The 72089-nt window shown below is 38.6% G+C and overlaps 1 protein-coding gene across 1 annotated transcript; it reads right to left on the bottom strand.

Annotated features, from left to right (window-relative positions):
- Positions 1-43677: 43677 nt before the first annotated feature.
- Positions 43678-62402, bottom strand: LOC103053493 (acyl-CoA (8-3)-desaturase-like). The gene is made up of 12 exons (XM_007442391.2): positions 62181-62402; positions 57068-57178; positions 54476-54673; positions 53881-53982; positions 52809-52937; positions 51157-51214; positions 50567-50643; positions 49092-49189; positions 46704-46800; positions 45206-45285; positions 43885-44010; positions 43678-43729 (listed from the first exon to the last, which is right to left on the bottom strand). Exons 1-12 carry the CDS (start codon positions 62400-62402, stop codon positions 43678-43680), a joined length of 1350 nt encoding a protein of 449 aa, XP_007442453.1.
- Positions 62403-72089: the final 9687 nt, after the last annotated feature.

Below are 72089 nucleotides of genomic sequence, written 5' to 3'. Positions count from 1 at the left end.
AGAGGAATGATGTTCCTTTTTTTTAATAGTAATTTTATTAAAGTTTATAATTATAACAGTAAAAATTAATACAAACTGAAAAAAGTTAAAATAAAAAGAAAGAATAGGTGCAGAAAAGAAAGGAAAAAAGGAAAAATAGAAATAGAAATAGAAATAGAAAAGAAAGAAAAAGAATATACTAAAGAAAAAGAAAATACATATATATATATAAAGAAGTGACTTCCCACCTTCATCACAAGTATAAACAATTTTAGTAACTTATTGCTGTCTCTTAAAATAAAACAAATGATTTCTTCTTCCCATATCCCATCTCTTATCTATAAACAAATCCATAAAGCATTGTCATTTCAGTCCTGATGTCAGCAAAAGTCCATTAAGGATTACCAGAGATAACAACATATCTATTTTAACCTTGATCAAATAAATATTGAAAGGACTGTCTACTTGCCAGTTCTTCATTCTGCCATGGTCGTTGGCTCCGCTTTTCAGAGCTGTCTTCAGTCCACCATTTCTTCCTTTGGAAGCCCTGGGGAGAATGAAGTTCCATAGGGTGGGTGCAGCAGCAGAAAAGGCCCTCCTCCTGGGTCCTTCCAGATGATATCCTCTAGTGGATGGAATCTGCAACAAGTCTCTTCTGCTGGATCTGGTGGGACAGGTAGATGCCACTGGAGAGAGGTTGTCCCTCAAATAACCCAGCCCCATGCCATGTTGGGCTTTATAGGTTATCACCAGCACAATGAATTGGACCTGAAAGCAAATTGGTAACCAATGCAGCTTGTGGAGCAGAGGTGCAACATGTGCAGATTAGATGTGCCTATAACTGCCCATGACACTGCATTTTGCACCAACTGAAGCTTCCAAATACTCTTCAAGGGCAGCCCCATAGTAGAGTGAATTACAGTAATCCATATGGGAGATAACTAGGGCATGAGTGACTGAGCATAGAGCCTCCTGAACCAGGAAAGGGCACAATTGGTATACAACTTGAAGCTGTGCAAAGGCCCTCCTAGCCATGATTGCTACCTGCTCTTCTAACAGAAGTTGTGAGTCCTGAAAGACCCCCAGATTATACCCCAAGTTTGTCTGGAGAAGTGCAACCCCATCCAGAACCAAAAATGGTAAATTCCCAGATCCAGGTGGCCCCCAGATCCAAAGCTACTCAGTTTTGCCAGGATTGAGCTGAAGCCTGTTTTCCCCATCCAAACCCCAACAGCCTCCAGACACCGAGATAAGACGTTGGCTGTATTGCTTACTTCACCAGGGGCAGGGATACAGATATACCCAGTATATATACCCAGCATACTGATATACCCAGCTATATATCTCTTACCCCATGTCTATGGATGACCTCACCCAGCGGCTTCATGTAGAGAGTACTAAACCTGCAGCACCCCACAATCTAGGGGTGGAGAGCAGGATCTGTGGCCCCCAATCAACACCGACTGAAAGTGGCCACTGAGGAGGGAAGAGAACCAGCTTTATACAGTGCTGCCCACTCCCAACCCCCGCAGATGGTCCAGAAGGATACCATGATATTGAAGGCTGCTGAGAGGTCAAGAACAAGTCAAGAAGAGCAAGGATGGATGCATTACCCCCATCCCACTCTTGCCAGAGGTCATCAAAAAGTACAACCAATGCTGTCTCAGTCCCATACCTAGGCCTGAAACCTGACTAAAAGGGATCTGGATAATCCACTTCATCCAGGACCCTCTGAAGCTGTTGTGTGACCATCTTCTCAACTATCGTCCCTAAAAAGGGAAAATTGGATACTAGATGAAAATTCTCCAGAATATACTAGATGAAAATTTTCAAGTATATAAACAGAGAGCAAACCCCATTCCATTCTAGCACTGAAGATGTCACCTAGCTGGATAACAAAACGTTTGCAAGAAAACAACCAAGCTCAGAGAACCCCAAGGACTCCACAGATCAACCTGAGCTACACATATTTTCTTCTATTGATTCTCCAGAATAGCTGGGTCCAGCCATGGCTTCTTGAGGAGATGGTAGACCAATGCCTCTTTAAGGGACACCAGCACCATCCCCCTCTCTCAAAGAAGAATTTTCCATCACTGAAACCCAACCTCATGTCACCTTCCTGGAAGCTTTCACCAACCAGGAAGGGTATGGATCTAATAAACAGGTGGCTGAGCTCACAGTCATAAGGACCCTGTCTGCTTCCTCGAATCCAACAGGTTCAAACTCCTCTGAGATAACATTGGTGAGACTGTGCCCCAGGCACCTCCACAGGACCTGTACCAAGGCTGGTGTCCAGCTGGAAACAAATCTGAGTGATTTTATCCAACAGATTTTCTACAAACTCCTCTGTGTGGCCATGGGTACCCTCTACCCAAGAGGGCTCTGGTCACCCTAAAGAAGGCCACCAGTTGGCTCTCCGTGGATGCAATAAGGGTGGAGTAGTACTGACACTTTGCTGCCCTTAATGCCACAAAGTAGCCTTAATAGCATCTCTCACCCACATTCGATTCAGTTCGTTCTTTGTTCTCTGCCAGCAGCGCTCTAGGCATCTGTTAATCCACTTCATCTGCCTCATCTCTTCTGTGAACCATGAAGAGTGGGTTTGAAAGAACCCAGTTTTCACACCCAGCACTTGTTTCTGCTTTAAGATAGGAACGACAAAAGTTTAAAGCAAAAGTCTATTTTGGAAACTGATCTGGAGTACTTACTGCCAGGCAACTGTTCAAATTCATCAGTCATGCAGGACTAAAAGGCCTTGATGCAATCAGTTCAGAAGCAAATGTTCCAGACAGATTTAGATAGTTTTTTTGCAGGCAAAAGTTACCATGGAAGTTCTGAGTCTTATTTTATCAGGACCTTGTAATACTGCATGACTGAGGAATTTGGTCAATTTAACAGGAAGGGAAAAGGGCAGTCCGGGAAGTTTAGCCTTGTTTCAAATGGTCTTGGGTGTTAACACAAATAACATATTATTAAATATCATTCTTGTTTGTCTAACACAGACTACCATTTCTGACATCAATATCATTTTTAAAAAGGTTTGAACTTCTTTAGCAATAGTACTATTACCTTCTTTATCATTTCATTTTAGAAGTGCCGTGTATGGTCTTAAGCGCTTCTGATAAAGTAATATGAGTTTTTTAAACCTCAAAGCTTGTTCTTTATTAATTCTTCATGAAGCATTCTTTAGGTTTATTAAGACTGTTCATCTCTGGGAATGTAGAAATAATCTCTCTTCCTTGAAATACAATTAGCTTGAAAAGGAGCTCCCATTTATATCTTACTTTTCTTTTTAGTAATTCTTCTGTTAGAATTTTGAAGGCTTTTCTTCTTTGTAGCATGGCAGGACTTGGAAAAAAATATTTAAAAGATTTGCATAGTCACCCATCTTAAAGCAGAAATCTGGGCAGCTCTCAACAACAATAAAACCACAAAAACAATAAAAAACCATAAAAATGATGACCCAAACCCAGCAGCTCAGTCATCCTCCTGGGATGCCCCAACAAACCACCCACAGGCTCCCATCTCATTTTACCCCAGTGCCTGGGGGAAGAGCCAGCTGTTAATGGCTTTGGAACAGAAGGTTAAGAGGTGGAAGCCCACTGGATCAGCAGGGAAAGGGTGTTCCATATGGTAGGGGCCACTAAGGAAAAGGCACATTTCCTAGGTTCCACTAGATGGCAATATTTAAGGGAAGGGACCTGGAGTGTGGCCACTCTGTCCAACCTGGTAGGGCAGGCCAGGGATAACTCAGGGATCCATCCCAATTTATCTACACAAGCTGTTTGCAGAGTTTTATCTTTCACCTGACTGTTCACAAATCTTATTAATGTATCTCTTGGTTTTTGTATTTGGACTTAGGAGAGAAGACTCTATGAGCATGTTCCACATTGCTGTCTGAAACCTTTAAATCTGATAGATTGTTGTTCAGTTTTGAGATAAGAAATCCAATTAAATTAGTCTTTTCTGCTTTTTTCCTAATTCCTCTAATACTCAAATGATTTCTTCTGTTCCAATCCTGCATACCAGCCAAATCCAAACTAATGTTAGTAATATATTTTTGAACCTCTCCAATATCAAATTCATTTGGGGCAAACTCTGAAACTTAAGAAAACAAATCTTTTAGTTATTTATTAACTTGTTCAAAAGTACCTGCTAAATCCTTTTGAATCAAAGTGGCCTTTTAATTCTTGTTTAAGTTGTTTAATCAGTTTTTTCTATTGAATCAACCTAGAGGCTTTTTGAGGGGCAGCAGTTGGCTTTTGTGCCCTCTGATGGGGTATTTTCCTCCTCTACCACCTCTTCTTTACTGCTGGTGTGGAGTGCTGCCTTGGCTGTCCTTGACTCATCCATATAAGCCTTAATTCCTCTTCCTTAATTGCCCTCTTAGACACTTTTTTATTGTTAATCTTGCCAATTAGTTGAATATGAATTAAAAATCAGCAGCAAAAATCAGCAAAAGAGCTGGGTCAGGGGGAGAGCAGTCAGCTCAGCATGCCGCCTTCTCCAGTAGCTAGCTACCTTGTACTAAAGAATTAATTAATGCTTAAACCTAATACTAGGCTAGGTATGATTGACGCTGCATTTTATTCTTTTCTTATCACTTAACAAATCCTGTTGTTGTTTTAAAGGTTACTTTAGCAGGGGCATTCTGCAGGGGAGGTAAAAAAAAGTCAAGATGGCAGCTTCAACCATGTGATAGAAATCTTGCCCCCCCTTTTTTAAAATAATATTTTATTGAAATTTTAATGTTACAAAGTTAAAAGTTAGAAATGAAAAAGAAAATTGAAAATACAAATTATAAAGAAAAGGAAAAGAAAAAGTGAGATAAAGTAAAAGAAAAAGAAAAAAGATATGAAAAATAGATAACTTCCAATCTATCTTTGGTCTTAGGAATAGTAAGACTATCATAAGTGTTAGTTTTTAATACATTAAGTAGGAGTAATTCTTTGTCAAAACATATCCCATTACATTTATAATCTAATCTTCAAATCCCCATGTAAGCTTCACCCCACCTGGATTTTGCAAATAGTCCATCAATGATTTCCATTCTTTAAGGTAATAGTTACTTGAGTTTTCTTTTAATAAGCAAGTCAGTTTGTCATTTTCTGCCATGTCCATCAGTTTTAACAACCATTCTTGTATTGTTGGTAGTGTCTGGGTTTTCCAAAATTGTGCATAAAGAAGTCTTGCTGCGGTAATCATGTATTGAGTAATTCTAATAAGATGTTTTCCTATTTGAAAGTCCATTATCCCCAACAGAAATAATTCTGGTTTAAATGGAATCTGTATTTGTAGTATGCTCTGCATCAAGGTTTGTATTTGAATCCAGAATTTCTTTGCAATTTTACATGTCCACCACATATGGTAAAACAACCCTTCTTGTTGGTTACATTTCCAACAAATGTTGGAAATTGTCCCATACATCTTTGATAGTCTTTGGGGTGTCATGTACCATCGATACAACATTTTATAAAAATTTTCTTTCAAATTATAACATAAAGTAAATTTTAATCCTTTAGACCACATATTTTCCCATTGCTTTTTTTATCAATTTTAAATTTTTCTTTATATTGCATACAAGAAAGCCATTGAAAAGTATATCCTTCTAAAACCAATTGCTCGTTTGATTTGATTTTATATTCTCCTTGTTCTTTTTCTAATAAGTCTTTGTATCTCATCCATTTATTTTTATCACTTGTTTCAGTTCTATAAAAGGCTTCTTGTATAAAGGTCCACATCGGCATCTTAGGGCATAAAAGTGATCTGCATTTAGTCCAAACTTTTAATAGAGATCTTCTGATATAGTGGTTTTTAAAGTCCACATTAACTTTAACTTTATCATACCACAAATATCCATGCCATCCAAATCTCAAATTGTGACCTTCCAAGTTTAATAAATTTTCATTTCTCAAGGTGATCCATTCTTTAAGCCATACTAAACAGCAAGCTGCAATTTCAATCAGGAAGACCCAAACCACCTCTTTCTTTCACATCTTGTAAAACTTTATATTTTATTCTTGGTTTTTTCCCTTGCCATATAAACTTAGAAATGTTGCATTGCCATTGTTTAAAGGGTGCTTCTGAAGTCAATATTGGAATTGTCTGCAAAAGATATAGAATTTGTGGCAAAATATTCATTTTAATCACCGATATTCTTCCTAGTAATGACAGTTGTAACTGTTCCCATTGGTCTAAATCTTTTTTAATATCTGTCCAGAGTGGAACATAATTATTCTGAAATAAACCAGCATTCTTTGATGTCAAATATACTCCCAGGTATTTTATTTTTTTCTCTGTTGTAAATCCAGTTAGTTCATTCAGTTTCTTCTGTTGATAAAAATCCATATTTTTAGTTAAAACCATTTTTTTTGTGTATTTACTTTGAACCCTGCTAGCGACCCAAAATCTCTCAATTTTTGCATTAACGATTCAACCCCCTCCAATGGGTTTTCTAAAGTAATGACTAGGTCATCAGCAAAGGCTCTTAACTTATATTCTTTTTTAACTCTTATTCACAAAATGTTGTCATCTTGTCTAATATCTCTAAGTAATACTTCTAGAACCAATATGAATAATAATGGAGACAAGGGGCAAATCAATATATATACACAAACCGCAAAAATAATTGTTAATGGAGACTTTACATGTGAAATTCAAAAAGGTACGAGACAAGGGGCATGCCCCTTGTCTCGTACCTTTTTGAATTTCACATGTAAAGTCTCCATTAACAATTATTTTTGCGGTTTGTGTATATATATTGATTTAATCCATTTAACAAAGTTTTCCCCAAATTTCATAAAATCCAAGACTTTAAACATAAAAGGCCAATTCAAATTGTCAAAGGCTTTTTCAGCATCCAAAAATATCAAAGCTGCTTGTTTTTCATAATGTTGTTCCAGGAATTCTAATATATCCAAAACATTTCGGATGTTATCTCTGATTTGTCTTTTTGGTAAAAATCCTGCTTGATCCTGATGGATAAATTTTACAAGAATATTCTTCATTCTTTCCACTAGAATTGTTGTGAATATCTTATAGTCATTGTTCAATAGAGATATTGGTCTATAATTCTTTGTCAAGGTCAAATCCTGTTGATCTTTTGGAATCAAGGTAATATGGGCTTCTTTCCAAGTTTCTGGTGTTACACCTGTGTCCAAAACTGAATTCATGGTCATTTGTAAAGGAAGACAAAGCTCCTCCTCAAAATGTTTATAGTAGGCTGCTGATAAACCATCTGGGCCAGGTGCTTTTCCACAATTAATTTTCTTAAAGGCAACTGACATTTCCTCTAATGTTATGGGATCATTAAGTAATTTTCTCTGTTGATCAGTAAGAAAGGTAATTTTTATTTAGACAGATATTTATCAATATCATCTGAATGAACATCTTGTTTTTTATATAATGATGAGTAGTAGCAGAAGAAGGCCTCTTGAATGCCTGTGTTATCCATTAAAGTCTTCCCATCGTGTTGTATTTTAGAAATTAATCTTTTCTGTCTTTGTTTACGCAATTTATAAGTTAGCCACCTACCTGGTTTATTCGCAAATTCAAAATATTTCTGTTTCGTAAATTTCAATTGAGTTTCTAATTCCTGTATCATTAACATTGACATTCGTTTTTGTAAAAATTTAATTTGTGTACTCAAAGTCTCATCCAGTGGATTGTTTCTCATCTCAATCTCTTTATTTTTAATTTAATCTAAAATCAGTTGCATCTTCTCTTGTTTTTTTCTCTTCAACTGGGCATTATATTGAATGAAATAACCTCTCATATAAGCCTTGTTAGCATCCCAAACAGTCTGTGTATTAATGCCTTTGTTCATATTCAATTGAAAAAACTCTCTTATTTTTTTTTTACAAGTATCAACTATTTCATTTTTCCATAGAATTGTCTCATTTAATCTCCATCAAAATGTACTCTTTTCCCCTTTAATAGTCAACTTAACAGGATTATGGTCTGAAAAGGTCTTAGGTAATATTTCAACTTTAGTAACATCCATCATCAGAGTTTTAGAAATCAAAAACATATCTATTCGAGATAAGATTTCTCAGAGAAATATGTATATTCCTTAGAATTTCCATTTAAAAGTCTCCAAATATCTTGTAAATCCAACATGTCTTTCAAATCAAAGAATGTTTGGGGTAGTTTTCCTTGTTTAAGTCTCAGCCCCTTTGGGGACTGTTTGTCTTCCATTGGAGAAATCACCCCATTTCAATCACCCATAAGGCACCAATTCTCGTATTTTAAGTCCATCAATTTGTCCATCAAATTTTTATAGAATATCCCTTTATCAACATTTGGGGCATACAGTCCAACAACTAGTGTTTTGACCCCTTGTATACTAATTTCAACTGCCACATATCTTCCTCCATCATCAGTCAAAATCAATTGTGGATTCAGTTTTGATTGTATGTACAAAACAACTCCTTTGGTCTTTTTTGGTCCAGCCGATATAAATTCTTCTCCAATTTGTTTCTGAACCAAGTACTTAATGTCTTTTTTACAAATATGTGTCTCTTGCAGACAGATTATATCCAGACTCAGTTTCTTTAAAAAGTGAAAAATTTTCTTTCTTTTTTGAGGAGCATTTGCTCCATTTATATTCCAGGTTAAGTATTTGTAATCCATAAGTATATTCGTATTAGAATCTTTTATAATCCACTCCAGAAGCTCCAATTTTTGTTAAATCCACACTGGTTCGATGTCTTCTGTAGTCTTTTCTTTTTCTTTGTCTTCTATTTCTTTATGGGTATTGCAAAAATATAAAAGCCTTATATTTTTCCAAAAAGGCTTCTGCCTTTAAAATAGAATTTATTCTAAATCTTTGCTCTTTATACATAAAAGATACTCCTTCTAATCTCTCCCATCTAAAAGAAATACCATGTTGCTTTAATTTATCTGTGAAGAAGGAGTAATCCTTTCTTTTTCTCAAGATTCTTAAAGGTATTTCTTTTAAAATAATCACCTTTTTGCCTGCGATACTCAGTCCATCATTATAATGTTTTTTCAAAATTTGTTCTCTTGTGACCTTCTGTACAAAATGAATTAGTATATCTCTTGGGACCTTTTTTTCTCTAGCATAACGTGAATTGACTCTATAAACTTTATCTATTTCAGAGTCTAAATCTTGTTCCTCCATCTCTAAAAATTGTGCTAATGTGGTAATAATGGATTTTCTTACAACTTCCCCAGGACTTTCTGTTACTGATCTCAATCTCAATCTAAATTCTTTCTCCCTCATTTCTGCTAATGCAATAGCATCCAAATTTTGATCAATATCTTTAGTGACTGCTTCTGACTTAATTTCTAACAACTGTACTTGTCCTTGAGTATTCTTGAGATCAGTTAATAAATTATCCACCACATCCTTCACTTTCTGGACCTCATTTCTAAATTCTTGAGTCAATTCCTTCTTTAAATTGTCTATTTTTTCATTCATTTTTGTGTCTCTTTGGTCCACCTGGTGGCTTAAGGCAGTGATTGCATCTAGTACATTTTTCACCCCCCTCAGCCGGTTCTATAAAAGTTCTTGTTGATTCTCTTTCCTTTTCCTTATCCTTCTTCCCTCTTGAAGCCATTGTAAGCAGTACAAAGTTCAATATCTTCAAAGAACAACAATTATAATCCAATAGCAACAGCTTTCTTCCAATTTCTCTAACGACACAGCAGTTATAATCCCAGCTATAGAAAGCTGTCTCTTATTGTTCCCAAATATAGATAATAAAATATATAAACAATTCTCAGTTCTCAAACTTTTGAGTTCAACATGAAGAAAAGGGAAAACTCAGCTATAAAAATCCAACATCAGATTCATAGTCCAATATACGTTTATAAGCCAAAACAAAAAACAAAAAAAGGAAAAAAAGAAAAATTTATAATCCCATAAAAAAGGCAAACCATTAACAATTTGTAAAATCCTCTATTTAAAACCTATAAAACATTTCCATATCGTAGCAAAGTCCATTTGTCAGTTTCCACCCATTACATTCCATGACAGAGAATAAAAAAGTAACTCACCAGCATCTGAAAGTGTAGTCCAGAGATAGATCTTAGATATTAATAAAAAAGAAAAAGAAAAAAAAAGTAATCCAAAGAGGAGGAGAGTAGGGGAAAAAAAAACCCCTTCCTCTTCTAAAGTGATCTAAGACACTGGACTGTAGCGCTAATGTCTCTCATTCATGAGGCTCTCTGCATTTGTAAAGCATGATGTTTCCCAGCCACCCTCGCTGCTCTACTCACTGGCTTTCCTGTGGTGGAGACCAGGAAAGGCAGGAGGAACAGCGTCTGGGGCTCTTGTGGCTAATCTTCTGAACTCCCCCTATCCAGGGGAGTATTTTGGTGGTCTTCTCTCCTCTAGACCCACCACTGATCAAATGCAGCTCGGGTGCCCCCAGAGCTCTGAGAAACGCATCAGTGCGCTGTCCTGTCTGGGTGGAAGTCAAATCTTGCCCCTTTTTACAAGTGTCATGACACACCTAAAAAAAGAGATTGGACTTCTATTGCACAGTCACACCTCCATCTTGATTTTTTTGACCTCCTTTGCAGACACTGAAGGCTGCTAGTCTAGTAGTGCTATTTCAAGAAAGATTGGGTAGGTATGTTATATCAGGTATTCTCTTTTTTAAACTCAGTTTTATTCTTTTATCTTGTTTTTATAGGCTGTATCTTGCCATGAGATCTTCTGTATAACAGGCAGGTTATGAATATTTTAAATATGTAAATAAACAACAAAGAAAAAGACCTGAGTATTCTTGACAATGTAAGAACTCATAGTTATGTAGGATATTTGTTCCAGTAGTCATTCATACTGTATTTCTCACTCTGTCTTCTCAACCTTTAGAGAGGTTTGCAAGCACAATGCTAATACACCTTCCAAACCTGGTTGTAAGGGGCACTTTTCCTTCATTCATATTGAACCTGGGATTTCTAGATGTTAAAAATAAGAGTTAGCAGCTCTGCATGCTTATGTTCAGGAAAGCCACATTGAAGGAAGGCATTAGGTTTTTTTTCTTCCTCAATTGATGCTCAGTCAGGTAGCAGCACTGAGGGCTGATCTCAAAAAACTAAGCAGGATTAGTTTGCTTGGAAATCCCAGGGCTGTATGCTAGAAAATCCTGGAAGAAAGTAACTATAATTGTAGTTTGTATTGCTGCATGTCTATGTCTACTTCTACATCTATGTCTACATCTATATATTTATATCTATATCTATCACCTATCTATCTCACAATAGTTATGTCTATATAGTCACCAGGAGTTAAGCTTGACTGAAGATTTCTTGAAGAATGGATCTTTGACTTTAATAATTTTGCTAACTGCAATGAACACCCCAGGTTCTGATGCCGGTCTATATTCTACTGAGAGAGATGCCTGTCTGGATGGTAAAGAAGGAGAATTAGGATACATATGGGATTTTTACTATTCATGATTATATATATTAGGATAAACAATATATAAACTGAAATTAACACTCTTGGTAAGAAAAATTGGCTGTGCTAACTATTGGAAAGTTATGTTAATCACTGTATTGGTAGGCAATGGCATTAGACTGAAGTGGAATGAGCCATAAATCTGTCCTTCTGTTTATCCAATTACTTTGAGAAAGTTTCATACTACCCCAGTAGGAGGAGCTCCAGGAATACAGTTGCCAGTTGTCCTTTGTACCTCCTCCCAGCTATATCTGAGCAGCTTATCTATGAGAAAATCATGATGCCCTGTCGAACTAATTGGGGATGAAAATGAATTAATGGCACCTAGACTTGCGCAAACCTAGTACATGAAATAAGTGGTGTCAGAAAACAAGGTGAAGAGGAGGCTGAAGAACATGTAATTTGCTTTAAAAATTACATAAGGCAGAAGTGAAATCTGTCCTTTGAATCAAACCACTCCTTTAATCCCTTCATTTTACAGAAGGCAAGCCACCTGATTTCCCTTCAGAATCATTCTACCTTTGTTAAACTTAGATAGAGAGTAGTATGAGGGGGCAGTGATGCCTTATGATTGTTCTGATCTGTGTATTGTTGTTTTTACAGTTTTTACAACTGTAACCTACGTACGTGGTATACAATTGTTTCAATAAATACATAAATATTTTCCAATAATTTGTCACATGTGCCATTTCAAATAGATTCCTTAATTCCTTTATTCCCACTGTCTTTTCCTTCCATTAATGCTCCTATAACTTTTTAGAATAATTTATTTTCTTCTACATAGTAATTCCAATCACGCCAAATCAATTTCCCCAGATTCATTACCTAGCCAGATTTTATCTCAAATCTGGTCACTTAAAATTCCACAGTCTACATTAATACCTAAAGAAGGACAAGATTTTAGTTTGACAAGAAATTATAGACCAATTAAATCTGATGCACCAGTTAAACAATGGCAGAAAAATAGTATATCTAAATTTGTGAGGCAAGGAAAAAAACCAAGAGTTAAATGTGTTTGACTTGAGATTTGGGTGGCACGGATATGTATGGTATGACAAAGCTAAGGTTAATGTAGATTTTAAAAATCATTTTGTTAGACGTTCCATACTGAGAATATGGAATATAAACGTAGGTTGTGCCTCAAAATACCTCTGTGGTTCTCAGTGCAGGAAGCATTCTATAGAAGAGAAATTATAACTAAACATAAACGGTCAATTTACTCTGATATACTAGAATTTTGTCAAGGAGAAAGTAAAATAAAATCAAGAGAAGAGCTGGCGGTAGAAGGATATACATGTCAAAGGTTTTCTTATGTACAATGTACTAGAAAGATTTAAAGTAGATAAAAGAGCCTTTGGTTTTGAATATTGTAAGACTAAATTTGAAGCAGAATTGTATACAGATTATGAACATATTATTGCTAAAATGTACAAACTATGTATGATAAAATGGGCTAAAAACTTTGGTTATAATATTCTCCCACTGTTCCATTTGTATATGTGGTTGAAAGGGCTGAAATTTACATTATGTTATAGCCCTAAAGAGAATTTCTATAAAATGATGTATTGTTGGTACATGTCACCAGAAAAACTGTCTAGAATGTATAAAGATATTTCAAATATATGCTGGAAATGTAATCAACAAGAAGAGACATTATATCATGTTTGGTGGACATGTAAAAAAGGTAGAAAATTTTGGACTCAACTACATATAATAATATAGAAGATTTTAAAGACTAAGATACAACTGAAACCAGAGACTTTTCTTTTGGCTCTGTTGGATAAACAGTTGGAAAAAAATCATGGAACTTTGTTTTTGTATATGACAATTGCAGCAAGATTATTATATGCACAAAGGTGGAAAGATTTGACTTTACCCACAAATGGACGGTGAAGATGATGGAATTTGCTGAGATGGCCAGATTGACAGCTTTAATTAGAGATAAGACATTGTCTAAGCTTAATGCTGAATGGAATCTTCTTATTGACTTTTTGTGTGAAATTGAAAAAAATGAAATTAGGATGTATGGATTTGATGATTAGAAAAAAATAGATTATAGAAAAATGTAAGCAATGATGTAATCATAGAGGAAAAGGTTAATTTACATTTAACTGCTGTAAAAGAAAATCGGAAGTCATTTCTTTATATTTTTCTTTTTTTCTCTTTTTATTTTCTGCGCTTTTAGCTCTGTTCTTTTATTTCCCTCTTTTTGTTTCTTTCTTCATTCTAAATATTCGTTCTTGTTAGTTTTTATCTTTTTCTTTAAAAATTTTAATAAAGTGATATTAAAAATTAAAAATAAAATTCCGCAGTCTACTCAAGTACTTGCTTCTCCCTGCACAATGAAGGACAGCTTTGAAAAGATTGGGATCAAGCTATGACTTGGAAAAAATTATCTTTAATTTTGGAAAATAGAGGTTACCTAATTTCTCTTGGGTACAAGACTGAGTTTCTCTTTGGAAATATGAAGGTTTTGGAAAAAAATAAACTAAAACTTAAAAAAAACTTTTTACAGCAGGGAACAAAAATTGCAAGTCTAGCAGATCCTTCAGTGGGGATTTATTTTGTCCATTGTCAAAGAAATAGGTGCAGGGTATTGAAATTGGGCTGTTAAACTTCTTCTGTTGGTATAGAATTGGATGACATTTGTAGCGGACAAAGGATAATGTAAGAGTCCTTCCCATCAGGCACTGTAATTAGTTAGCCCTTGATGTCAAGTACACATAATTCCCTGTGATCAGATTGTGGGACTTGCCAATCAATGTTATCACTAATTTTTGGTAGGCTGTGTGTATAATACATTTCGTTTTTGAACCAGAGTTCAACTGTGTGTTCAGTGAAGCAAGTACACCCAACCAAGTGCACTTAATAGATGCAAATAATAGATTATTGAAATATTTTAAAAAATATTTTGAAAATTGAAAATACTTTTACAATATATTAAGAAGTGAGCTTGAATCTACCATAAGGTACACTCTTAGTCTATAGTATAGTCATAATTAGCAGGTCTGACCTTTGAATCAAAGACTGCAGGGAGAAAAGTATAATATATCTTATTGTTTTTCCTTAAGATCTTTGTCATTTGCCCTTGCAGAATAAGCTCTGTCCATAGCTGTTAATTCCCCATCAGGCTGATAACTCTTAACATGTGTCAGCTTGACCAAGTGGTCTAGTTGTAAATAAGTCTGTAATCTGGTTTTTAGAGTGTTCGTTAAGCTGAAGCCTTGCTTTCAGCCTGCACTGGATCCTAGAAAGATACCTCCAGTTGCCACTGACTTTGTCAGATCCTGAAACTGTCTATTCTGTGGAGTCTACAGTAGCTTGACCTGCCAGTTTTGGTTGTTGTTCAGTCGTTAAGTCATGTCCGACTCTTTGTGACCCCATGAACCATATCACGCCAGGCCTTCCTGTCCTTCACTGCTTCCCTGAGTTTGCTCAGTTTCTTGCTCATTGCTTCAGTGATGCTATTTAACCATCTCATCCTCTGCCGTCCTCTTCTCCTTTTGCCTTCAATCTTTCCCAGCATCAGGGTCTTTTCCAAAGAGTCTTCTCTTCATATTAGGTGACCAAAGTATGAAACTTGAGCTTTATTATCAATCCTTCCAATGAGCAGTCAGGGTTGATTTCCTTTAAGATTGACTGGTTTGACCTCCTAGCAGTCCAAGGGACTCTTAAGAGTCTTCTCCAGCACCACAGTTCAAAGGCATCAATTCTTCGGCTCTCAGCCTTCTTTATGGTCCAGCTCTCACAGCCATACATTACTGCTGGAAAAACCATAGCTTTGACTATGCGGATCTTTGTCAGCAAGGTGACGTCTCTGCTTTTTAATATGCTATCTAGGTTTGCCATAGCTTTCCTCCCAACGAACATTTCATGGCTGCAATCTCTATCTGCGGTGACCTTGGAGCCCAAATAAACGAAATCTGTTACTGCTTCCATTTCTACCCCTTCTATTTGCCAGGAACTGATGGATCCAGATGCCATGATCTTAGTTTTTTTAATGTTGAGTTTCAAGCCAGCTTTTGCACTCTCCTCTTTCACCCTCATCAAGAGGCTCTTTAGTTCTTCTTCACTTTGTGCCATTAGGGTGGTATTGTCTGCATATCTGAGATTGCTGATGTTTCTCCCTGCAATCTTAATTCCAGTTTGTGATTCTTCCAGCCTGGCATTTCTCATGATGTACTCTGCATATAAGTTAAATAAACAGGGTGACAGTATACAGCCTTGTAGTACTCCTTTCCCTATTTTGAACCAATCGGTTGTTCTATGACTGGTTCTAACTGTTGCTTCTTGGCCCGCATACAGATTTCTCAGGAGACGGGTAAGGTGGTCTGGTACCCTCTAAGAATTTGCCACAGTTTGTTGTGATCCACACAATTGAAGGCTTTTGCATAGTCAATGAAGCAGAAGTAGATATTTTTCTGGAACTCTCGTGCTTTCTCCATGATCCAGCTAATATTGGCAATTTGATCTCTAGTTCCTCTGCCTCTTCGAAACCCAGCTTGTACATCTGATAGTTCTTGGTTCATATACTGCTGAAGCCTAGCTTGTAGGATTTTGAGCATAACCTTGCTAGCATGTGAAATGAGCGCAATTGTGCAGTAGTTTGAGCATTCTTTGGTATTGCCCTTCTTTGGAACTGGAACGTAAACTGACCTTTTCCAATCCCGTGGCCACTGTTGCGTTTTCCAAACTTGTTGGCATATTGAATACAGCACTTTAACAGCATCATCTTTTAGTATTTTAAATATCGCAATGGGAATACTGTCATCTCCGCTAGCTTTGTTGTTAGTAATGCTTCCTAAGGCCCACTTGACTTTGCTCTCTAGGATGTCCAGCTCAAGGTCAGTGACCACACCAGCATGGACATCAGGGACATTAAGATCTTTCTTGTATAGCTCTTCTGTGTATTCTTGCCATCTCTTCTTAATCTCTTCTGCTTCTGTAAGGTCCCAGCCTTTTTTGTCCTTTATCATAACCATCTTTGCATTAAACATTCCGTTGATATCTCCAATTTTCTTAAAGAGATCTCTAGTCTTCCCCTTTTTATTGTTTTTCTCAATTTCTTTGCATTGGTCCTTTAAGAAGGCCTTATCTCTCCTTGCTATTCTCTGGAAATCTGCATTCAGTTGTTTATATCTTTCCCTTTCACCCTTGCTTTTCACATTCCTTCTTTCCAAAGCTATTTGTAAAGCCTCATCAGACAGCCATTTTGCTTTCTTGCATTTCTTTTTCTTTGGGATGGTTTTAGTTGCTTCCTCCTGTACAATGTTATGGACCTCCGTCCATAGTTCTTCAGGCACTCTGTCTACCAGATCTAATCCCCTAAATCTATTCATCACCTTCACTGTGTACTCACAAGGAATATGATTTAAGTCATACCTGAGTGGTCTAGTGGTTTTCCCTATATTCTTCAATTTAAGCCTAGATTTTGCAATAAGAAGCTCATGATCTGAGCCACAGTCAGCTCCTGGTCTTGTTCTTGCTGTCTGTATAGAGCTTCTCCATCTTTGGTTGCAAAGTATATAATCAATCTGGTTTCGGTATTGACCATCTGGTGATGTCCATGTGTAGAATTGTCTCTTGTGTTGTTGGAAAAGAGTGTTTGCTGTGACCAGCTTGTTCTCTTGACAGAACTCTATTAGCCTTTGCCCTGCTTCATTTTGTACTCCAAAGCCAAACTTGCCTGTTATTCCGATTATTTCTTGACTTCCTACTTTAGCATTCTAATCCCCTATGATGAAAAGGACATCTTTTTTTGGTGCTAGTTCTAGAAGGTGTAGTAGGTCTTCATAGAACTGGTAAACTTCAGCTTCTTCGGCATCAGTGGTTGGGGCATAGACTTGGATTACTGTGATGTTGAATGGTTTGCCTTGGATACGCACTGAGATCATTCTGTCGTTTTTGAGACTGTACCCCATTACTGCCTTTCCCACTCTCTTATTGACTATGAGGGCTACTCCATTTCTTCTAAGGGTTTCTTGCCCACAGTAGTAGATATAATGGTCACTTGAATTAAATTCACCCATTCCTGTCCACTTTAATTTGCTGATTCCCAAGATGTCGATGTTCAACCTTGTCATCTCATGTTTGACCACATCCAGCTTGCCTTGGTTCATAGATCTTACATTCCAAGTACCTATACAATATTGTTCTTTACAGCATCGGACCTTCTTTTCGCTTCCAGATACATCCACAGCTGAACATCCTTTCGGCTTTGGTCCAGCTGCTTCACTCTTTCTGGAGCTACTTGGAATTGCCCTTCGCTCTTCCCCAGTAGCATATTGGACAACTTCCGACCTGAGGACCTCATCTTCTGGCGTCATATCTTTTAGTCTTTTGACATTGTCCAGATGGGAGATTCCACAGAAGGTCATGGAGAATAACAGGGCTAAGATCCTGTGGGACTTCCAGATCCAGCCAGACAGGCAGGTACTGGCCAATCAACCAGACATTGTGGTAGTAGACAAGGACCAGAAGACAGTGGTGGTGATAGATGTAGCTATGCTAAGTGACAGCAACATCACGAAGCAGGAGAATGAGAAGCTGGAGAAGTACCAGAGCCTGAAGGAAAACTAGAGAGGATGTGGAAAGTAAAGGCCAAAGTGGTCCAAGTGGTGGTAGAAATACTCGGGGCTGTGACTCCTAAGCTGGGAGAGTGGCTCCAACAGATCCCAGGAACAACATCACAGCTCTCTGTCCAGAAGAGTGCAGTGCTAGGAACAGCTAAGATACTGCAAAAAAACCCTCAAACTCCCAGGCCTCTGGTAGAGGACCCAAGACTGAGGAAGACACATACCACCCATAGAGGTGAGAGGGGAATTTTTAAAAAACTTTTTGTTATATATGAAGAAATGACTTCCCCCTTTACCACAAGTATAAATAATTTTAGTAACTTATCACCTTCTCTTAAAATACAACAAATGTTCTCATCTTCCCATATCCCATCTCTTATCTATAAACATGTCCTTAAAGCCTCATCATTTCGATCCTTATGTCACCAAAAGTCCATTACACGTTACCTATGATGGAATGGACTTATGAAGGCCAGGCTCAGGGAGATAAGCATGTTCTTAGCCCCCAACAGGAGTGTGAGAAGTTCAAGAAGATAAACACCTCCCTGAGGAATTCATGGTGTTGTGGCTGTCTGTCTGTCTTGGAAACTAGGGTTCAGTCTGGGGAGATTTCTGCCTGGAGGTTGAAGCTAATAAATGCAACAGAACTGTATTTGCATTGTCTGTTGGAGTTCTTTGGGCTGAACCTGACATTACCAGAGATAACAACATATCTATTTTAACCTTGATCAAATAAACCAACTTTACATTCCTTCCTTTTACTTTTAACAATCTTGATTTTTAGTTCCTTCAAATAATGTCCTAAAATTTGATTTCTTTTCATTCTTTGTCCCTTTTCACAAAATTCTTCAAAACCTTAACAAGACACTTTTGTAAATCCAATATAGGAAAATTACCCAGGTTACTCTTTTGAATTCTTATTTGTATATCCCTTTTAATTATTAAGATATCAGTTGGTTTCTTTTGTATGTCCAGTGTAGCATCTTTTTCCATATCATTCTTGTAGCCTGTCATTTTTAAATCCACCTTCAAATCAGTCTCAGTCCTGTCAAGTAAAATTGATTCCTCTTCATAACATCTTTTAAACACCATCTATCTATAGAGGCAAACACTTTTAAAATTCACTTCTGAGCCCATTGCTCAAAATATCCTTCAATATGTCCAATGTTAAAATATTTTGCTTCATTCTCTTTTGTAAGTCGAATTTAAGTGTTCTTCTCCTTTGATTGCAATCTTTAGTTCCTTCTAGTTCCCTCTTGTGTTCAATTTTTAAAGTCTTATTTTTTTTTAAAGAAGAATTCATAACAAAAGCATTTTCTCATGGGAAGGATTCTTATAATTAATTCCAAAATCTTATTTCAAATTTATCTGGATCCTTAGTTCATTTGTAACTTTTTAAAATCAAAGCCTTAATCACCCTTTTGCTGTTTATTAAAAAAAATTAAGTCCTTAAACTTGCATTTAAAACTTCTTTCACTAAGGATTGATGGAAACCCACCCAATGCTGTAAAATTTGTCAATCCAAAGGTTCCTAATAGCTGAAAAGCAGTTAATAAGCAATTTTTGAAAGTGATTAGAAAAGGAAGTATGCAAACCCAGCATTCTTTTAAAGGCGTCAATCATGATTTGAGCAAGATGGCTATTCCCTCATATCCCAGAGCTCTAAACCCACTGAAGACCACTGTCTTGTGGTCTCCTCATGAGGAGCAACTGTCTGGAGCACTTGTGGGTGATCTCAAGTCCTCTTCTTCTTCAGAGAAGAATTACAAGGAGCCAGTCTATCTGCTGGCTCTCCATTCCACTGCAGTTGTTGGTTCCACTTTTCGTGGAGCTGTCTTCAGTTTGCCATTTCTTCCCTGGAAGTCACAACTGTATCAGCGTTTTTGATGGAAGAGAGGTAACTCCAGCCTTGAAGAAGGTGGTAGTATACCCCCTTCTCAAGAGGACATCACTGGACCCTTCCATTCTAGACAGTTACTATCTAGTCTCCAACCTTCCCTTTGTAGGGAAGGTGGTTGAAAAGGTAGTCAGACAGCAGTTGCAGAAGGTTATCTGGACCCATTTCAGGAGTTCCAGACAGGGATACAGCTTTGGTCATGCTTGTAGATGACCTTTGGTGGAACTGAGATGGGGGCAGTTCACCCATCCTTGTGCTCCTTGATTTCTCAGCAACTTACAATATCACTGACCACAGTATCCTTCTGGAGTGAATGCAGGGGCTGGGAGTGGGGGCATTGTACTGCAGTGGTTCATTTCCTTCTACAGTGGTTAGTTCCAGTTGGTGTTGACAGGGGAGGAGAGGTTGTGATTGCAGCCCCTCACCTGTAAGGTGCCTCAAGGCTACACACTCTTACCTGTCTTGTTTAACATCTACATGAAACTGTTGGGTGAGGTGAATTTGGGTTGAGTCTCATCAATGTACTGATGATACACAATTGTTCATCTCAACCCTGGACTGTGCAAGTGATGCTGTCATGTACTGACCCAATGCCTGAAAGCTGTTCAGGTCTGAATGAGGAAGAATAGACTGCTCCCTTCTGACAAGACTAAGTGGCTATGACTGTTTGGGCTTCCCAGGGATGTTTTCACCTGATATGGGATGAGGTTGCACTCCCCCATTCAAGATTAATGCACAATCTGGGGATCTTCCTGGACTCACAGCTACTGATCAAAAAGCAGGTGGAAGCTGTGGCCAAAAGGGCCTTTGTACAGGCTCACCTTGTAAGCCAGCTGCACACTTTTCTTGACCAGAAGGCCCTTCAGGTGATCATTCAAGCTCTAATCACTTCATGGCTGGACTATTGCAATGCACTCTAATTGGGCTACCCTTGAAGACCATCCAGAAGCTAAAGCTGGTTCAAAATGCAAACACAGAAGCAATAATGGGTGTTTCAAATTATGCCCATGTGCCATCATTGCTTTGTGAGCTTCCTTGGTTCCACTTGGCTTCCAGGTGCAATTCAAGATGCTTGTTCTTACCTAAAGGCTTCTTAGCCTTTCATAGCATAGGGCTGGGTTATTTGAGGGGGCACCAGTCTCCAATAGTTTCTGCTCATCTGGTATAACTGGGGAGAGTGAGCGTGCTCTGCGTCCCTTCCTGTAAATATTAACATCTCTCAGAACTGAGGAAGTGTGCCTTCTCTGTTGTGGTGCCTGCCTTCTGAAACAGCATCCCCCAGAGATACAGTACATATGGCTCCTACCCTTTGAATGTTCCATGAACCTTTGAAGACCTGACTGTTCCCCAGTCTGGGGTTAGGGTGTTTGTGGAACCATTAGTGATTTTTCAGCTGTTATTAATGTGGTTCTGTCTGGATGTTCATTTTTTTACTTTTTATATTATGTATTCTTTTAACTTTGTAAGCCACCCAGAGTCTTTTTGAATCTGATGACCTTGAAACCTAAGAAATAAAGAAATCTTAAATCTGATCACAATGAAATAATCTATCTCTCCTCATCTGCTGAAAGAAAACCTACCTTCTTCCCCTCTGTGCCCGCTAATTTATTATCCAAAAACTCCTGAGATGGTCAGGAGGAAGGAAGTGACATTTTTTTTTTACCATGTAGAGAAAAAAGAGCCAGAGAGAAAAGTAAGAAAGAAAAGTTGGTCAGAAAGGGAAGAGAAGGGATGGAGGGAAGGGCAAAGAGAAAGAAACAACAGCCAGAAAGCATCAAAGGAGGCACTAAAGTGAAAGTGGGGTGCAATGCAACCAGAGATAACAAACACTGCACACTCAGAGAAACTTAGGGTTCTCCCACAGGGGAGCATTTAAGTGCTACTCTCCAGAATAGCAGCCTACAGGAAGCTGTGCCAGTTGAAAGAAGGCTGACCTCACTCCCAACCCTACTCTGCCTTGACAACAAAGTAGAGTCAAAGTTCTGTTCACACCTAAAGCTGGGGGAGGAGAGAGATAGGGTGGAGAATGTCTCATTTTGATGCCAGTTACCGCTAGCAGAAAAGCCAAGAGTTTGGGGCTGTGAGTTCCTTGATCTTGTGAGATTAGAGGGTTGGAAACAAAGAAGCTGACACATACAGTGGGACAAAAAAGTATTTAGTCAGCCACCAATTGTGCAAGTTCTCCCACTTAAAAAGATGAGAGAGGCCTGTAATTTTCATCATAGGTATACCTCAACTATGAGAGACAAAATGGGGGAAAAAATCCAGAAAATCACATTGTCTGATTTTTAAAGAATTTATTTGCAAATCATGGTGGAAAATAAGTACTTGGTCACCTACAAACAAGCAAGATGTCTGGCTCTCACAGACCTGTAACTACTTCTTTAAGAGGCTCCTCTGTCCTCCACTCGTTACCTGTAGTAATGGCACCTGTTTGACCTTGTTATCAGTATAAAAGACACCTGTCCACAACCTCAAACAGTCACACTCCAAACTCCACTATGGCCAAGGCCAAAGAGCTGTTGAAGGACACCAGAAACAAAATTGTAGACCTGCACCAGGCTGGGAAGACTGAATCTGCAATAGGCAAGCAGCTTGGTGTGAAGAAATCAACTGTGGGAGCAATAATTAGAAAATGGAAGACATACAAGACCACTGATAATCTCCCTCGATCTGGGGCTCCATGCAAGATCTCACCTGTGGGGTCAAAATGATCACAAGAACGGTGAGCAAAAATCCCAGAACCACATGGGGGGACCTAGTGAATGACCTGCAGAGAGCTGGGACCAAAGTAACAAAGGCTACCATCAGTAACACACTACGCTGCCAGGGACTCAAATCCTGCAGTGCCAGACGTGTCTCCCTACTTAAGCCAGTACATGTCCGGGCCCATCTGAAGTTTGCTAGAGAGCATTTGGATGATCCAGAAGAGGATTGGGAGAATGTCATATGGTCAGATGAAACCAAAGTAGAACATTTTAGTCTAAACTCATCATGTTTGGAGGAGAGAGAATGCTGAGTTGCATCCAAAGAATACCATACCTACTGTGAAGCATGGGGGTGGAAACATCATGCTTGGGGCTGTTTTTCTGCAAAGGGACCAGGACAACTGATCCGTGTAAAGGAAAGAATGAATGGGGCCATGTATCGTGAGATTTTGAGTGAACACCTCCTTCCATCAGCAAGGGCACTGAAGATGAAACATGGCTGGGTCTTTCAGCATGACAATGATCCCAAACACACCGCCCGGGCAACGAAGGAGTGGCTTCGTAAGAAGCATTTCAAGGTCCTGGAGTGGCCTAGCCAGTCTCCAGATCTCAACCCCATGGAAAATCTTTGGAGGGAGTTGAAAGTCCATGTTGCCTAGTGACAGCCCCAAAACATCACTGCTCTAGAGGAGATCTGCAAGGAGGAATGGGCCAAAATACCAGCAACAGTGTGTGAAAACCTTGTGAAGACTTACAGAAAATGTTTGACCTCTGTCATTGCCAACAAAGGATATATACCAAAGTATTGAGATGAACTTTTGATATTGACCAAATACTTATTTTCCACCATGATTTGCAAATAAATTCTTTAAAAATCAGACAATGTGATTTTCTGGATTTTTTCCCCCATTTTGTCTCTCATAGTTGAGGTATACCTATGATGAAAATTACAGGCCTCTCTCATCTTTTTAAGTGGGAGAACTTGCACAATTGATGGCTGACTAAATACTTTTTTGCCCCACTGTATCTCTGCCCGCCCCCCTTGCCATGGGTCTGATCACTCTGTGGGAACAGAAGACTGGCACTAAAGGCCGCTTCTCCTGCACATATAGTGAGAAAATGGATGAGTGACTGAAGTGGGGGAATGGAACTTCTGCTGTCAGGTTTCTAATCCCACACAGGGATCACTCTGTGGGACTGAGGAACTGGCAGCAGAAAAAGAAGTCATCTCCTTTAAGTTTACCTCTACTTCTGATTATTTGGTTTGCTGTTGTCTTCTTCAGGGATATTTTTTTACTTCTTTATTTTAATATTCTCCAGTGATCTCTCATCCAAAGAAGACAGCTCTGCTTAGCTCCAGAGCTCAGAAAAAGGGATTGGTGTCCTAGGAGTCCAGGAAATATCTCCCAAAGCCCCTGTATTTAAAAAATTACTCTTGTAGCATGCCAGATATTCTGCTGGGGAGTGAACTTGCTGCTGTAAAGCAAAACTGCAATCACTACTACACTCTCTCTGTGAGATATATTTTGGAAAAGGTGGGAAGCAATCAAGCAGTGGTAGATGGGCTGATTGGAGAAATCACTACTCTGGGGTAAACCACATAAGGAAATTTAAACCAATCCTCCTCCTCTTCCTTGTCCTCCTATCATCATTATCACAGTGCTATTGTGCAACTTTAGTAAGGTATGGTACAAATCACTTACACAGTAATTATAAGAATTCCACCCAGTGTAAACACAATTTAACAACCAAATCAAAAGCAACTCTTACAACTAAGATAAGTCCAAACACATGAATCATAGAGTTACACAGCTGGAATAGACCTAAGAGGCCATCAAATTCAACCCCCTGCACACTGCAGGATTCACTATCCCATCCCCAATAGAGGACCATTCAGCCTCTGTTTGAAAACCTCCAGTGAAGAGGAAGAAACCACTCTATGCGGTTAGCTATTCCATTGATTGACAGCCCTTAATGTCAATAAGTTCTTAATGTCTAATCTGTATCTATGTACATCCTTGAAGTTTCATCCTATTAGTTCTAGCCTTATCCTCCAGAACAAGTGAGAATAAGTTCAAACCCTCTACAGTGTGACTGCCCTTCAGATACTTGAAGACAGCCAATATGTCCCTTCTCAACTTTCTCTTCTGCAAGCTAAACATATTTAGGTCTTTTAACTGTTCCTTGTAGGACTTGGTCCCAATTCTTTCACCATCTTGATAGGCCTTCTCTGTATTTGCTCCAATTTATTAATGTATTTTTAAAGTGGGGTGTGCAGAACTGAATGCAATATTCTGAGTGAGGTCTAACCAAAGCAAAATAGGGGATAATTACTTCCTCCAATCTAGATTTCATGCCTCTCTTGTTGCTCTTCAAGATGTCATTGGGCTTCTTTGAAGTTTCATTACTCTGTTGGGACATGTTGAGCTTGTGATCCACTACTACACCCAAGTCCTTGCTTGTATGCTGTCCTTTCCTGGAGGCTCTGGAAGGCTAACAATCTCAACATAAAATAACACCCCCTCCAAATGCCAAACATATATTTTTAAAGAAGGCTAAAAAACAGGAAATAAAAATGTCCTGAGCCAGTGAACCTTGCCTCCAGTCATAATACATCCTCTTCCTGTACAAGACAGAACAGGTAGGACTTCAACATTTTTCTAAAGCCCAGGAAGAAACTCACCAAATCTCTTCTGGTAAGGAGTTACAAAAAGTGGCTGTGACTGCTGAAAGTGCCCACTTCTGAGCCCCTATCAGGTGGCAATCCTGTATGGATGGGATCTGGAGGGAGTTGATTTTCTTTGAGCTGGTTGGATGGACAGATAAGTGCAGGAGAAGGCAGTCTCTCAGATAGCTAAGTCCATGTACAGTAGAGCCATGTAGAGTCTTAAAGGTGACAACCAACACCTTGAATCACACCCAGAAGCTGACTTGCAATCAATGCAGCTCCTGAAATGGTGAGGTCAGCCAAATATATTGGAATACATCTGTTACTGTCTGGGTTGCTACACTCTGTACTAGCTGTAGCTTCTGAATCCTTTTCAAGGGCAGCTCCATGTAGAATGCATTATAGAAGTCCAAACAGGGAGGTGATTAGGGCATGAATGACTGTGAACAGATCATCCTGATCCTGGAAATATTGCAATTGATATATAAGATATATGCTACCCTAGCCAGAGCTACTGGCTACTGTAGCTACTGGCTACTGCAAATGCTACCCTAGCCAGAGCTACTATCTGTTCTTTGCGTAGGAGCTGGGAATTTAGGAGAACCTCCAGGCTGCAAACTATCTCTTAATGAGGGAGAACAACTCCATTCAGAGTCAAAGGTTGTATTTCCCTGGAGTCATTAGCTACACAAATCCAAAGTCACTTCATCTTGGAAGGTTTCAGTCAGAGTCTGTTCTTGCCATTCCTGACCTTGATAGCTTCAAAGTACCTGGACAGCACTTCCATCACATCACTTGCTTGTATGTATAAATGGGTATCATTAACATATTGATACTAAACCCCATGCTGACAAATTACCCTCTCCCTCAGTGGTTTTATATAAATGCTAAAAAGGAGTGGAGAGACAAACCAACCTTGAGACACTCCACAAAGATGAGGTTTCTAAGTAGATCTCTGACTGGAACTGCCTATTTGAGAAGGAGGACAACCATTACAGAACAGTGCTTCCCTCCTCCAATCCCTTGGAGATGGTCCAGAGGGATATCATGGTTGAGGGTATTGAAAGCCACTGAGAGATCAAGGAGGACCAGGAGACCTGTACTCCCCTGATCCTGGTCTCTCCATAGGTCATCCACAAGTGTGACCAATGTAGATTTTATACTGTACCCTGGCCTGAAACCTTTTTTTAAAATGTATTTTTAAAATTTTTGATTATAAAAAGAAGAAAAAAATACAAAAGTGCTTTAACATAAAAGTGAAAAAATACAAGGAGAAAAAAAGTGTTAATATATCATTATAACAATAAACACTTACAATTCTATATATGCTTATCTAATACAAATATTATTCAAGTACATATATATTTCTAAGAGAGTTATATGACTATCATGGGTTTTTTTAAAACCCAGTGTATTTTGTGTAAATGAGTCCCATATTTCATTATACTTGTCCATATAAAATCTATGTCTATAGGCAATCTGCTCATAAATGGCAAGTGCAATCAGGTTGTCAATCCATTGAATAATGGGGCCATATATTTATCTTTCCAATATCAGTCTTTTGGCCATAGTAAGGGCACAGAGAATCCATTTGTGTTGTCCAGTTGTCAAGTTCCATGTACTTGGTATATAGTTCAAAAGAATATTATCCTCTGAAAAATTTAGCTTTTGTCACACAATGACATTTATATAGTCCACTACTGTCTCCCAAGACTTTCTCCCAAAAGTATAGGACATTGTAAAAACATATGCTTTAAAGAGGCATTGCCCTTATTACATCTCCAACTAAATGCTGTTTTTGACAATTCTTTTATATACAGACATAGTTGAGTCCAATACATTCTAAATACTATTTTTTGTTGTATAACTCATAGTTTGAGATCCATTGAGACTCTTGCTATAGAAGTTAAGTCATTCTCCCATTGTCTAGGCAATGTAGAAACCTCTAATTCTTTATTCCACTCATCCTTTAGCATCTGCATATCAAATTGACTTACTGATAACAAATATATACTGTATACAAACTAATAGCAGGTTTTTTAGTTTTAAAGGATTTAATAAATTGTTCTAATATCTCAGGTGTCTCAGAAGCTATAAATGCTGCTGGTCCAAACAATGTTAACAAATGTTGTAACTGTCAATATTGCCATTTGGTTACATCTGATAGATGATATTTACCTCTTAACACAGCATATGTTAAAAATTCATCTTCATCATCTATCAGTTGCTCCAAAGTCAATATCCCTACTTCCATCCGATTTTTCCATATCACCACCTTTCCCCAATTTTTAAAGCTGGGTTTCCCCATAGAGTCAATTTGGCATGGAAAAAAGGTAAAATATTTTTTTATTAGGCAGTATGTTCCATAGCTTTCTAATTGATGGAATCGTTTCCAGAGATATTAGAGTTTTAGTGTATTTCAATCCTAATACTGTCCATCCAACCAAAGGTGTTATATATTTATATGCCAAAGTTGCCCAAATTGGAAAATTAACACCACTTGATGGCTTCCAGTATTTAACACTTAACAATAGGTAAGCATGGTGATATAGTTCCAGATTCGAAAGACCAAATCCTCCCCCATTAATTGATAATTGCATTTTCTGTAAAGATATTCTCAGAATTGAAGAACCCCAGAGAAATTTTCTAAACAAAGAATTTATTTTCTGAAAATATTTTCCAGATATAAAAACTGGAATTCCACCTTGGTCTGAAACCTGACTGCCAAAGGTCCAAATAATCTGCTTCCTCTGGACTCTGCACTTTCAGGGCCACCACTTTTTCCACAACCTTTCCTAAAAAAGCAAGGTTGGAGACAGATCTAAAGTTATCGAAAACAGTCAGATTGAGCAAAAGCTTCTTGGGCAGTGGGGTGTACCACAGCCTCTTTCTGAAGTGATGGAAACTCCCTTCACTCAGAGAAGCATTGATAACTGCTCACATCTAACTTCCTATCATTTCATGGGAGGGCTTAACCACTTGTAAAGGACAGGGTTCCAACTAGGAAGCCTGAGAACCAAATCTTGGCTGAACTGCCCACCAGATCCTTGGGAAACTCCAAGCACCCTCTATACAAGTCAGGTGCTGGGGCAGAACAATTTATCAGGCCCTTCCCCACTGTGGCACTGTGGAGGGGAGTTGCACTATAAAACTCTGGGAATCAGAGAGTGATTTATCCATGATAAGGGATAGAGTTCAATGCCCCACCCCACTTTCAGATCACATCAGGTCTGCTACAAAAACCAAATCTAGTGGGCATCAGATATGTTGGGCCAGGTCCATGGTTGTCATGGTGGCCATGAACTCCTGGGCTACTCCAGACCCCTTACCAAGGGAAGGCTGGTTGAAGTTCTCTATTAATACTAGCTGAGGAAACTCGACTGGCAACCCTGCAATCAAATTGAACAGCCCTGGCAGGGATGCCTCTGTGCAGCAGCGAAAATGGTACACGCAAGTGGTAAAACAACTGGGCAATCAGGCCCAATTGCACAAACAAGGTCTCACCTCCATTTATCTGTGGAATAGTGCTTCTTGACACCAGCAATCTCATGGATAACAACAGCTATTCTCCTCCCCTACCCAGGAATTGTGGCTGGTGCCAGACCCCAAAACATGTGGGCAAATTACAGAGAGAGGTACTCCTTCTTCCTCCCCCACCCAGATACAAGCCAGGTCTGCCTTCTTATCCATGATTAGATTGTGAATGAGGATGATTTTATTACAGACAGGCCCAGTATTTTATAGCAGTAGCTGGAGCCCCTGGACTTCAAGGATACATATTAAAAATGTGCTATGATATATGACATAATTAATATAAAACAGTTACTAAACTAGGAACCATCAGCATTAATGAGGGTAGGATAATGAACAGATTACACAGTAACACAATAAGATAGACGGTCTTTAAAGTCTTTTTTAAAAGCCATCAAACTTTCAGAAATGCAAATGCAACAAGGAGGTGATTTCAGAGTTACAATGCCAAGTTCCTGAAAACCCAGAACCTGGAGACCATGACCCTGGACCAGGGAACAGGAAGAAAATGCAACTCAGGAGAAATCAAGGAGCAAACAGGCAAGGACATCAACTGGGGCTGGAGAGAGAGGTATAAGGGGGGGCGAGTAACAAAAAATGTATCACAACAGAAACTCCACCACTTCTGTGCCTGCATGGGATATTGCCTGAAGACATGGCTTTGTCATCTGGCATGAGGATGTACTTTTAGGAAAATGAATGATGCTCTCCCACTGATTATATTTTTATGTTTTTAATAGTTTTATTGTTTTTAATAATTTTTGCAGTTATTTTTTGTTGATTTTGTAGTGTTTCCTGGATTTTTCAACTTTGTAAGCCACACAGAGTCGTTGTAGTGAGATGGATGCTGTATAAATTTAATAAATACATAAATAAATAAATAAATAAAGTGCAAGTATGAAAGGGCAGAGCATATTTTGTCATTTTGAGGTCATCATGGTTAGGAATGGATGCCTATGTAAAGAGGTTTGTTGGGATAAATAAGGACAAAACTGATACTGAGTGGGGGACACCAATAGTTTAAACTGGGCCCTGGCTCAAATAAGGATATAACTGTGATGGAATGGAATGAGAGGAGTCAAGGACAGAAGCACCTGCAAAGATGCCGTAACATACAGAGGCAAGAGTTCTGTATGATCATTGATAGTCAACTGCAGGGGGACCGTAGACTGCACCACCGGACCCGCTCGCAACAGTTGGGCATCTATCGTCTCTACTTCCATGAGTTTCTTCAAATCCACCATAGGTAACTGCCATTTTTGCACAGTTTGGTGTCAGGTTAAGCCCAAGAAATTCCACGAGACAGTTCTGGAACAGCTCAGTTACTTTATTAGCTCACATCTGCTAGACAGAATCTCGCCAGACTAACTCTAAACTCCCCAAGCCAGCAATTAAACACTATGAATTCCTTAGGGTGGTGCCAGTCTCATCTTCTTCGCTTTCCCATGCTCACGCTGTGGGCTGAGGAGACGCTTCTGTCCTTGACCCCTCTCATTCCATTCCATCACAATAACAAAACATGAGAATATTATGGAAGGTCCAGAAAAGCCCAAATAGCACTGTTCTGGACTAGGATCAGGGGACCGAGAGAGGAGTCATGAGCACTTGCCATGGGATTATTGCAGTAACTGAAGCGTGAAACCATCAAATTATACACAAAAAAGGTGTGGTCAGAAACTAATCAAATGAAAATTCTTGCTGTGATAAATGGTCTGCATGGAGGCACACTATTGTGTGATAGCTTAATACAAAACCTTCTGTCTCCATACTCCCACTTGCAGTTTGCTTCCGTCTTGCCACAGCCACCCCCATCTATACAACCACTATTTCTTACATGTTCAGGTGTTCAGGCTTCTGTCTCTCAGTCTCTACTCTTGCTATTACCTTCAAAGGCCACCAATTACAAAATCTTGCCAATCTTGTTCCTCTCTAATCTGTGAAAACTTGACATTTCTTGTAAAATTACTCAAGTATTATACTACTGTTTTGCATAAGGGCTAGTATAAGTGAAATAGCAAGCTGTGTTCCAAAAATGGAATTGTTTTCTTTAAGGCAGAATTATAAAGTAAAAGGCACTGGGACTGCTTGGTCTTGTCCATAGGAAACACCTCAGGTTCTTAGACATCTTTTCCACTTACTGTGAAGTTTTTGAAGTTTTCTCCTTCTTCTTACCTTTTTCCTTTGATAGACCAAGCCCATGCTGTAATGTTCAGCTTGCCTTGTTTAGTAGGCATGGATTTGCAAGTGTCTGGGTTCACCTCATATCAGTGTGCATCATTTTTTTTCTCCCTACTGCTTTACTGTTCCTTGCTCAATGTCACACAGAATGTCACAAAGAAGGTAGACTGTTTCATGTTCACAGTGTCAGTTAAAGTTGAAGTCATCAATCTAGAACTCATTTCTCATCTTCAAGTTTCTATAATCCTAATTTTGCTTCAAAACAGAACATATATGACCACCACAATAATAGTAGTAGTTAATTTTGGCATTTGTAGAACAAAAGTATGCCAGTCACTGTTCTGATGTCCAAAGAAAAATACAGGATTGGTTTTGTATTGTTATTGTTGTAGTTGCTTTTATTCTACTGGGAAAAAAGTCCTTTTTGTGAGCACTTTATATTTTGATTATATCTGGAACTATTGCATGTATAGAAAAACATGTTCTAAATGTTCAGTAGTCCTTTCAATCTCTAAATATCCATTGTCAATATGAATAATACTGCCAAAGTAGCATTACTGAAAACATATTTTGTAAATGACTCTACAATAAATTATATTTTAGAATGAGTCTATCTTGTTCCTTTAAGTATAGAACTGTATAAGGTATTTAGATTTTACTGCCCAGTGTGTACTTTTGATTTACTTCAGCCCCCCACCCAAATATCATATACTATTCTTGCTACAAATGTCTTTTCTTTAAGTCAATTAGATATTTATTTCAAAACATACCAAAAAGTTGAGGAATTCTACCTAGGGGACTGATTAACATCTCCTTCCCCAATCAAATGTTGACAGAATACTTTAGTATCTGATTCAGGGCAGATATATTTCCAGTTTACTTAAATTTACCTCTGTTAATACTTTTAACTCTTAACTGTGTTCCATCTGCTATCACAATGATTCCAGAAGAAACAACATCTTACTTCTAATTGCAAGCAAATGATGTATCTATATGGCTGTTGGTAGAGAAAATTAACTGCTGATCTGAGAAAAAAAACTTGGAGAGAGGTAAGAACCTGACATCTTGAGAAATACATTTTAAAGGGATATATTTGGCCAGTAGATCAGATGTTATTAATTTAGAAGATGAGTGGGTGTAATCATGAAAATTCTACTATACCCAAATGAGCAGACATTGTGAGTCCTATAGTACTTTTGGAGGGAATACCTGCACTAACTGCCATTGTTCTGAAGAGAAACTGTCATTCTTTAATAGCTGCCACTTTTCCGTCACAAAGGAAAAGGCCAACTGACTTGTCTCTCAGATCCCCACAGCCGCTTGGTTTCTCCTTGCAGTGAAGCCACCTCCTCCTCCCCCAACTAATCTGGCACTGTCCATTTCAGCACCATCGAGGGGAGGAAGGAGGGTACCTGCCACAAAAGAAAGCCCCGCCTTCTCGGCCCCCTATTGTGTGATGGTGTTTCACAGGCACAGCTCTGCTGTAAATAGGTTCCATGCTTTTCAACTTTTTCAATTAGAGAGATGGGAGCTGCTTTTGGCACTCTCCTAAAATCCCTGCAAAAGGTAGAATCTTTGAGGCCCCTCACTTTGTCACTTCTTTGTCTGTAGAAGAAGATTGGAGAGGTAGGATTCAAACTCTGTCTGAAACAGTTAAGGCAGGACCTGTAAAACCTCTTGCTCTGAGCTCCTTTGGGAGGGAGGGCTGTTTCTAGGTAGAGAATACATTCATTTTGAAGAGCTAAGAAATAATATTTGAAGAAACAATCTCCTGCTCAGTCATGTTTGTTGACATACTTCTCTCACTTAAATGCTTGCTTTCTAGCTGAGAAATCTTAATTTATAACTTGTAAATTAAACCTCCAGGATTATTTCAAATATCCCTTTCCTAGGCCATTGACATCAATGCCTGTCTTTCTCTAACTAAATATGATGAAATATTTCATCCTAACCTTTGCTTCCTTCCTTCCTTTGGAATGTTCAAATATAATAATCATGATTAAGTATTATTTGTTATATTTTTGATCTGGCCAATAAATGAATAATGTCTAAACATGATTAAAACATTCGTTACATCTAAGGGTTGCCCCTAACTTAGGATTCTATAGAGTTTGTGGTGCTTTTTTCAGTTTATTTTTCTCTTTATACATCTTTCTAAAGCCTGAAAAGCTTCCTCGATAATGTTTACATTTTTTAATCTCTGAAACTTGGGTGTGTTATAGGAAATCAATGTAATTTAGTTAATCAAGGAGAAGGTAAGGCTAACTGCACATTCCAAGTCTATGAATACCCATGCCCATGAGTTATAAGTTCATTTCAAATGTTTAATGGATAAACTGATGCATGTATCTATTTCATCTTGATTACACCCGTTTTTGCAAGGTGATTTCTAAATAATTTATAATAGAAAAACAATTACAGATAATATTTTAGGGTGAGTGACATACATTCCAGAGGAACCAAGATGGGGTGGGGAAGATGGGAGGGGACCACTTTCATTCTCTCTACTGTCACAGAAACTATTTTGCAAAGGAAATAAGAAAAATTATGGCAGCGCTGACACATCAATTCTTCTTTTGCACAAATTTTGTTAATTTTCCAACAAAATAAATGCAAAGCTTAAACATTTTGAAATGCAAATCTCCCTAATATGAATAAATTATTATTATTTATTCTGATAGTTTTCTGTTTAACCAGCATGAAAAAGGAGTATGACTCCTAATAAAGGAAGAATGTGAATTTAAAATTTTGCACTGTGTGTAGCATGGTTTTGTTTTAGTTTCTATACACATAATTAACCAAAAAGTTCTGACTTCTCTAGATTAACATTACATCCAAGTGTTATTTAGAATGCAGGCAATGTATCAGCAATTGCAGGAATGGAGTCTATTGTGGAGAGGAGTAACAGCCAAAGTTGTAGAAATTTAAGGCACATTTTTTTTGCTTTTATTAAATGACCACCAAATGGAAAAACTCACTCTGATTTGTTGGCATTTGGATTTTGTAAAGGGTTGAAATGGAAACCTTCAGAATCAAGGAACGTTGTTTAGCCCTTAAACCAGTGGTTCTTAAACTGCTTGACTCAATTATCCCTTTTCCTGGTCTTGAATAATGTCATTAACCCCGCCAGACTCTGTTGTTTTACACAAATGTCTCAGCAGTGGAAATCCCCAACTGGATCCTTAGCTCACAAACAAGCAATTACAAATTGCTCCATTACTCCCAGGATATGCCCAAATTATTGGGCATAATTACTCCCAGTTTAAGAACTACCTCTACTTTCCCAAAAAATGGTGGTGGGGAGAGCCAAAATTTCTGCCCCACTCTTCTGGAAAGCTCTGAACATCACAAATAAACATGGAGAGGGAACTGTATCCATGGGCCATGCATTGTCCAGCCCTGATCTAAGCACTCCTTTTTTTAAAAAAAGCTCAGTTGTCTTATATAATAATGCAAACCAGAATGCTACATATACAATTAGTGTATGTTGTAGCTTATACAAAAAAGAACCACGAGTAGCTATAAGAAGATAAAGTGGAAAACATTCCCCAAAATTTCAAAAAGAAGAAATTCCAAGTGGCTTTCAGAACAAGCTATCATGACAGCTAGGGAAAGAGGGAAGATGAAAGCCTTGGTCAACAAGGAGGGCATATGATGACTGAATGCACACTTTTAATGACATCAAAAAAGGAAAAGGAAAGATATCATAGTTAAGAATGTAAACAAGAAGTAGAACATAACAACAAAAGGAAAATGTAAGATTTTTAAAGAATTTCAGAGAAATCACAATAGGATAGAAATACTGAAGAGTTGTCACAGAAGAAATTTAAAGAGGCAAATGAGGTTCTGAAATTGACAGAACATGCAAGTTGGTGTTTGTGGTTGGAGACTGGACTGCCAAAGTTAGAAAGAGGAAAGTAGAAAACATAGTTGAACTGTATGGCCTAAGAAAAAGAAATGAAGCAGGAGAACAAGTTATATATTTCTGCCAATCCAATAATTTCTTCACTACTAACACAGTTTTCAAACAAACAAAACAATGCCTGTATATATGGACATCATCAGATGGAGAATACAGAAATCAAACTGGCTTTTTAAAATCAAATTATTGGTAAAAAGAGGTAGAAGAGCTCAGTGATAACAGCAAAGTCATGGCCAGGGGCTGACTAAGGAACAGATCATGAATTGCTCATGTGTAAATTCCAGGTCAAGCTAAAGTGGAAGAACAGCCAACCTGTTTCCACAATATGATCTTGAGCATATTCCTCCATTTTCAAGAAGAACATCAGGAACCGCTTTGAAGTCCTGAACCTCACTGATGAAAACCAGAGAGACTGTGGAATGAACTCAAAGAAGTTGTTAAGAGCAAGAATCAGAAGAAAGAAAACTGGATGTCAGAACAGATGGTGGAAAAAGAGAGAAGCCAAACCCAAGAAAGACAAAGTTCCCAGGAAAGAACTTAAACAATTTTAGAGAGCTATTAGAAAAAACTTGAAGCAGTATTAAATGAGCTACATACCAATATCAAAGAAATGAGACTTAACAGAGTGTACAAACTATTCTACAATATATCTAATTTATAACACTTAGTATAATCCAATACAGATTGGAGCCCTATGTGGAAAGGAAGATAGCAGATGTTCAAGCTGCTTTTAGAAAAGGCAGAGGAACATTATTGCTGATGCTCGCTGGATAACTGAGAATGCCAAAAAATACTAAAAAGTAGTCAATATGTTCTTTATTGATTAAAGAAATCTCTTTGATTGCATCAACCATATAAAGCTGTGGAATGTCCTTAGGAAAATGGGAATCCCAGAACATCTAGTTGTCCTCATGAGAAACCTATGAATAGATCAGAAAGTCCATATAGACCGACAGTTCCTGGTCAGCAAAGGAGTGAGACAAGACTGTATACTCTCTCCTTATTTATTCAACCTACATGCTGAATATATATTGAGAGAGGCTTGATTGGAATAAGATGAGTGTGGTTTGAAAACTGGAGGAAAAAACATCAATAACCATCATTATGCTGTTAACATTACTCTGACAATGAGGTGAAAATGCAAATGATCTGTAAGCTTTAATAGTGAAAGTCAAGGAGCACAGTGAAAAAAATAGGACTACAGTTAAATATAAAGAAGACCAAACTATTGACAACAGGTACAGCAGCCATCCTTAGAACTGACAATGAAGGTATTGAAGGAGTAGATAGCTTTTACCTTTCAGGATTGATTATCAACAGTAAAGGAACCAACAATCAAGAAATATGTCACAAACTAGGACTTAGTAGGGTAGCAAAGAAGTCCTTGGGCATGATATTCAGATGCAGGATGTGTCTATATCTACAAAGATCAGAATCATGTGGGCAATGATCTTCCTTGTGACACTCTATTGAAGCAAAATTTGGACTTTGAACATGCATGATAAAAAGAGTATTGATGCTTTTGAACATTTGCCTTTGAGTATTGATGCTATTAGAAAAGACTCTTGAACGTATAATGGATAGCCAAGAAAATAAACAAATGATCATACAACAAACCAATCCAGAGTTCTCACTTAAGGCACAAATGATTTTCAGCACATTATGCAAAGGCTTAGCTCTCTCGAGAAGTCCATAATGCTGGAAAAGGTGGAAAAAACAGAGAAGAAGATTCAATTGAGCTGAATGGACTCAACTGGGTGCACCGCTTACATGCCAGATCATCCTGGATACGGTCAGGGACAGATCATCCTGAAGAAGGTCTATTTATGTGGCTGCTGACACTAAATTGATGGCACATAATAAAAATCAGTCAGAGAAGAAATCTGATAGAGGCAAATGAGGTTAAAGGAAGATGGAAAGACTGTTGTGAGAGGTATTTCTCATAGTGATAAAAGGAAAGGCAGTTACCCAAATAATGAATAGATGAAAACTGCCCTGGCTGCACAAAAGAGGCAGGTCTACCCTCTTCTGCATCAGAAATGCATAATGAAGTGAACAAGGGTTTGCTGCCATAGATTGCCTATATATAGGTGTCATATTTGAAAATAGAATACTTGCTGGAATTGTGTTGTACCCTTAATTGTCCTTCTAATAAAAGTTAAATTCTTGTTCCATGATTTAACTGTTTCCAGTCTGGACTATAAAAAGGGAAGAGTGACTTCTATTCTGAACCCTTTGACAAATCAAATTATGGAATCAAGAAAGAGGTGTAAGAAGAAAATATGTTCAGGAACTGATTCCCTTAGAAAATGATGTACTGAGAAAATACAGACAGGCGGTTGTCAAATAAGAAAGCAGCAGAGGCAGATGGAATATCCCCTGAATTGTTTAAACCTGCAAGAGAAGAGGCCATCAACAGTATAAAACAAGATTGCATGGCTTGGAAGAACTGGGTTTTGGAGATGGTTACTAAGAGTACTTTGCACTATATGAAACATCCCCAGTCGTGGACCAAATAAAAGATGTCTACTCCTTGAAACAATGATGGGCAAGCAGAAACTCAGGTAATCTGGGTATATGTAATGTGAATGGATAGTAAATTATTATATATATATATATATATATATATATATATATATATATATATATATAATTATGGTTGGCAAGGAAGTAGAAAATGGGAAGATAATGGAAAAGAAGGATGGATGAAATCAATTACTGGACATGGTCAGAATGGCAATTACCAAGAACTGATAACAGCTGAACTTCAAATAAGGAGTCAGCACATCTTTAAAAGCTTTATGGAAATTGCCTGAGAACACATCAGCCCTGGGGAGGTTCCTGGTTTTAATATTTTAATATTCTTCATCTAAAAAAAATGCATCAGAAAAATGCTTTGCTGACTTTAATGAAAAAGTTAAACAAAGAACAAAACCTAGGTAAAAATCAAGCCAATCTACAAAAGGAGGAGGGTCATAACAAGAGTCCTTGTCTCAGACTCTCTGTTAAAAGTCTGAACCATCTGATAGAAATCTGGGAGAGATTAGAGTGAAAAAACAAGACTGAACCCACTCCTTCACCACCAGCTAAGCTAATTGGTCATCCTACATATAGCATGAAGAACAATACAGTTCTTTTTTGGCAGATTTTCAAAATAGCAGCTTCCATTTTTGAAATTGCTTACTGAGATTTACTAAATCCTTTGTTTTTCTGGCTAATTTAATTTCCCATTCTGCTTGCATCTGTAACATTCACAAAGATTTGAATTAGAGTTAATGTCTCCTTTTCCATTTGAAAACACTAATATTGGAATGCCTCATGGTTTTAAAAGCTCAGCAGTTTATATGATATGACTGCTGGTCTGACTATATTTTGTGCCTAATTAGCAGTTTGAATGGGAAGCCCCAGTGCTATCTGGTCTCAGTTTCTGCCAATGTACCTGTAATCAGTCTAACAATTTAAGTGATACAGTAGATCCTGAAGGGACTTGTATCTTGAATCCATTATAGGTTAGAGCTGAACAGTTGTTTAATTTTTGTAAAATTTGGGCATTTCATGAGTAATATATCCATTTTAAACTGTTTTAATTGTTTGCATAGTTTTATAAACCATGTTGAGCTTTTTTTTTAATAGGAAGTGGAATACAAATGTAATAAATAAACGTATTTATAACATCCCTGGGTGGTTTCATAATGGGGGAATGTTATCCCTAGCTTTTGTGTGCTAGTAAGGCAGATTTCATAGAGTTATTGTAGGGCATGATCCTATTTCCCATTCTAGATTTTCCTTGAGTAAAAGTTTGAACAGCAATTTGGATTTCAGGACATTCTGTCTTGGAATTCATTGGTCAACATAGCAAATTGTTTAATTATGGGTGCTTGTGGGCCATTCTGAGTTCCAAAGGTTTACCTGCCTCATTAATTTTTGTTTGATATCTGTAATAGTTTCATGTCAACTGGTTGATCTGCTTTGAAACTGATCAGCCAATGCTTGATCTTTCTTTCAGCAATTCTCTTAGCTTTGTGCAGTTTGGGTGGTTTATTATTATCTCTTCAGGCAGTGGGGAGCTAAGCTTACTCAGAGGGCTGCCTGTTCTTTGGGAGGCAAAGTGTAAAGCTTATAACTTTGCCTTGCTCAGTGTTTCTTTTCATTTTCCTTTCAAGTGAATGCCTTGAAATATTTGGGTGAAATGAGGGTTAAATAGGGGCTATGGGGTGCTTTTTATTAGTGGGCAGAAGAAATAAAGAACTAGGCAGCTATTGAAGCTTAGCTAGCTAGATTCTTGATTGGCATTAATCCCAAAGACACAACCTATCCTGCTTCTAAAATGTGAGTATGAGTACAGGTGGAAAGAACACATTAAAGAATTACAGTACTGACCTTGGCTTAATAATGGGTTGTTATCTCAGGTGAAGATTAGTGGTTAATTTTTTTATTCATTTGCAATGTTTAATTTTTAATTGGGATGAGATTTTCATTATTAAGAGAGGGACTGCTTATGTTGCTAGTTAAGTCTGTCAATCTTTACACCCTTTGTTGATTAGGAGAGCCGAGGATTTAGAGATGGGTTTATAGAAAAGGGGTGAATTATGGAATGAAAATATATTTCATAGTATTTTAAGAGACAGTGATAAATTGTTAATGTTGTATGAACTTGCTGAGGATGAAGGGGGAAGTTTCTGCTTCTTACTACTTTTATTTTTCTTTTTCTTTTTCTTTGCACAACATCATCAGTTGGGAAGCCTGCAATTCATTAGATTAACCAGGAGAGAGTTGAATATTATGTAGCTGATTTCTAGCTATCTGTCTTGAGGATCTGTTGCCACACTCAGGTTCTCAGGAAAACATATTTCTTCACATTCTGGGGGCAAAATATACCATATATTTAGCAACAACGTGAGATTCTCCACACAATGCATGTCTTCTGAATCATAGTTTCAGTCAGAATGAGATTTTACCTTTGATTGCCCTTTTCCAGAGTCAGAAGGGGATGGGGAATTTACTTTTAAGAAGCCAAGCCTCCCACTTTAAGTCCAATATTTTTACTGCATTTGTACACAGTATAGCTTAAAAGAGGAATGCTCTCTAACATTGCAAATATACTGATAATGGTGACCCCTGTGGATCACTGCTATTTTTGGTAAGCATCTCATGATGGCAGTGAAAGAGAAATGTATGTCTTCAGCATTCAGATCATGCCTGTGGCTTCTTTTCTGAAGTGGCTGATGCCATATCACTGGTTTGTAGAATTCACCATTATTCCTCTAGATGCTTGTCCATGAAAATCACCTAACTCAGGAGAACAGCTAGACAGCTGAAGATTCTGTAGACTCAGAAGCACTGAATGTGAGAAATGGTGTTCCACTGTTTCCTGGATATTGATTCTCATATGCCAAAAGCCTGACAAATTGCTCACAGCTCTTGTTCATATTCTGCTGTGTACTTCAGCAACTAGTATGTCCAATGCTGTAGGTCACCCAGCTCTGCCAGTTTGGCTGGTATTCTCCCAACGTGTGTTGATTGGACTGCCAATAGTGGCATTTTGGGATCCATTGTTTTTCCTCAAACCCCAAGCATCCTTTGTGCTCGAAGAGAATGTGTGAGTGATGCAGACAGCCTCAGGCACTGCCTTCATCATATTCTTTCCTTCTCTGGGGATCACAGGTGAGCAGGGACCCACCCAGCCACCATTCTTTATCATACTATTGATTACATTCATTTTTGCTCATGTGCAGAATTGGATTATGGACTATGTCTTCCACCTGAACCCTATGTCTTCCACCAGCTTCTATGCTTTTTCTTTAGAGGTCCAGTGATGCTGATTTCTGCTGTTGTCTCTACAATCAACCATCTCTACTATGAGAGAGACAAACACCTACCATGATTACTTCAGATGTCAAGAAGAAGGGCATTTGTGGCTCTGCCCACTACAACTGAGCCAACCACTTTTCCGTGGCTGTCTGGCCCAGGAGCGTGTTACCTCTCCTGCTTAAAATAGTGTGTGATGGCCATGATTTCAATGTGAATTAAAGGCCCATAAACTATATTATGCATTGACTCTGACAACTTCTGTCATGCTTAAGCACCAGCTGCTTAATGTTAACATGTTATAAATAACCAATGTGGTTGGTTATTTTAAAAGGAAGGTTGAGAGAGAGAGAAACTCCTGATACATCCTTGCCACCTAACATCTGTGCCCCTAGTATACATATTGGTGGGCAATAAACAGTCCACATCCCACAAAACAGACCCATGCAGCCCACTGTGAGGGTGGCTGCCCCTCTGATCTCCCCTTCAGACCTTGATTCGGTTGATTGATTGAGTGCTGGGAGCTGAATTACTGTGGGGAAGTTTCTTTCTAAAAATATTAAATGTAGGATCATTATATGTTCACTCCCACGGCAGCTTCACTCCAAACAATGGAGCTGGAGAAAAGGAAGTTCAGAGTTGTTCCACTTCCAGTCACAAGGTCAGCCTCTGTTGAGAAATCACCCAGTGATGCAATAGAGTAATTCCTATGGGAACAGCACCTTGTGCAATAGTTATTTAATGCATGGAGCTGTGCTGATAACCAGAGAAAGCTGATTGGAGAAGAGATGTCTATATGTATCAGAGAAGAGAGTAAACTAATCACCTAATCATGTGATGCATGAAGACAGCCAAACAGGATTATTTTGTAATTGAGTTACTTAATACTGTATATAGTGGCAAGTAACAGCCTGTTTTTATACAACAAGCTCTTACAATTCCAGCAAGAAATTAGACTCTGGGAATTTTCTTCAAAGCTTTCTATAGGGAATGAAACTGAAGAAAATATAACTCCTTTTAATTTCAGATACTTCAAAAAGCAGGAGTGCATCAATATCAATTCTTTGGTAGGAATCTTTTGCAGCTAAAAGAAAAAGAAAACTCTTTTGATACTTTATACAGGAACAAATTTATTACTGTATATGCTTTCATGGATCACAATGCACTAGTTGATACATGGAATGTTGTTATAAATAAATAAATAAATACATAAATATGAATACATATGCATCCAGCCTGAAGTATTAAGGGAATGTGTCTGTTGCATAGCTGGTACACTTGGCCTGGCTTTGTCTTCAGCATCTGGAGTGCTTGTGGCAATGCAGCAGCTCAACTCTCATTTCTCTTGAAATATTGTGCTTCTCTAGAACATTGCTACGTATTATTGCAAGAAAACTGAGACAAGTATCTGATGAAACTAAAATAAAACAGTAAAGAGGCCCTCAAGTTGAGTTCAACTTCTGGGGACTACAAAGACATATTCATGCAATTTTCTTGGCAACAGCATGGAAGTGATTTTTAATTGCTTTCTACTGAAATGTTTTTTCAACTCCCTGGTGTAGCCTACAGATATTTCCTCATGATGCCCTCCCCCTACTATTCAAGTACTTACCTAGCCCAACCATGCTTAGCTTCCAGAACAATTTTGATGCATAAAAAGCAATTTCACTACATTTGATATTTATTCTGTCTTTCTCCATCTATATTCTATTTTTCTATTAATATTTTAAATATATATATTTAAAAGGGGGTATTGACAATTTAACCATTTTAGCAAATGTCTGATTTGCACTTATGACATACTTCTTACCAGTAATTCTTATAACTATTCAAAATCATAACCTTATCTATGCTATGCTATAAGCCATCCTTCCTTTCCCTACCACATCCAACTCTGAAAAAGACTGTACTTCCAACTTCAAACAGGGCACACCCAAATGCCTATGACAAACCTATTATTGCCTAGTTTAACTATAATGCATAATTAATATGAAAAATTAAATTAGGAGTAAATTGCCTCCAAAAGATGGGAAAGGATGAAAGATAAGACTGCTGTAGGGGAAGAAGAATATTGCCTAATCTAGAAGATAAATAACAAAACATTCCTGAATTCTGAAGATGTGATTCTGTCCCATCAAAAGAAATGGAAGAAGGGAAATCTTGAAAAAGCATCAGTGCAACTGTAAAAAAAAAAATTACATTTCAAGAAGAATCCTTTCCTGATGTTGCCATAGTAGTATGCAACTTGAATCGGGTACAACGGCCTTTCAAAATTCTCCACCAACTTAGTGAGGAAAGAGACTGAGTGGGTGATTTTTCTGAATTTCTCCACAGAATGGAGTGAAGCAATTAAAAGTGCAAAACAGAAAATGAAAATTGGAAGTCCAAAATGAGAGGTGCTTCCTTGTGAAATATTTTAGAATTATTTTTGTTATTATGGCAAGGTAAAGAATAGAAATAAATTATAAATGTACAGCATTTTCAAGACTCAGAATGGTTGCTGTTTGGGCCCAAACTAATAGGGATATCCTGCAGTCACACGATCAGTCTAAGCTGTACACAGGCAGAACAGATTTGCTGTGAAAAACTGTATATAGAGAGTTGGGAAGAAAACCAAATTATATACCCATCTTGTACATTTTCAGAAATGTTCAGTTCCTCTCTGTCTCTAAATGGACTGGCAGACTTTTCTCTGGGTTACCCATTAAATATGGAGAGATTTTCTACAAGGATAGAAACCTGCCTGACAAGATTTCCTGAGCAGCTGCTTGTTTTAGCACTGACTCCTTTAAGCCCCTGGCCTGTTGTCCAGCCTAAAGTCCAGAGAGGCAAGAGAAGGAGAAAGACTCCTGCTTGTAATCTGTCATTCGGATATTCCTATCCGCTAGCTGCAGAATTAAGTTCACCCTTTCCCATTAAGGACATTTGTGCTGTAGGTTCGGAGGGCAGCATGAGATTCCTTTCCAAGATATTGATTTTCTTATCTCTGGTGGTAAGCATTCTGCCAGTGCTTCCCCGATTCCTTCAGGCTGCTGCAGAGGGAAAGAGAAAAGGGGTCACATTCATCTCAGAAAGCGCATTTTCACAGTAGTGATCTCTTCTGTGCTACTTCTGATATTCTCACGCCCCACTGATCCTCCCTTGATGATGTGCCTGCAAATGGACTTTCCTGTTTGCTAATACTTACTGCAATATATCCAGAAAGGCAGTGAGTAGTGGCTTGCACTGATACTTAATGTTATGCTTGGCACATAGGGATTTCACCAGGGGAGCCACCTTCCAATAATTATGTCGAGGCATGGTTGGAAAGAGGCTGTGGAAAGAGAGGGAAAATATCAAGAAGACACAGTAGAAGATACTTCTATAGCTTGGGTCCTGCTCTCATCACTGCCCTTCCCGTCTCAGTGCCAGAGAGATGTCCTCTCCCATTGAGTACTGCCTATAGGCAGATTCATACAGAAAGAGATAATCTTTCACCTGTCTAGTTCTCAAAGAGTTTTGGGCAGGGATGAACAAGCTGAGGTCTTTCTGATTGTTGCTGAACCAGGATCCATCCTAATGAGTCCCCTTGTCTTAGGGTACTCAGCAACATTGTAGAGGTGCTCACAGGTTTTGTACTCATAGTTAAGAATTTTAAAGGTAAAAACCAGCATTTGACTTGGTCCAGAAACAAATTATAGTCACCCAGAGTAACTCTTCAGTGAGATGGGCGGTGACAAATTTTATATAAATATATGGACAAGCAGGTACTGGCCAATCAACCAGACATTGTGGTAGTAGACAAGGACCAGAAGACAGCAGTGGTGATAGATGTAGCAGTGCCAAGTGACAGCAACATCAGGAAGAAGGAGTATGAGAAGCTGGAGAAGTACCAGGGCCTGAAGGAAGAACTAGAGAAGACGTGGAAAGTAAAGGCCAAAGTGGTCCCAGTGGTGGTCAGAGTACTCGGGGCTGTGACTCCTAAGCTGGGAGAGTGGCTCCAACAGATCCCAGGAACAACATCAGAGCTCTCTGTCCAGAAGAGTGCAGTGCTAGGAACAGTGAAGATACTGCGTAGAACCCTCAAACTCCCAGGCCTCTGGTAGAGAACCCGAGATTGAGGAAGACACATACCACCCATAGGGGTGAGAGGGGAATTTATATACATATACGTATACGTACATGTATACATATACATACACACACACACACACATTCATTCAACCACTTCATCTGCTATAAGAGTAAAATGTGAAAAGCCCAAGCTCTAGACATCAGTGTTGCTGCTGCATTTTGCATGAAATACTGCTTCTAGGCACTTTTTCAGGACAGAACCTGGTCTAGTCTGGAATAGCCACAGCATGTATAACTGGGACAAGATCTGCCTTCCTTAGAACAAGCCAAAACTCCTGACCGCAGCCATCATTTGGAACAAAGCTTGAGCCATAATACACGTGTGATGCATACAGTAAAGCTGTACAAAAGCTGTATTATATACAGTACAATTTTTCTATATAACTTGTACTCACTGATGTTCAATCTGGAAATTCAAGTGCCCAGTGTACCAGTCATTGAATAGAGATTGCTCCACATTACATGTTGCTGAGAGCTAAGGGAGAAATAGAAACATGTAGCGTTCCAGTGACATCATTTATTGCTAAACATTATGTTTCTTCAGTAGTTTCTATCAACTTAACAGGTTTAATTCATTAGAAAAATGTTTTTTCAAAATTGTTAAATCACATATTTCTTGAATCCAGTCCTTAATATCCACAGTAATAGTACTTTTCCAGTCTTGCAATATCATTTACTTAGCTATTCCCAATACAAAGATAAACAATTACCCATTGTGCATTTGTATTTATGGCTAACTGTTAAAAAAAAAAAAAATAGAAAAGCTGTCATCTCTCTCATTATCTGTCATTCTCTCTTGTGATAGGTCAGGTTATCTATGCAGAGATGATCTGGTGTTAATATCACAACTATATAATGTTTCTTTTGTTAAGTTACAACCCTGTAATCAAGTTTCAGGGCATCACCTTTAATTTGCCTAATGCTTGCCAGAGACCTATTCATATAATCTATTCATCTAGGCCCATCCTTAATTGTCTTGCCTAAACCACAGTCTTGAAATTGTAGTGTTACAGCCATAGAGTGTTTCCAACTCAATCTCCAGTCCTGTAATATCCTGTGCAAAGCCCTAAGGTAAAAGGACACCAAAAAATCTTGAAAGACTTGTTTTTAAAAAACTAAAATGAAAGAAATAATTAGTTTTTTCCCCCAAGTGCACACAGTCATTCTAAGCTATCTGGGGAGATTGCCCTCACTACCACCAGAAGATTCAGACCTCCTCCAATATGTTCTTCTCTACAATATATAGAGAAGATAGCACTGTTTCTTTCATCACCATCAATGTTTGGCTAGTCCTATCTGGAATCAATATGTTGGCCTTGTGGATCTATTAAGTTCTTTTTCTCTGGACCAATAGATCTTACAAAGTTAATTTTCAACACCATTGAATATCTGGGTTCATGACCGCAGACAGAACAATTACTCTGAATTGCACATGTGGGGATCTGGAATTGTAAACTGTCCTTTAGGGTGGAGGCTGGAAGCTACATCATTGGTATTATTCCTGCCTTACCCAGTTGTCATGAAGAAAAAACAGGGGAGATCAACAGGCAATGTACCACATTGTTTACCACCAGTGGCCTCATCATCTACCATGGACAATGAGATCATTGTTGGTCCCCCACCTCTTCTCCATGAGAAGAGAAAGGGCATCATAGTGCAATTGCATTTTTCCCAGTGAGTGCAATATGGAAGTGATTTCCAACTGCCAGCATAGACATATAAATTGCATTACCTGCTCTTTACAAGATCATGTTCCCATGTAGATAAGGACATGAAATATTTAAGAAAACAGCTGCATAATCTGGCCCTGTGTTTCACTACTAAGGATCCAACATTTGAGAATAAGATTATCCAATGAAAGGACATTTCCCCTTTAAATAGAAACTATCTTACCTGGGCAGAGAACCAATCTAAATTCTGATCATAGTCAATGTTCATTGGAATGTGGTTCATCTGTGAGACCCAGAGAAACCATGTGCTTTCTAATAACCTGTGTAGACATACAAGCAGTAACAATCATGATTCAAACAAGCTCTCTAAATGGTTTATTTGCTAGTAAAACTACTTTGCTTGTATCTGCCCAATACATGGCATGATCATTGCTATACCATATAGTCACTGTTATGGAAAACTTTTAAAGTTTCAATTTTGTTAAAAAAAGATTGTTTACAAGACAACATGTTTCAGGATTTCAACAATGTGAATGTAGCCCATCTTTATCTAGAATGCATAACAAAACTGCATCTATGAAGTTGAAGTTTCTGGCACCTTTAGAAATGTATATTCTCACACACGTGCACACCTCTATGTACTACACCACTGCACTAACAGACTATACAGGAAGGCAAATTCTTATTGACAGAAGCAGGGAGTTAAAGCTATTGTATTTTGTAACAACCCTGTAGATTAATCTATAACACTTTAAGCCCTCATGTCCAATTAGAAGTTTCAGGTATTCTAAACCTGTGCAAGCACTCACATTCTTCAGAGTTCTCAACTAGGCAAGTAGTGCTATTAGTTGCACAAGTTGATGAGCTGCCCACACTCGGATTACAGTACCTATTGGGCAAGAAAGGCAGATAAAAGTGCTTAAGTTCATCTTTCTGTTTCTAAAGAGAGAGAAAAGCTCTTAAGATTTGCCTCTATTTGCCTTCATAGCTCCCTTTCCATATTCATTTCCTCATCATCAATCTTCCCATTTGCAAATAATTCTCAACGTACTTTAAAACCAGCCTGATTTCTCCACTGTGTCCTCACTATCAATTGATCAAAATCACTTTTAGCTCTATGTTAATTATATACTTAAAAGTTTGATTTTCACAGACATCACCCTAAGACAATTGTTGCTCAGTCTGAACTAGCCAACAGCTAACACTGAGAATCCCAGCCAATGAACGCTAATTCTTCTGGCTTGAAAATCACTAAGGTGCACTGTCCCCAGAGCTTTCAATGACATAGGAGTTACAAACAGCTCCTTCCTCTTCCTTTGCAAAAAAAAAAAGCAAAGAGGTTTCTAGTCCTCCCTGCAAAACATGCGCTATCCAGGCATTTTGCAACATACATTTGTGTGCTTGTCTGTTTGTTTAGGAAGCAATCTTTCTGATAGATTGCTGGTGGGACTGCAATGGAGGATTGATTTGTGAAAGTGTTAAAGAAATCTAAAAATCCTTCATTTCCATGGTGCCAGAGCAGCCTTAAAGCTGATTGTCCCAACAAATCCTGAGAGTTTTAGGGCTGCAAAACCACATGCCAACAAAACTGCATTTGAGGGCTTTTGCCTGGGGGTAGATTGGATGAAACAGAAGTTGGTAGGCAGGTTATATACGGATATGGCAGGCAGCTCTCCAAAGGCCCTGATGCCTTGGACGAAGTCACTGAGATGCAGTTTTTACCCAACTGTGAAGCACAGGAGACAGCAATAGTGCTGTTTTTTCTGAGGGTAGGAACTCGATTGTTTTAGACGTTTGCAGCTCATGACTGCTAGATTGCAGTCAGTTGCATGAGGTCAGGAGCAGGGCATAAAGCAGCAAAGGTGGAATAAAATTGTCCTGTGGTATGGTTTTTTATCTGTTCCTTTTAGCTGGGCTAAACTGTTTAGCTGCTTAATTGTTGTGGTGCTGTAGGGTATAAATATTGATAGTGATGACATGGAAGACATGATAATTAGTGGTTGTAGAGGTGCTGGTAAGTAATACTTTGATAATTGGTAATGACCTTAACAATGACAGGAGTTTGATCAAGATCACTATGGTGGCTGTGCTGCTTTAATGGCATAGTTGTTTTTCACTTATTTTAGTTTTTATATGTTACACACTAGTTTGAGGTGAGCTTGAGGAAGGATGACATCTAGTTTTTTAAGTAAAAAAGCCCAGTAATATAGACATAGATATTACTTGTTGATCTTTTGAGGCATGCACCATGTGGAAGATTTTCTATTGCATCTCTCAAATCTACAGTCAGTAACTGCATCCACAGCAAATAAAAGTCTTGTGATTATAATGGTACTTGCTGTGATGCAGAAACCATTGTAACATGTGAAAAGGTCAGTAATAATTTTAACAGGGGCTTATCTGTTTTAGGTCCACACATTGTTAAGTCAGAAAGAAAGGGAAACCTCATTATTTTTTCAGGCTGGAGAACAAAGCTAGCTATGTTCTAGCTACAAATTTGCTATGAAGAAGCTAATTTGTACATACTGAAGGTCACCTTTTGACTTCACACTCCTTAAAAGCATTAGTTGGGTAATGGCAGCAGGATAGAGTTTTATATAATTGTTATTACCTGGCTAACCAGTAGTAAGCCATGAAGCTCTTAAATCCCATTAAAGGAACATACATGAGGCAGACACGGAGGTCATAGAAAAGAGTGAAAAACAGCTCCTGCCAAAGAATAGAGTGTTGAATAACCACAATAGCAACAACATATGGATCATTATTATGAGTTCCTTTGTTAATTTCAGACTAATTACCTGTAATGTAGCAAATAGAGGGGCTAAAGGCTATAATGCAATAACATTGGCAATCTGTAGTATAGTGCTGTTAGACTTTCAGGGCCTCCTCATTCGTGCATCTTGTATAACTCCCACAATGATGAAGGAGTCAGGGTGGAGAGAGAATCTGTTCCACTACTAGCATCAGTTGTACAGGAATCCTGATTTACATCAAACTGGAAAGAATTTCTCTAGAGCAGGAGTGGGCATTCTGGAAGCTGCTAGCTCATGTCTTTTGGAATGGCTAAGGATTGCAACGGATGGGGATGTGACTCAAACTGAGCAGAACTGTGTTACACTCAAGGGTAGGGCTGAGGTTTTCTACCTATAGTATGTCTAATTGTGGAGCATTGCTGTTATTATTAATAAACTGTAGCATATTCCCCATATGAGTGCCCCAGATAATCCCTCCCCCATGTCTCTGCAACTGCACCACAGTATCCATGGCAACTAGAAATGCAATCTCAGGGCAGTCTCTCCCTCTGCTCTTCATCACGTGCTGTTCCCGCTGCTGCTGCTACCTGTGCCTCTCCCTGAAGGAATGTATGCCTGTTTTCTGAATTTCAGGTTGGCTTGGAAAATAAGCTAAACAATTTACAGTCTTGGAGATAACTTCACTAATTTCTGATGCAATCCAGTGGGAACAGGCTCATTGTTAACATATTTTTTAAAATAGCAATTGTAATAAAAATTACAGTTAAAAAGATAAAAATTAACACAAACTAAAAAAGAAAAGAAAAAAGAAAGTGGAGAAAAAATAGAAATAAAAATAGAAAAGAAAGAAAAAAGAAAAAATAGGAAAGAAAAAGAAAAGAAATATATAAAAAATGATTCCCCCTTCATCACAAGTATAAACAATTTTAGTAACTTATCACCTTCTCTAAAAATAAAACAAATGATCTCTTCTTTGCATATCCCATCTCTTATCTATAAGCAACCCTAGTTGTTTCAGTCCTGATCAGCAAAAGTCCATTATGGATGGCCAGAAATAACACCATATCTATTTTAACCTTGATCAAATAAACCAACTTTATATCCCTTTCTTTTACTTTTAACGATCTTGATCTTTAGTCCCTTCAAATAATGTCCTGAAACTTGATTTTTTTTCACTTTTTCTTTGCCCCCTCTCACAAAATTCTTCAAAGTTTTAACGAGCCTCTTTTGTTAATCCAATATAGAAAAATTATCCAGGTCACTCTCTTGGTTTGTTATTTGTAAAACTTGACCATACACCAATCCCCTAAAATAAAGAGCCATTGTGACTTACCAACCATTTTTTCCTTTGAAATAAATAGCGGAATATAATCAATTGGACAGCAATCGTAAACGTCAATGGGGCTAAGACTAATGTAAAAATGCAAAAGAAGAATACAAAAATGAGTGTGTGACATGAACTAAAATAAAGGTAGAACATATCCAAGAGGAAAAAAACAACCTCTGCTTCTGAATCCCATCTTGCATTAAACTATCCATCTTATTCCCTAACATATTGCCCAAGTGCCCATTGGGGTATTTCTGTAGTGATTGAGTCCAAGACCTGATGTAGAGGGGATAGGGAATGGCCTTGAAGACCTGGAGGAAGAGCTGCTGCCAAGGCAACAATCAGACAAGTGCGGCTTGAGCCCTTTCCAAGAAACTAATTTGAGTAAATGTCTCAGGCCACTCCCTGGTTCACATGAAGGTAAAGGGAGGAAGCACATTCAGACTTGCAAGATCCTGATGCTATAGCTGTTCTAACAAAAGTAGTCCTGACCTATGCGGCATCGGTTTCTTAGTGTGGTCTACCTTATAGGGCTGCTATATGACCTCATTGGTTATCCAAAATTCAGGCTCCTGTGAACATGGCAAAACACTTACGGGTGAAGTATTTGTGTTGGTGCTGGTAAGGCATGTACTTCATTTTCTTCTTTCCGAGCTGCACATGGAGAGAAAGAACACAACAGTTAAATTGACAACTATGTACAGTAAATTCCACATCAGTGTCAGGTTATCAGGGTCCATTCTCTACAATATAGATATTGAAGAGTTTGATCTTTGCAGATTGCTATGTCATAGATCACTTGATCTGTGTTTCCTGATCTTCTGTAGTGCACACAGCCTTTTATGGGGTGAGGGCTGCACCTGATCTTTGAGGTGGCCACCTTTCCAAAATAGACAGGGCTAGAGAAAAAAAAGTGGACAAGATAACACCAAAATTAAATGTGCTTTCACTTCACTTCACTTCACTTCACTTCACTTCACTTCATTTCAATTTGATTCAATTTAATTCAGTTCATATGTTGAATCCCCTTTCTCTTTTTTGTCACATTAAAAATTATGGTTTGTCAACTTTTGGAGAGGCATTGGGATCCATTCTCCAGGCTTTGGGAGATCCCATGCATATTCTGCATCTAATGTGGAGGTTAAAACTATGCTATCCACTGACTATGATAGTTCTTCAATGCTGTGATGAAGTTCTCAGTTGTTTAAATATATCCATGTATGCATTTAATAGTATTTAGATATGTAAATTAGAGGAAAATAGGCAGTTAAACAAAGTGTGCCTTTTTTATGAGGCCATTTCTCCCCTGTGAAAGTGAGCAGAGCTTTGTTTGAATTGGTTTTAAGAAGTCAGAGTTAGGCTTACTTTTAAATATTATTAGGTGACCTAGTGTTCTGTGTGTCTACTTTAGTTTTTTTTTATCACTGCTAAAGTAACAAAAGCTCTTGATCATCTTTTATTTGAAGGTAGAATACCAGCCTGAATGGTTTTTGTTTTTGTTTTCCTTTTTGAATTTGCCTAAGCCCTAAACAGAAAGCCAGTTTTTGAGGTCATTTTTATTGCATCCTTAAATATGCACAAATCACTTGGTTAAATTCTTTGGTTCTGCATACATCGAAGCACAAATTTTAGGAGTGCAGTGGAACTTTGTGTCATTAAATATAGCTCAGAATGGGAACAGATCTGCCAATGTAACTGTATAATGCAGGAAAAGTGTGCTTAAAATTATGGCTGGGGCCAAGAGAGAAAGAAATACCAGAAAACCAAATGTCTAATGTCACTGTAAAAGTGGCATTGTGATTGTAATTTGTACTAAGAAATGGTGTTCTGAGCAGGGAAGGAGTCTGTGCTGGGGGTCAGTCAAGATCTGTTAAGACAGGAACAGCTTTCTAATCACAGCTGCCCTCTTTTGTAAGTTCCAGTAGTTAGAGAAAATGACATGTAGCAACAGACTCTGATGTAGCTGGCATGCAAACATGTAGGGAATTGTTATCCAAAAGAAGAAAAGAAGTTTGACAATTCAGTACAGAAGCAGAGACTAGAAAATAAGGTAGTGTCTGAACTAATCCATCAGCAGCATGAGCCACTGTAAAGAAATCTGGGAGGTAGAAAGAACAAAGTTCCTTTCCTCCCACTTTCCTAAATTGCTCATCAGAGGTTAGGGTTGATTGATTGATTGATTGATTGATTGATAGTACTGCTAATTTTTTCTGGTCTTTTGTCTATCCAAGACTTTCTATTTATTTACCTCCACAGAGAGTTTCTTCCCCAGACTGAAAAGGAATGGGTGCATGTTAAGATCAGGGTCCTTCCGGAAGCAGTTGGGTTTGGCGTGATGCTGGTTATGCATGTGGTTCCATTGGCTCACTGGTCCTCCCTTGAGAAATACAGAAATACAAACATGAATTCCATCTCTCTGTGAATAATGCTGTATCCTATATATATTCCCCACTGACTATCTACAAAAGAAATAGCTACAGTTCTGTTGGTTTATGTTTCCTTCCATCTGGCAGGAATTGAATCATACAGCGTCAGCACACTCTGGCCTCCATCACTTCTGTATAAGCTAGCTCCATTACTTCTCCTGTAATGATGTCTTCTTATTAAATACCTGAAAAGGTTTCATTCCAAGACTAATTTTTGAAAATTCCAGTTTTGATGCTAAATGTGTGTGTGTGAAACAAAAGTAGACGTAGAAACACTCCACTGGTTTCTCTTCAGTAGTGAAAAAGCAAAGCAGACATAGTTCAGTATTGTTAAAACTGTTGTTGAAATTGTTTCATAGCTATGAAATCTTAAAGATAGACTTATGCCTGCCACATTTCTCTTAACCCCATCTCCCTTTTCTGTAAAGAGGCACTACTAATACTAGCCTTCACAGGAGTGTTGCAAAAGATGATCCTATATTTACAGTACAGGTAGTCCCCAGGTTAATAACAGCCGGTTTAAAGATGACCCATAGTTAAGAACAGAGCCTGTTGTAGCAAAATTCAAATTAAATACACAATGATTCAAGTTAAATACATATGGTTCAAGTTAATTACACAATACCACTTATACAGTATTATACAATACAATAATACTGTTCCAGCTTACATACAAATTTAACTGAAGGACAGACCTTGGGAATGGAACTTGTCCTTAAACTGGAGGCTACCTGTAGTTCAGTGCTTAAAGTGTGCTGTATAAATGCATTATCTTTACCCTGCTCTTAAACAGCCTAGAGATACAAAATAACAATGAATGGCAGATCCAATTTCAAATGCATAAATCATCACAATTAATACATAAATCATCCCTTCTCCTGGTTGGATTCTGACCTTAAGAATGCTAATCACCACGAAGTGAGCTACTCTGTTCCACTTAGGCTTTTGAAAGACTGAAACATGACCAAGATCGTGCTGGAAAAATCCATACTGGATCTGGAAGCAAAAAATCAAGAGTCAGACAACACAATGCATATGTATGTGATTTCTCCACACCTTTTCTGCATGGGAGTAATTGGTAGAAGAACATCACTGATCACCATTGAAAAGAACCGCAGTTATATTATGCATATTGTGTGATTATACAGTATACTGTATCTTCTCTAGTGCCAGCAAATACCATTGTCTGGAAGAAGAGTGCCTTCCTTCAAAATATTTTAATTCCAGGAGACAAATAAGGTGAAATAAGGTGAAATAATATCATGCTTATTCTGCAGAATAATTTGCTCAGGTCCTGAGACAATAGGAATAGTACTTTTCTTAGTTTGTGTGCAGCTGAATTATTATATTCAGTTTCAACAGCTCAAAGAAATGAAAATTGAGCTAAGTTTACAAGGTGTTAAATTCTTAATGTAAACAATGAAATTGTTCTAAGGATGTTGAAGACTATTCTACAACCCTGTTATACTTTTCAACACAAAGAGATTACCTGTGCAATGGTGAACAGCGTTACTCCAATAAGGAAAGGCATCCAGGATTTTCCAAAATACCAGATTGTAAACCAAGATGCAATGTCTAATATGAAAGCATGCAGAAACATGAAAGCAAAAAAGGTATATCTTGTCTTCAAGAGCCCCATCTTCTTCACTGTTGCACGCAGTTCATGAAAATCATGTACCAGCATTTCCTACAAGAAGTGATGACAGGGTTTTTTTTTAATTCCCTCAGAACATAAGAACCCTTTTGGTAAATTAGACCAAAAGCCCATCTTGACTTTTATGTATTAAACTTAATGTTGGACTTGGAGCAGGATGAACCAGTTTCAAATCCCTACTGGACCATGCAGCTTACTGGGTGACTTAGAACCGGTTGTTCTCTCTCAGGCCAAGCTATAACACCGAGTTGTTGGGAGAAAATAAGGAGACCCCCCATTTATGCCATCTGGAGCTTCAAAGAAAGTGCATGATATAAATGTGTTGTAAGCTGCCCAGAGTCCCCCATTGTGGGGAGATGGGCGGGGACAAGTTAAACAAACAAATAAATAAATAAAATAAAATGCAATAAATAAATAAATAAATAGATAAATATTCATCATATTGATTCCACAGTCTAGAGCTCTTTGGGAATCTCACATGGGGGATATCATATCTTCTCAATCATATCTCCTCACCAATGGTAACCAGAGCACTTTCAAAAATTGCTATGTATTCTCCTTTCAATGAAATTATAAAGGGAATCAAATTAATACCCAAAGTTTGTTTCAGTGATGCGACTTGAAGACCAGAAAATTATATCTAGGCCACTGTTTGAGAGATACATCTGGAAAATGCATTCCACTACCATTCTGTCTTTTCACTAAGCAGGACAAAAATTCTTCTGGGCAGTAAAACAAACTTTGCATCCAGGTCTCACAACAAAGAACCAAGGCATCAATATTTGGAGTTAATAATATAGCAGTAACATTAAAAATCTGCAATGGGGCTTCCCTACCCCTTAAAGATTAAGATAATTGTGTTTGAGAGGGAAAATGGAATGAAGGATTGCAAGTTACAGTATGTATAAATGGTGAAGAATTAGAGTAAGTACATGAATTCGTGTCCCTTGATAGAATGTTTAGTAAAGATAGAAGAGAAATTTTAAGATGTCCAAGTGCTGGTGGAAATTTGTGGGTAGTATGTGGTCTGTTGCAAGTAACAGATGTTTGTTAAAAAGAGGATAAAATATCTGCATATAAGAGCATACATCTGCACACCTTCTTAAATGGGAATTTGCTATATCAGGACAAACATATAAGTAAATTTAATGCTGTGGGAATGAGGTTCTGAAGTAGTAAAAGAAGGAGATAGAGTTAAGAAGGAATGAGTCCGAAGTAAAGGTATATTAAATACAAAAGTGAGTGACCAGTATGAAATAAATATGTTGAGGTAGTTTGATCAGTGAGAAAGAATGAATGAGGATCAAATTGTAAAACAAATTAGTAAGAAGTGAATGGGTCAAACCAAAGGAGAAGACTGAGAAAGTTGTGAGAGCACAGAGCTGATAATATCCTTAAAAAGAGAGAGGCAAGACATTTAATGTCCAATACACAATGAATGAAATGGTATATAGACATAGATGAAGCAATTATTTTGTGTGCAATGGATGGCTATATAAATATGATAAATAAATAAAATAAAAATAAATTACAGTTTGTAAGAATATCTGTATATTCATTTGTCTGTCTATCTATCTGTCACATTTGTATAGCTGCTTATCTTCATTTTTTAAGAATAGAAAGATATGAAAAGATAAAGTGGATTGTATGGATGTAACCTAGATTTAGCTATTTGTCTTTCTCCTTTTCTTATCTCATACCTTTAATTCCTCTGGCTTATTGTTTCTTACTCCTCTGCATTCTACATAATGTTGTTTACCCTGAAAGGGATTAGCGTGATGGATATATATGTATGCACGTATGCCTAAGTATCTACAACAATAAAGGCTGTGGTTCTGCAAAAGGAATCCAGCAGCTGAGATCATCAGCACCCTGATGTGCTCTGAGTCACTTAATGCAGAAATGAGCAAAAGACGAGATCTGTCAAGCCACATCAGTTATAATCAGGTGGAGAAACAGTAGCCAAGAGCCAGTTTAGGGGTAATATGTATTTCCCTTCCAAAAAATAATCCCTTCATGATGACACTGAGCATATTTCTCATTCAAGGAGTTTGTGTTCAGTCCCAGGCCTTATGCACATATTCTTTTGTATGCAAATATAGAATTTTCTGAGAGGTTTCTTAGTTATCTAATTTAGGAGGGGATATTTGGTTTGTTGTCATTCTTGCTAAGTCATAGAAAGCCAGAAATTACTATTGCAGATAATAGTGTTCTAGACAGATCACTGGGGGATGTAACTACGGATCACAAGCTAAATTCTACCTATTCTATGCTAGAGCATTAATGCAGTTTTTTGTTGGCAAGCTACCAGATTTCTACTCTCTCTCTCTCTCTGTCTCTCTCTCACACATATGCATACACACACGCAAGCACATGCACACATGCAGAAACAGGATTATGCCTTGTTTTCAAAAGGGATATACTCACATTTTTGGTGGGCTCACAGCTCGGTTGATCTGGTGCAAGTTCTCCAATTAGAAGTGAATTCAAATATTTCTTTACTAGATCCTCATCTTTGTGGAAAGCTGCAAAGGCATCCTAAATACACACACACACAGAGACACAAAATAAGGTTAACATGGAGAAGACTACATGTCTAATGTGATGGACATACCAGTTAAATTGGCTAGGTGTCCTTTTGGGAAATGTTGAAAAATGCACTGTAGGTGATGCTTCCCAAGGACTCGCTAGGAGACCAACTCCATGACATTGATTCATTTTGAGGACTGAAGCAGTGTTATTTTAGTTTACCTGAGACAAGAACAAGGCAGGATCATCTTCCCCTGCCATGCTCAGGCTTGTGGAAGATCTGATTTTTTTTACCGGTTTTGCTCCTGCTTCACCCTGCCTCTCAGCATGGAGCAATGGAAAGATCTTGGCTTGATGAAGAGGCTTCTATGTAAAATTGCTTTCCAGGGCTACAAATACTGTACATTTCTATGGGACCCAGCATCAAAGAAACCCTTAATGGTTATTTCTTTTCTTTAAAAAGAGGCATCTCTAGTGTTTGTGTCTGAGAAACAAAGCTTGGCAATGTAGCTGCCTCTGGAGCTCTCAGGCCTGAAGGCTGGAAGGAAAGGAGAAAGGAGTTCAAGGCTGACTGTGAGAAAGAAGGAAGAGGAGGAAAAAAGAAAAAGCAATGGAACTACATGGCTGTCTGTCAGGAGCAAGAATGGAGAAAGTGGGAGTATGAAAGCAAGAAGAAAACATGATAAAGGAAAATGACTTTTTTCCCCTCCTTTTCTATGGAGAAACACCCTCCCTTTCAGACTTGAGCTCTTTCTTCTGGAAGAAGCAGCATTTTTCCTCTCTGCTCCAAAAGGAGGAGGAGAAAGAGGAGATTTAGAACATGCAGAGGCAGCACTAACCTGGCTCAGGTCAGAGTCAGAGGATTATTTATTTATTTATCTATCTATCTATCTATCTATCTATCTATCTATCTATCTATCTATCTATCTATCTATCTTTTTTTTTTTTATCGCCGCCCATCTCACAAAAAGCGACTCTGGGCTGTGTACAACAAGCCAATAACACAATAACTACATAAAACATACATTGCCTAAAATAAATTATATAATCATTATTAAAAAGCATTTAAAATGTGGCTTATGTTATATAATATAAAAATGTGGTTGCAGGTGAAAGAGGAGTCTGGCACCCACAAGCACCATGAGGCAAGTTGTGAACCAATTATGCCGGCAGAGCCAACCAGTAAAGTAAAGAATCCAGGAAAGAATGGAAGTTAGGGGGCTAGGTGAAATAACTTCCTCCACTCCCTTCCTCACTTGGGGGAGGGGCAGAATCCACAAGGTTGTAGACACAGCATCACCATCCGAGCTTTGTCCCTTTTGTACAAGCATCCTCACTTGCCATCTTGCAGTTTGGACCCCCGCCCCCCACAGACTCTCTGCTCTTCCTTCAGTTTGCGCAAGCAAATCCCTTGTTAACAAAATGAGAGCATTCTTTCCTCAAAAGACAGAAAAAGAATATAGAACTAGAGATAGAAAATACACGAAAGGAAGGACAGCATGATCAGACTTGAAAGGTTCTGTCATTATAGACAATCTCAAGAAAAGTAGTTTTAGCCTTCCTGTGGAGTTGATTTTCTAGTCTGTTCTACCTAGTGGGGCTGACATAAGCCCACACAAATTATACAACTCTGTTGGGACCTTGAGATATTTTTTTCACTCCTTGAGACTTAAGGAAAACTTTCAAGACAAGAAACAGGATACAGACATGCCGCCATCATCAATCCAACACGTGCTGGGAGAACACACAACTACAGATCACAACAAACCCTAAATGCTTTAAGCAAACAAACAAACACACCCACATGGACATCCCCAGATGGATGCAACACTGAACTGGATTTCTACACTGAGTATTTTCACCAATAAACCACAATCATCAGTAAAAAAAAAAAAACCAACCCTACACAATACTCTCAGAAGGGAAGAAGATCCCATCTAAGGCCTCAAGATCAGCAAGGATTTTGTAATCAAAGAAGCTAATAAGGAGGGGCAGTTGTCATTATGAATAGTGTTGATTATGTTCAGGAAGATGAAAGGCAACTCCAAACATGGCATTGTATAAACTTCTGTCCTGAGATCTCACACCAAGATATGAGAAAGAACTACACAATTGAATGAAAGAATTTTCTAAAGATATAGAAGACTATATCTATATGCAGACACTGCAGGAACACTGAACAGGCACCTTCTACTTTCTACCCAAAATACATATAACAGGAAATTCTGTCCTGTTGTTTCAAGCACAGGAAATATTGCACCTGGAATATCAGGTTTCATGTACCTTATGCCACCAGTGGTCCCACCTATATAAGAGAGACCATATGCTTCCTGAGAAATTTGGCAACATTCCTGACAACACCATTTTAGCTACCATGGATGCTGAGGCACTATACACAACATCCCTCACAAACATGGACTTCAAACTATCAAGATTATAACTGAGGACAACACAGCACAGTTTGCCACCATACAGGAAACCTACAGATCACCAGGCATATCTACCTGCTTCCAGCTTCCATCCAGAATATATGATCAAGTCCACAGTCTACATCCAGGTCTTATGTTATAACTGAATTTGTTTTGAGCCACTAGACAGAGATACTCAACTGATGGACTTAAACCAGGCATTCAGGAGGCTAAACTCCCTACCCAGTGAGAACAATAGAGTCAGACTGATTCCCAGAGAGGACCGATTGAAATACAGATCTACAAAAACAGAACCACAGAGGACCACCGGCTGTTATTTACAGCTCACAACACAAGCCGCTCAAGTGCAGCAAATAAGCTACAGTCCATCTTGGACAATGACACAGTACTTTTTTAGATACTTGGTAGCAGGCCCATAGTTGCATACTGTACATATTCAATGAATTCTGAAACAACTCCTCTTAAGCTACAAGAAACAACAGGACAATGACACTAACAGGGACCAGATCCTACAACGACCCCAGATGTCTACTTTGCTCCTACATTTACATCAGCAACACCCTCACCAGCCACAGTAACATCACAAAGTTAGAGCTTCCTTCACATGCTCTTCTTCTGCTGTGATACAGGCCATCTTCTGTCAGCAATGCCCACCTGGATTCTATATAAGACAAACAGACCAGACTTCACACAAAATAATTAATGGATACAAGTTTGACATCAGAACTCAAAGGAAGGATAAGACAACAGTACAGCATTTCAGCCTTCCAGAACATTCCATTATAGATCTCAAAGCAGGAGTTTGAATCAAAGAACCTTCACCAGCAGAACAAAGTGTGAGACAGCTGAACCTACGTACATCAAAAGGTTTCAGGCTATCTCAGAAGGCCTTCAGAAGACAGTGGGGCTTTGACCCATTATAACTGTATAATATGACCCATTATAACTGTATTTCCTAAGGAACCTTCATCTGTATAATTCCCCAGTTTCCCCTTTCCTTTCCCACTTTCCTTTCTTCCCTACTGCCACATTCCATGCACATAAATCCTGTATCACTTTAGCCACTCTGTGCATCTGATGAAGTGAGCTAGAGCTCAGTTCTCCAGTTGTAGCATATAAACTCCTATTGCTTTGATGTGATTTCTTTAATGCACATTTATTTATTTGTTTGTTTGTTTGTTTGTTTATTTTTCAAATTTAGACACCGCCCATCTCATGAGGAAATCGCATTATTCTTATATTCTTATACGGAATTAAATGTTGCTGACCTCGTTTGAAGAAGGTATTCTTATTCATAGAGTGATCGTGTATGGATTCTCCATTCAGTATAATTCTCCCTTTCATAAAATCACAAACATTATGATTCAATGGCAAGGTAGAATCTCATGAGAATATCAATGGTGGTCTGCTGACAAGTATGGCACTAATACCTGGATGTCCCATAAGAGATGGTTTAATATAAAGAGACCCTTCTGTCAGGGGTTAATCTGAGGGCAGAATATATTAGGTATTTCTCAGACATGTCTAGAGGTTTTAGTGTTGCATGTTTCCAGAAAGTGTGATCCTTTTCCACCTGCTGCAGATGCTTCCAAGATTGAAAGCCCTGATAGATATGCAAGAACACAGTAGATGTCTGTGAGCCTCAGCTACTGATACTTGTGTGTGCATGTTATAACAGGTAACTAAAAAAGTCCATCTCTGCCTTGGGAATTTTTTATTTAGTTTATATTTATTTATTTATATACTGAAGCAATAATAATATATGTGTGTGTGTGTGTATAAAATAGACATAATCAACTTTATTTAAACACTGAATCAAAATATTTATTCTAAATATATTTTGGGTCTATAAACCATTGTATTATGAAACATACAATAGAGGCTACAGATCCTAAACTTACCTGGAATTCAGATGCCACTGAATTTACTAAAAAGTGCTAAAAGCCCACAATACTTGATAGAGCACACACTTCTTTGCTACCAATATTACTCACAGATTTTAGCTGAGAAAGTCTGCCAGACTGAATTTAGCTTAGGCGATATGCAAGCTGTGTCTATACTTTTGCACAAACACCTCAGAGCAGACCTTCAGATCTAAGCTGCATTTTGGCAAACGGGGAGCTGTTCACATTTCCTAGAAGTCAATCAGGTTTAAGCAACTGAACAGCAGCCAGACATTTACCCGAAACTGAAAAGGAGGCTGCAAATCACAGCAACCTGCTTCTCTGGTGATCAGCTGCCATGTCCCTGCCCCATCCCCTTCCCAATGCCACTTCTGAATTTTGGTCAGATTTTGTCACTCAGTCCTACAAAATTGCCAAGTGACACAACCACCACCTGGAGCTTCCCTACATTATGTCATACCACTGGGCTGTCCAACCCAAAATTACTACTCTGTAATGTCAGGAATTCCCTAGGCTTCAGGCAAGAGGGATTCTTTTCCCCTCATTCTGCTAGCTGAGAACCTTGGAGAATGGCCAGGGAAGACAGGACCTCAACCGGAACGGTGGGCATGCAAAGCAAGTGCTTTGTGTCAGCCCTCAGGTCATTCTGAAGTCTCTTTCCCCCCAACAAGGACTCACCGTGGCATCTTGTCCAGAATAGTGTTTGATGATACGAGGCCCTCCTGGATGCTGCAGATAGAACTGGCTGACATCATAAACCTTTCGGTCGATGACCAGCCATCTTTCTTCCTTGAGGTTTCCATTGCCTGTGCGGAGCCCCACCTCCTCCCAGGTGAAAAGCCGGATGAACCCTGGCTCAACTTCTGACTTTCCTGCACTGGCTCCTGACTGAGGGGGCATTCTCACTGGGGACACTTAGTCCTACTAACTCCTGGGCTGTGCTGTTTCTCCTGTGAAGAGTTGAACAACTTTGCCTCTTCCTCCGGTTAGGTGTTGCACACAACTTTATATACCACTGTAGCAACCACCCACACCGCCCTTAACCTTCTGGTGCTCCAGATATGCTCTTGTAAAGCTTCTTGATCCTCCCCCTGCTTTATTCCCCCACAGTGTTATAGGAGTCAACTCTTCTTACAGACAGTACAGACTTTTATTAGACCATAAAATTGGATAAGCAAGGATATTAATTTTAACTTTTATTAATAACAGAATAATAAACAACTATAAAAATATTTATTCTGTGTAAAAATATTTCTGTAAAAACCATGACAGCTCTCCATAGGAGTCTAGCAGGCATCATCACCAACAGTCACTTCTAGAGGGCTTCCTTTTGTAATTACCAAAAGCAGAAAAGCGGAGAATTAGGAAACCTACTCAGGGACAGAAATATTGCAGAGAATCAGCATTTCATAAGAGCTGCTTCCAAAGCTATATCTCCTTCCAGTCATGGGAATGTTCCTATCACTCACTTTTTCAAGTCACCTCTAATTTCATTCCCGATGCCAATGCATTTTCAAAATGGGAGAGACACTTATGTCAGCCTGGTTGTGAATTAAACAAAAAAGATGTAAATCAAACAGAGGAGAGCAAGCAACTTTCTGCCATCTTGAAGCTTTGTGTTATGAGTGTCTGTCCCAACCAGCATGGTCAATACCCAGGGATTAAAAGAGCTATAGTCCAAAATATCTAGAAAACTGCTAAAATGCCATGAACTTGGGTGAAGGTTGAATTTTAGATCCTGACTCTCTCCCCACCTCAAGTCCTGTTCTGCTGCCTTATTGTGGTGGTGGGGTGGGGGACTGCAATGTTTCTGGAAGGAATAGGTGAAGAATCCTGGGACTATACAAGATTATGTACTTCTACTACAGTCAACCAACCTATGAATGTCATCTCAGCTCCCCAGTTAAACAAGGAGGTACCTACACCAGGCAACAGCAATATAAGATGTTGAAGGTAAATTATCATTTAGTGATAATGACAAAGGCATCGTTTCATACTATGTAAGAGAATGCAGTTGAAAACCATTTGGATAGACCAGATAAAGTGACTAACAATATAATGCCAGATGATGGGCCCTTCAGGTCAGATAGCAGTCAACATGGTATGGAGGAAGAGCTGTACTTATAGTCCTTATGAGGCAGCTAGCCTAAACAGTTCTAGATATCTAGTTGCAATGTTGCCATGTAGTGAAAGAAATTCCAAAGTTGCAAAGACAGTTACAGACTTGAATTGCATGTTTTCAGTCAGAAGATCATACTGTTTACTATTCAGGACAAAGAAGAAGCAGAGTTGCCTTCATAACTGGGAAAGATACAGCAAGGACAGTACTTGGGTACAATGCAGTCAAGGAACTGAATAATGTCCATTAGACTTCATGGACAACATTTTAAAATGACAGTTATCCAGGTTTATGATCCAACCTCTGATGCAGAAGAGGTGATTGACAAGTTTTGTGGTCAACTTCGGTCCTGACAGAAACTGGATATGTTACCTGTGGTTGGAGACTAGAATATCAAAACTGTTAACAGTAAGAAGGGAAATATAATTGGACTGTATTGTTTAGGAAATAGAAATGAAGTGGTATAATGGTTCATCAGTTTCTTTCAATCCAGTTACTTCTCTGAATTTCTCTGGATCATCACAATCTTCAAACAATCAAAACAATGCATATATACGTGCATAGCATCAGACGAAGTACACAAAAGTCAAATTGACTATATTATTGGCACAAGGAGGTGGAAGAGTTCAATTATAACAATAAAGACATAGCTAGGGGTTGATGGTAAACAGATCATAACTGCTCATGTGCAGTTTTCAAGTCAAGCTAAAGAGGAAAAATAAAGCCAACCATTTGCCATGATATCTTGAGAATATATCTCCATTTTCAAGGAGAACATCAGAAACTGCTTGGAAGTCCTAAACCTCCTCATTGATAGGAAACCAGAGGACCTATGGAGTTAATTCAAAGAACTTGTTAAAGATACTGTATATATATAAAAAGAGACTGCCAAAGACCAAGGAACAGAAGAAAGCAAATGGGATGTCAGAATAAATTGTGGAAATTATCAGGAAGAGAAATTTCCAAAAAAGAAGCCAAAGCCAAGAAAGATAAAGATCTCAGGAAGCAACCTAACAAGGATTTCAGAAAGTTGTTAGAAAAGATAGGAATCAGTAACACAGAGACATCTGTAAAGACATCAGAGACCTTAATCAGTATTGTGGTGTTACAGCCAGAAGCCATAATATACATAAAATATGTATATCATATATATGCAGAAACACATACGCCAACACAGAAGATAGAAACAGACACAGAAAAATAGTGAAAGTTTTCCAAAAGATAACTGAACTCAGAAGTTTCCAACATTGAATTGGTATGCTAAAGGATGCTGCTGGGCAGATTAGCAATTGATTCAAAGAAGATCAAACAAAAATGGAAGGAGTATACTGAAATTCTGTATAGTAGCAATGTCAGCAATGCCCATAATATTTTTGAAGTTATTTCCTTTTTATCAGAACCTCTGGTAGTAGAAATGAAGGTAGATCAGCACTTCAATGGTTACTAACATCAATAGAGGTATTGATGGAATATCTATAGAAATATGAGAAGCAACAGAAGAAGAATCCATAAAGATTCTAACTAAACAATATCAGCAAATCTGGAGAACAACACAATGGGCAAGAGATTGGAAGAGGTCATTCTATGTACCAATACTAAAGAAAGGAGATTTAACAGAGTGTGCAAACTATTGCACAATATCCTTAATGTCATATGCTAGAAAAATAATGCTTAGGATCATCAAACGCAGAGTAGACCCCTACATATCATGGCTAGCTCTGACTTTGAGGAGTCTGACACACAAGACCTCAGAAGACACACAAGATCAGCCTCAGGTGATTGAGCGCTCAAAGTTTCCTCCAACTGAGGTCCACCCTGCTCTCCCAGAGCAGACCTCAGTCTGAGGAAACTTTGAGCACTCAATCACCTGAGGCTGATCCACCCAGCAATCACCATGAGGAACTGTGCCTGCTGGCAGAGGATGAGGAATTGGAGCTGGAAAGACTGTTCAGCCCCAGAGCACACCATGTGCAATGGAGAGCAGAGTAGCAGCATTCAGCGCATCTCCTTGCACACCAGGGATACTCCCAGCCTTGATTTAATTCACCAGCATGGGCTCTACTTAAGAGCTACTGCTAGCTGACTTCCTTTGTCAGAACAACCACTCCACTTTCATGAGACTCTGCTCATTTATGCCCTGAATTCCTGCCTGTAAAAACTCTACTCTTTTGGACCCAGACTTGGCTGATGACCTACCCACGATACTGAGACCTTTTGAACAGTGCCACACTGATGCTTCTGCCTGCTGCTTTAGACTTTGACTCCTGGATATTCCTTACAGGCAAACTTCCAAGGCATTTGGGTCTGTTTGAACTGTGTGTACAATTGATTACATGTCCTGCTGCTTGTAGTTTCAATAAACAAGAGTAAAGCTTGGCAGTTGAACTCCTTTGGGTATGTGTGCAGATAGCTTGTTTCCAACCAACCCACCTCACTTAGCGGAAAGGAGGTTGTTGTTTGCTCTGTCACCACTTTTAAGATGGAGCAAGTCCTCACAGAAAAGACCCAACTTTCACATTAAGTCACCCTCCTTACTGCCCAGCTGAATGAACTTCAATCCCAGCAAGCACCAACTTCCACTACTTCTCCTCAATGACAAAAATGCCATGTTGTGGTTCTGGAGAAGTGTGATGGGAGCCTGGCTCAATTCCCTGTGTTCTTTGCCCAGTGCAAACTATATGAATTTGTGTCCCAAGGATTTTGCAGCTGACCACTTCCATGTGGGTTTTATTATCAGCTTCCTGACTGGCTCTGCCACACCCTGGACTATACATTTCCTGTTATTACAGAGCCCTCTGCTGGATGATTTTGTAGAATTCAGCAGCCAGCTTCAAGCCATATGGGAGGATCCATAAAGACCCAAACTGCAAATCTGCTCATCAGGGAACTGAAGCAAGGTTACTGCCCAGTGGCTGAATATATTAGCAAATTTTGCTTAGTCACTTAGGATCTGGCTTGGAATGATGCAGCCCTTTCAGACCAGTTTCAGAAAAAAACTGCTTGCTGAAATCCTTAATGAACTAGCCCATGGATTGTCCAGAGTCCTTGCAGGCACTCATCCATTTATGCCTGCGCATTGGCGGGTGTCTCCAGCAACAAAGAGCCAGACCCTGCGTTCCCCTAATGCAACTGCCACTTGTGCCCCCTGCTGCTGGTGAGGCACCTACTGAGGAATCCATGCAAATGAGAGGTGCCCAGCCCCAATTCACCCTTGCTGAAAAGAACCAGCAACAGCGTGAGGGGCCATGTTAATATTGTGGGGGCAAGGTCACCTGGCTGCCACGTGACAAAAAATCTTAAGGGTTTCATAAGGCTTCCTTCCCCACCTGCAGCCACTCCTGTCTCGTTTTGTTAAGAAGAAATCAGGGGAGCCCAGATTATGTGATGAGTAAAACAGAGTACCATCAGGAATCGCTACCCCTTGTCTCTCATTTCAGAGCTCTTGAAAGTCTTTACTACCCTTCACCTATGTGGACCTTATAGCCTGGTGTGTATCCAGAGGGGTGACAAATGGAAGGCCACATTCTACACTCAGTAGGACCATTTTGAATACACAGTCACGCCTTTTGGCCTATTTAAACATCCTGGGGTCCTCCAGAATTGTATGAACAATGCTTTCTGGAATCCCCTTGACCAATATATCAATATTTATTTGGATGACATTGTTATGTACTCCTCTTCTCTCTCCGACCATGAGAAACATGTCCGTACTGTGTTGCAATGCCTCTGGAAGCATCATCTCTTTGCCAAATTTGAGAAATGTGAATTTGAAAAAACCTCCATTGAGTTCTTGGGCCACCACATTTCCCCTGATGGCATTACCATGGACCTTGATAAGGTGAAAAAGCACCTGACTTGGCAACCCCCATGTAGGGCTAAAGACATCTAATGCCTGCTTGGCTTTGCCAATTACTACAAGAATTTATACTAAGCTTTGCAGATCTCATAGCATCTTTGACTCAACTGCTGCTCAATGAGTGTTTGATGCACAATAAGCATTTGAGACTGAAGACCATCTTTGGATCTGAACCCATTCTCCAGTATCCAGGTCCCACACAACCATTTATAGTGGAAAGAGATGCCTCAGACGCGGCTATTAGAGCAGTGCTACTTCAGGCTGGCCAGCACTCATTCATCTTTCCATGTGCTTACTACCCCCAGAAAGTCACGAAGGCTGAGCAGAACTACATAATCTGGGGTAAGAAGCTCTTTGCAATTAAAGTAGCTTTTGAAATGTGGCAATGCCTCCCAGAAGGTACATGGCACCCTGCTGAAGTCTGTTCTGACCACCTGAACCTTGAATATGTACAGACTGTGCAAAAACTGAATCAGTGGCAGATCCAGTGGTCATTACTCTTTGCCCACTTTGATTTTAAGATCACGTATATTCCCATACCTGTCAAGCTGAGGAAACAAAACTGCAAGAACACGGCCACACAGCCCGGAAGACCCACACCAGCCATCATATGCCGGCCGTGAAAGCCTTCGACAATACATCCAATATCTGTGTTCACTCTGTATCTCATTGTTCCTTAGTGGTCCCTGCTTCATCTCTGAGCCCTCATTGCTCCTTCACACCTCCACCGCTACCCATTATTGTACAAGGGGAACCTGAGTATGAGGTAGGCCACATTTTGGACTGCTTCCCCAGAGGTATCTCCAGTACTTTGTAGATTGGAAAGTCTATGGACCTGATGAAGACTCATGGGAAGATGCTGACCATGCTTATACACCTACGCTCATCCAGCAATTCCATCAGCACTACCTCCAGAAGCTGAAGCCTCTGGTTTCAGGAGAGGAGAGCCCTGGGGGGGAGGGATAGTGTCATGACCAGCTGTGACTCAGAGGAGTCTGACACAAAGGAACCTACTCTGGGAGAGTCAGTTAGACCTCAGTCAGAGGAAACTTTGAGCACTCAATTACCTGAAGCTGATCCACCTGGTAATCACTAGGAGCAGCTGCACCTGCTGTCAAAGGATGAAGAGTTGGAGCTGGAAAGACCATCCAGCCCAAAGAGCACCATGTGCAACAGAGAGTAGAGCCACAGGACTCAGTGCATCACCTTGCACACCAGGAGCATTCCCAGTCTTGATTGAATTCACCAGCATGGGCTGTTTAAAAGCTATTGCTAGCCTGTCTTCGTTCATTGGGAACAACCACTCTGCTTAATGGAGACTCTGCCCATTTGTGCCCTGAACTCCTGCCTATAGAAACTCTGCTCTTTGGGGCTTCCAGGTGAGGACTCATGGTGGTTAGATGTCCCTGCGAGCAACTCCATGCGCGGGGACAGCAGTGCGGTAGAAGCATTGGCCAGGAGCCAGGTTCTGGCTGATGAAAATCTCTCTGGAAGAAGAGAGATCATCAGGATCACCCATTTGCGCTCTGGAAGAGCTGTTCCTCATGAGGAGGCCACAGGAATTGAGTTTCTTGTGGTCATTCACAACTAACACAAAAGGAAGGAAGGAAGGAAGGAAGGAAGGAAGGAAGGAAGGAAGGAAGGAAGGAAGGAAGGAAGGAAGGAAGGAAGGAAGGAAGGAAGGAAGGAAGGAAGGAAGGAGAAAATAGAAGTGCACAAAGAAAGAATAAAAAGATATAGAAAGTTTTCAATTTTCTTTGCAGCAAATATAAATACAATTACAAAACAATCTCTTACTCTATGATTACAAAAAAAACCCTCTCTTTTTTCTATTATCCATTTTTTTTCTAATCATCAAAACCACAAGTCATAAGTGCATTTTTTTCTGTTTCATGCAAAAAGTCTAACAAGGGGTTTCCAGTCAGCCACAAATGTAAATATTGTTTTTTCTCTGATCGAAGAAGTTAATTTAGCCATTTCTCCAGGTTCCATTGTCTTCACCAACCATTCCTGCATTGTGGGTGGTGTCAAACCTTTCCACTTTTGAGCATATAATAGTCTCGCTGCAATTGTCAAATACAAAAACAAAGGTCCATGACTTTCTTGTAGTTGCCTCTCCATTAGTCCCAGAAGGAAAGTCTCTGGATTCAGTTGTACGTTAATCTTTAAAACCTTTTGAATTAATATATGTGTTTGTGTCCGGATTTTTTGGCTTCTTTACACATCCACCAAACATGATAAAATGTCCCTTCATGATGTTCACATTTCCAGCAAAGATTCAAAGAAACTTTATAGTATATTCTAGACAACTTTTCTGGTGACAAATACCAACAATACATCATTTTATAAAAGTTCTCTTTAAGGTTAAAACATAATGTAAATTTCAATCCTTTCAGCCACATGTTTTCCCATTGTCCCATTTGTATATGTTTTTAGTTTGTAGTTTTTAGCCCATTTCATCATACATTCTTTCACTTGTTCTTCTTCTGTCTCATATTTCAAGAAAGGTTTATACATTTTAGCAATAACATGCTCATCATTAGTACATAATTCTGTTTCAAAAATCAGTTTTACACTGAACAAAACCATAACATCTTTTATCCGCTTTAAATCTTTCTAACAATTGTACATAAGAAAACCATTGACAAGGGTATCCTTCTATTGTTAAATCTTCTCTAGATTTTATTTTACAATCTCCTTGAGAAAATTCTAGTATATCATGGTAAATTAATTTGGGGCATTAGCAGGTTTCAAGATTAATAAACAGAAGACAAAAATGTTAACAAAAATATGAAGGTACAAGGTCAAACAGAATTGATGAATAAAATAGGTTTTTAAGATTGAGAAGAAGGTAAGATATTTGGGTATTACTATGACAAATATGAACTGTACGTTATTTCAAAATAACTATGTTAAGACTTGGAATAACGTTAAAAACGATATGTCAAGATGGAACAAATTACAATTGTCACTGTTGGGTAGAATTTCTGTGATTAAGATGAATGTCTTAGAATGTTATTTTTGTTTCAGACAATAACTGTTTTGACAGCTGATGTACCATTTAAACAATGGCAGAGGGATATACCCAAATTTGTATGCCAAGGGAAAAAACCACGAGTTAAATATAAGGTACTACGGGATGTGAAGGAAAGCGGAGGATTGGTCTTAACAGATTTGAAATTATATTTTGCTGCCTCCTGTTTAGTTTGGATGAAGAAGTAAGTGTTGTTAAGAAATGCAAGGTTATTGGATTTAGAACAGGTCATGATCTGAGATTAGAGCGACATGGATATTTATGGTATGACAAAGCTAAGGTGAATGTAGATTTTAAAAATCATTATGTCAGGTGGGCTACTCATAGAGTATGGAATAAATATAAATTTAGGTTCTGCCCAAAAACACCTTTGTGGCTTTCAGTGCAAGAAGCATTTTATAGATGAGAAATGATAAGCAAACATAAATGGGAGCTGAGGGATTTACAAGGCGCCCTTAACCGCTGTGCAACCTTAATGGACATTTGACTGACAAAAGCCTCACCTTCTTAAACACTTTAGGGCTTAATTACTTTAGAAGCTAAGAGAAATATTTCAAATGGCAGTGAAGATCAAAGACTTTCAGTAAGTGCCTTCTTTCTGAAATTAAGAAGAGGGGGGAAATGCTATTTTAAAGGATTTTAATGTATTTATGGTTTTGATGATTAGACAGGATAGATTACAGAAAGAGTAATATGATGTAATTTTAGAGAGAAAGGTTAAAATATAATTGTTCTTATAATTGCTGTGAAGAATATTGGAAGCCATTACTTTGTATCCTTTTCTTCTCTTTTTCTCTTTTCTTCATATTAGTTTGTATTAGTTTTTATCTTCTCTTTTAAAAGATGTATGTATGTATGTACGTAAATAAACTCTGCTCTTTTGGAACTGGACTGGCTGACAACCTACCATGATGCTTTTGGACTGTTCCCCAGTGATATTTCTGCTGCTGCTTTGGACCTTGACTACTGGAAATAACCCTAACCCTAATCCTTACAGGCAACCTTCCAAGAGATTTGGATCTGTTTGAACTGTGTGTGCGATTGATTACACATCCTGATGTGATGGATGGCATGAGCGGGGAATATTCTGGAATGGAGCTTCAAGGTTGTCAGGAGGGGGGAGAGACATTCCAGGGCAAGCACCGCCTCAGCCCGCAACAAGACTGTGGGAAAAGGAAGAGGTTGAGGCTGACCCCTCCCTAGAGTCTCCCGGGGGACATCCACAAGTTGCTTTAGCACAGGTTTCGTCTGGCGAGATTCTGTCTATTAGATACAAGCTAATAAAGCATCTGAACTGTACTGGATGACCTCGTTGTAGTTCTTGGGCTGAACCTGGCACCTGCTGCTCATACCTTGCACAAACAAGAGTAAAGCGTGGCAACTGAACTCCTCTGTGTGTGTGTGTGTGTGTGTGTGTGTGAGAGAGAGAGAGAGAGAGAGAGAGAGAGAGAGAGAGAGAGAAAGGACACTACGTGAAAAGGGAGATGCCAGATATTCAAGCTAGTTTCAGAAAAGGCTGAGGAACAAGAGACATTATTGCTGAAGTACACTGGATAATTAAGAAAACCAAAGAATAAC

Source organism: Python bivittatus, unplaced genomic scaffold (assembly GCF_059951505.1).
Source record: "Python bivittatus isolate LINGU-HERP-01145 unplaced genomic scaffold, Pbiv_v1 ctg000480_np1212, whole genome shotgun sequence".
NCBI lineage: Eukaryota > Metazoa > Chordata > Lepidosauria > Squamata > Pythonidae > Python > Python bivittatus.
Note: the sequence above shows the minus strand (reverse complement) of the source record. Positions and strands in the feature narration are given on the sequence as shown.

Excerpts from the sequence above, each read along its gene's own strand:
- LOC103053493 (XM_007442391.2), bottom strand. The coding sequence starts at position 62,402 with ATGCCCCCTCAGTCAGGAGCCAGTGCAGGAAAGTCAGAAGTTGAGCCA. Across the intron at positions 46,801-49,091 it reads GCTTACTACTGGTTAGCCAG|GTTATTAGAAAGCACATGGT; the intron begins GTAATAACAATT and ends ATGTCTACACAG. Across the intron at positions 44,011-45,205 it reads AATTTCCAGATTGAACATCA|CCTCTTTCCAACCATGCCTC; the intron begins GTGAGTACAAGT and ends CTCTTTCCACAG.